Genomic DNA, 72,089 nt, shown 5'->3' with positions numbered 1-72,089 from the left:
GGCTCTTGCCACTCCTCATTCCATAGTCCATCAAAGCTTTCCCCAAAACTTGAAAACTTCACAAGACAAAACTGAACAGAAAACTCGTGAGATCCGTTAGTATAATAAAATAAATCACCACTTTAGGTACAGTTGTTAACTCATTATAAATTCATGTTGGTGCAATATCTACTATATTCGAACTTCTTCATGGGGCATACACCCCGATACTACCCATAGATTCATCAAAATAAGCAAACAACACATAGAAAACAGAATATGTCAAAAATAGAACAGTGTTTAGCAATCTGAAAACTTCGTATACTTATGTAACTCCAAAAATTCTAAAAAATTAGGGAAATATAGGAAGTTTGTATATCAATCTTGTGTAAAACATTCAGATCAAAATCACATTTTTGTGATTTTTTAAAATTCTGGCAATGAGCGCAAAAGTTTCTGTTTTTCAGCAAGATCAAATCAACTATCACCGTAGCAAAGGTCTTACTTGGCTCAAACACTAATTAAAACACCAAAACACAATTTCTACAAAACTAATAATGTTTATTCTCATAAAAATATAAAGGAAATATATTGGGTTGTCTCCCAACAAGCGCTTTTCTTCAAAGCCTGTTAGCTAGGGGTTGATAATTTTAATGATGCTCACATGAAAGATAGCAATTGAAACACGAAGAGAACATCATACAACATGTGAAAAACAAGTTTAAGTTTAACATACTTCCTATGCATAGGTATTTTATAAGTAAATAAATTATGAAGACAAGAATAACCTAGCATATGCAAGGAAGGAGAAAGAAACACTAGCGATCTCAACATGAAGAGAGGTAATTTAGTAACATGAAGATTTCTACAACCATATTTTCCTCTCTCGTAATAATTACATGTAGAATCATAATAAAATTCAACAATATAGCTATGGTATAAAATTTTCTCTTCATGATCCACATGCATGGAAAGTTGACACTCTTACAAAATAGTGGGATTAACATAAAATAAAGTCATTACTTCTCCAAGCCCCCCTTTATCAAAATATTCATAAGATCTATCAATCTCCAAAGTAGTGGGATCATTATTACCTAGAGTTGACACTCTTCCAAACTCACTTTCAATATTATAGCAAACATATTCATCATGAGGCTTAAATAAATTTTCAAGATCATAAGAAGCATTATCACCCCAATCATGATCATTGCAATAAGTAGCAGACATAGCAAAACTGGCATCCCCAAGCTTGGGCTTTTGCTTATTATTAGCACAATTGACACTAATAGAATTTATAATAACATCATTGTAATCATGCTTTTGATTCAAGGCACTATCAAGTATGGGTGCAATAGCATTAATTTCATGTTTAACATAAGGATCTATAGCAAATTCATCTCCATAAGCATAATTAATATTGGCATCATGGCCATAAAAATAGCAAGCATCTTGTTCATCAAGGGAGGATATCTCAATCAAATCAATGGAATCATAATTATCTATAGATTCATGCATATCATTATTTTCTTCCACAACAATGGTCATTCTCTCAATAAATTGATTAACATAGGCATTATGAGCATAGTTTTCATAGCAACACTTAAGTATGTAAAATTTTTCAGATTTGTAGAGAGTAATATCAAACTTTTCAATCCAATAAGCAACTACATAAGCACCCTTAAAAGCAACAAATTCTTCAATTTTCTCGATATCATAGTAACTATAAACACCATTTTCATAAGAAGATAAGATTTCATTATCATTAAACTCACATACGTAGGGAAGGTGTTTTTAGGGTTCTTAGAGCAACAAGTAAAATCACAAAGTTCACAAAGATTCCAAGAATAACATAGCAAACAATTTATTTGATTCCATAAGAGTCTCCCTTTTTGAGACAAATGGTGACGCACAAAATGAGCATGCTCGTTTAAAGATTTTCCCTCAAATAAACTAGTTGGGGTTTCAGCGCGAGCACATATGGATCGAAGATGATCCAAGTAGAAAACTTTAAACCTTTTTGTTTCTAATTTTCAATAAACACACAATTATACCAAGTAAACAAGCAAATGAGCCAAGTAAGACATAAAAGCAAACGAAAAGAAGGCAAATTAAAAGGCAAATATTTTTGTGTTTTTCTAAAAACGTTTTAGAAGTGGTGGAGAGGAAAACAAGAGGCAAATGGCAAATAATTTAAGTGCAAGAGATGAGAGTTTATGATGGGTACTTGGTAGGCTTGATGTAGAACCTCCCCGGCAACGGCGCCAGAAATTCTTCCTGCTACTTCTTGAGCTTGCGTTGATTTTTCCCTTGAAGAGGAAAGGGTGATGCAGCAAAGTATATATAAGTATTTCCCTCAGTTAAGAACCAAGGTATCAATCCAGTCGGAGGCACAAAAAAGTCTCCAATCTATGCACCTGCACAAACTAACAAACACTTGCACACAACGCGAAAAAGGGGTTGCCAATCCCTTCACAGTCATGAACAAGAGTGAGATCTAATAGAGATAGGTATCAAAGATAAGTAAAAGATCAAACTAAAGTAAATATATATAAATTGCAGCAAGGTATTTTTGGGTTTATTGGTTTATAGATCTCAAAATATATGATGGAAAATAGATCCGGGGGCCATAGGTTTCACTAAAGGCTTCTCTCTTGAAAGAAAACATACGGTGGGTAAACAAAGTACTGTCGAGGAATTGATAGAAAAGCGCAAAGTTACGATGATATCCAAGGCAATGATCATGAATATAGGCATCACGTCCGTGTCAAGTAGACCGAAACGATTCTGCATCTACTACTATTACTCCACACAGCGACCGCTATCCAGCATGCATCTAGAGTATTAAGTTCATAAGAACAGAGTAACGCCTTAAGTAAGATGATACGATGTAGAGTGATAAACTCAAGAAATATGATGAAACCCCACCTTTTTACCCTTGATGGCAACAATACAATACGTGCCTCGCTACCCCTACTATGTCTCTGGGTGAGGACACCGTAAGATTCAACCCAAAACTAAGCACCTCTCCGATTGCAAGAAAAACCAATCTAGTTGGGCAAACCAAACCGATAATTCGAAGAGAAAAAGATATTTGATCGTGCATAAAAGAGTTCAGAAAAGACTCAAATAATATTCATAGATAATCTGATCATAAATCCACAATTCATCGGATCTAGACAAACACACTGGAAAGAATATTACATTGGATAGAACTCCAAGAACATGGAGGAGAACATGGTATTGAAGATCATAGAGAGAGAAGAAGCCATCTAGCTACTAGCTATGGACCCTTAGGTCCGTGGTAAACTACTCACGCTTCATCGGAAGGCCAGCAAGGTTGATGTAGATGCCTTTCGTGATCGAATCCCCCTTCGGGAGGGTGCCGGAAAAGGACCCAAGATGGGATATCACGGGAAACAGAGGCTTGCGGCGGCGGAAAAGTATTTTGGTGGATGCCTCTGATGGTTTGGGAATATTTGGGAATTTATAGTGCAATGATTAGGGTTGGAGGACTCCCGAGGGGCCCACAAGCCCTCAGGGCGCCCCCCTGGGGCATGCCTAGGAGGCTTCTGGACTCCTCGGGAAGCTTCTGGCCCCCTCTCCAAGTCCTACGTGTGTCTTCTGGTCCAAGAAAAATCATTGCGAAAGTTTTATTCCGTTTGGACTCCGTTTGATATTCCTTTTCTATAAAACTCAAAAACTAGGAAAAAACAGAAACTGGCACTCGGCTCTAGGTTAATAGGTTAGTCCCAAAAATAATGTAAAGTAGCATATTAATGCATACAAAACATCCAAAACAGATAATATAATAGCATGGAACAATAAAAAATTATAGATACCTTGGAGACGTATCAGTCACCAGCCGGAATGGATAGGCTAGCTCCAATGGCTCCTGTATGGCCTGGCGATTTGGGTGGCGATGGCACGGGCGCCGTAGATCTGGGCGGTCTAGCTGCGGTTGTCACCGGTGATGCGGCGGCGTGGAAGGAGGTCCGGCCAGCTTCGTGGCAGGCGCGCCTCTCGCCCCTCAAGGGACAGTGCCCGCTCTCTCCCTCCATCGGTGGCTAGTCAGGGAGTTGTTTTTTTTGGCTCTTGCCGGTGAGAGCTCCAATGAGGAGGCGGAGTATTCCGATGCCGCGGTGGATGCTGGGGCGGCAGGGCTCCATGCTCTGTCAGCTACTTCGTGGCGCGAGCGGAAGAGCTCGGGGACTCCTTCAAGGCCGTGCTGTGGAGATCTTTCGCGTCCGGCGGCCATGATTCTAGGCGAGCAGGGGCGCCGCGTTGGATGCTACCGCCGGGTTCTCCGCCGGGTTCTGCCTTGCGCGGACCAGCGTGGGCGGAGGGGGACGAGGGCCTCCTCCTCCATGCCAGTCCTGGGATGCTCCGGCCGGCGGCGGCACTGGTCGTGGGGGCAACGACGTCGGCGTAGCCGTGGGTACCAGTGCCTAGGGTTGGAACGGCGGTAACCCGTGGGCCAGCCCGGGCAGGTGGGCCGCGTCCCTCTGCCTGGGCCCACTAAAGCCTTGGTGCCGGCTTCGCTGCCCAGTGCGGGCCCTCTGGTGGCTAACATGGCTGAGGCCCATTTGGCGCAGCGCGTGGACTCCCCACCCAACCCAGGCCCATCGCCGCGGGCATATAAAAGGTTGTGGATCCGCTCGGGAACCCTAGATGACTCATTAGGGTTTCCAACCACCAACTCAGAGGTGCGGCGCTTTGGCAGATCTGCTTGCACTCTTTTCCCCACCCAACCCCCTCCCCCCATCATGCGCTCCTTTGGCGAGGTAATGGTGATGGGCTCCAACGCGGATCGTCGGGAGGACAAGCGGGCCATGGTGCCTCTGGATCCGGCGGCGGAGCGGCAATGGGAACATGAGTTTCGGGCACAAGCCAAGGCGCAAGGGGCGGAGTGGGCTGGCGAGGAGGGTGGTTGGGGGCCGCTGCCTCCATGGTTGCTAAAGGAGCAGGAGCGCAAGAAGAAGAAGAGGGAGGAACACAAGAAGCGGGGCCTCGAGCTCAAACGCAAGGAGATGCAACATCCATTCTGCCACAACCGCGTGGGTGACCCCTACGCCAAGTAGAAGAAGTACAAGACCTCGGGGACGGCGGCCTCCAAGCTTCCCGTCACGTCGTTGCCCGCGGGGCCTTCTTCCTCCAAGGGCATGGCGGCGGAGCCAATCCCCGTCGAGGAGGCGGACGGCTCGGAGTGCCTTCAAATGCGGGCGCACTGTCCATTTCTAGATCAACTACTCGTTCAAGCCGCTATGTGTGGTGTGTAGCCAGGAGGTCCATGCATCGGCCCACTGCCCCTCCTGCGGGAAGCCCTGACTGCTCCAAACCACGGGCCACGCCATCGCCGGGGAGGGCTTCTTCTGCCTGCAGTATGCGGAAGAAGTGGACAAGGAGCCACATGGCCTGCTTGGGGCCAATGCGACCTTCCTAACCGCGGCTCCGGGCATGCTCTCAAAGGCGCTCTTGGAGGTGGAGCTGTTGCACCTGTTCAAAGGCCCTTGGGACTGGCAAGTGACGCAGATCGATGGTGACTCTTTCTCGGTGGTATTCCCGGACCCGGCCATGTTGCGGATGGCGACCCGCAGCGGCAAGCTCTTCCTCTCCCTCAACAACATCACGGCGGACATTCTTGAGGCTGTCCTCGACGCGCCCAAGAGAGAGAGACCATGATGCTCGGCAGGCCTATTGTGGTTGATGAGCAGTCTCTGATCCGTTCGGGGCCGGTGCGTATGTGCTTCATGTGTCACAATCCAGCAAAGATGCGGTGCTCGGTGTAGATCTAGTTCAATGGTGCTAGCTACAACATCAAGCTGGAGCCAGAGCTCGCCCAGCCTCGCCAGGGGGCCCCTACGCTCCCCCTCCCCCCCAACAATGGCAAGGGCCCAGGTAAGAATGACAAGGCACTAGTAGAAAAAGGGTCAAATGTCAAGCACATTAGTGCCGGTTTGCTTTTGAGCTGGCACTAATGTGTGCATTAGTGCCGGTTCCAATGGCTAGCCATCCGCTTTCATTAGTACCGGTTCGTGGGCGACCTTTAGCACCGGTTCGTACCACGGACCGGTACTAAAGTGAGTCCGGGGCCCCTCCAACACCTTTAGTACCGGTCATGGAACGAACCGGTGCTAAAGGTCGTCCTACATAAACCCTTCGTCCACCCGAGATCGCCCTGTTCTTCCCCTTTCCCCTCTCCTCTCTGTTCTTCCCCTCTTCCTCTCGAGCTCATCACACATTTTGCCCAAAATTTGTCAAGATTTGAAGGCCCCCATCCATTCAAATGATCACAAAGGTTAGCAACTTTGTCCTTTCATCTCTCATTGCTAGATTAGCTCTTGCAATGCTTTGTATAGTGATTAATTTATGAGTTTAGTAATTTGGTAGAAAATAAATGTGCTAGTATTTGATTTATATGCAATTTGTGTTCAAAACTAAAACTTAGTTTGAATATGTAGGTGTGGTTTACTTAGTGCCTTCTAAATCTCCGTCGTAACCACAGTCGATCGCCCGCACCATTCCGTCACCGGCACCACCTTGTGGTGAGCCTCTTGTTCATGAATGTTTTACATTACCAAATTGATGTTTGTGTGATTTGGATATATAGTTACTCGTATAATTATCTTACCCATACGTTGTTTGTTATACATAGTGCCATGGTTTTGATATCCGTCCCCGTCGGCCCTCGTCCTTGTTATGATTTGGATGTGGTATATTCTCTTTTAAAACTAGTTGTTGCATTTCGTGTTTATGACAAATTATGCCCATCAAGTTGACATAGATATTTTTGTCTAGGAGGTTTGTGAACCGGAAATTCCAACCGACCCTATTGTCGAGAGGTTAAATTTAGTTGAAAGAGAAAACAAATATTTGAAAGAAAAAATGAAAAGAATTGAGGGGGAGAAGATGGAATTGGAGTTGCATGTTGCCGATGTCGTCGATGATCACAAGATCAAGATGGAGAAAATGCGCTTGAAGATTAGAAAGATTAGAAAATATGATATTGATAGTGAGGCTTGGTATCATTATGCTGTTGGATCAATTGTTACCTTAGTTGCGATCTTGATCGCATTTGTTGTTGCATTTAAATTCTTTAGTTAGAGAGTTATTTGTTTGTTGCATTTAAGTCTTGTATGAACTTTATGTATGAACTTGTATTAATTTGGTCTATTCGGTGTTGTGTAATGAAGATCAGCCGACAATGGATGTACGATGACCGATGCTCTCCCGAGTTCATTAATGGCGTGCAAACTTTTCTGCTTGCGACTGAGGCAAACAAGGGGACGGATGGTTTTATGCCTTGTCCATGTTTAGTCTGTAAGAATGATCACAATTACTCTACGTCCAGAACCATTCACGTCCACCTGTTTAAGTCCGGTTTCCTGCCCCACTACAATGTTTGGACCAAGCACGGAGAAAGAGGGTTTATGATGGAAGACAATGAAGAAGAAGAGGACGACGACAGCTATCCTGGCCATGGGTTCCCTGAATACGATGATACAACAATGGGGGAAGAAGCTGAGCCGGCAATGTGGGAAGAAGCTGAAGAAGAGGCATCAGATGAGCCCGCTGATGATCTAGGTCGGGCCATTACCGATGCAAAGAGAAACTGCGCAAGTGATTTGGAGAAGAAGAAGTTGCAGCGCATGTAGAGGATCACAAGAAATTGTTGTACCCGAATTGCGAAGCTGACAAGAAAAAGTTGGGCACCACACTGGAATTGCTGCAATGGAAGGCAGAGAATGGTCTATCTGACAAGGGATTTGGAAAGTTGCTGGTAATGATAAAGAATATGCTTCCAAAGGACAACGAATTGCCCGAGAGTACGTATGAAGCAAAGAAGGTTGTCTGCCCTCTAGGGTTAGAGGTGCAGAAGATACATGCATGCCCTAATGACTGCATCCTCTACCGCGGTGACTACGAGGACTTGAACGCTTGCCTGGTATGCGGTGCATTGCGCTATAAGATCAGGCGGGATGACCCTGGTGATATCGAGGGCGAGCGCCCCAGGAAGAAGATTCCTGCCATGGTGATGTGGTATGCTCCTATAATACCACGGTTGAAACGTTTGTTCCAAAACAAAGAGCATGCCAAGGCGATGCGATGGCACAGAGAAGACCGTAAGAAAGACGGAAAGTTGAGAGTACCTGCTGACGGGTCGCAGTGGAGAAAAATTGAGAGAAAGTACAGGAAGGAGTTTGCAGATGACGCAAGGAACGTATGGTTTGGTCTAAGCGCAGATGGCATTAATCCTTTTGGGGAGCAGAGCAGCAACCATAGCACCTGGCCTATGACTCTATGTTTGTATAACCTTCCTCCTTGGTTGTGCATGAAGCGGAAGTTCATTATGATGCCAGTGCTCATCCAAGGCCCTAAGCAACCCGGCAATGACATTGATGTTTACCTAAGGCCATTAGTTGAAGAACTCTTACAGCTGTGGAATGGAACAGGTGTACGTGCGTGGGATGAGCACATGGGGGAAGAATTTGACCTAAAGGCCTTGCTGTTCGTGACCATCAATGATTGGCCTGCTCTCAGTAACCTTTCAGGACAGACAAACAAGGGATACCGCGCATGCACGCACTGTTTGGATGATACCGACAGTATATATTTGGACAATTGTAGGAAGAATGTGTACCTGGGACATCGTCGATTTCTTCCGAGCAGGCATCCCGTAAGAAAGAAAGGCAAGCAATTCAAAGGTGAGGCGGATCACCGGATGAAGCCTCGCCACCGTACTGGTGCTGATGTACATGATATGGTCAAGGATTTGAAGGTAGTCTTTGGAAAGGGTCCTGGCGGACAACTTGTTCCGAATGACGCTAATGGACGTGCACCCATGTGGAAGAAGAAATCTATATTTTGGGACCTGCCCTATTGGAAAGATCTAGAGGTCCTCTTTGCTGGATGCTATGGCATTGGGTTCATTGACCCAAATACCGTTAATGAATACACATGGAAATTGAAATGGTGTAGACAAGATGTAGAGAAATGCATGCTAGAGTTCTTGAAGCGCCTCAATAGCAATGAAGATATACTACTTCCTTACAACTTCGAGTGAGTCACACTGTCTTGTACTACAAATTCTTTTTTTGCTTACTAGCTAGATGTTAATAAGTGTATAGGGTTTAGGGTTATAGTTGATTGGTGTTATGCACATGCCCGCTTAATTTATACATGCAAACGTATGCGCATGCAGCTTCCACTGGATCTTGCTAGACATTAAAGTTGACGAAGGAAAAGTTGAAATACTGGACTCACTACTTAAAAAAGATAGTGACCACAGCATCATGAAGGGCATAGTCAATAGGTAATTTCAATCATTATTAACTATATCTCGGCCTATTTAGTTCGTCATTTCCTGATATGAACTATTTTTTAATAACCCCTTTATTAATTTTCTTTGCCGGCGGGCAGGGCTTGGGCAAAGTACATCAAGGTGACTCCAGGAAAATGGTGACAAAAGCTATGTTGGTATCGACCCAAGGTAAGTAATTAAGTAGTAGTAGCTAGCTAGCTACCATCTCTTTAATTCTTGTTTCAATACCATTAATTAATTAACATGCTTGATTAATTATTATCTAATTAAATTCTATTCTCGTAAAGGCCCTGAAGCAAGCGCCGGGGACTGAAGTGTGTGCATACTATGTTTGCGAGAACATTCGCATGATGGCGTCCGAAAGGAGCAGATCTGACAAACAGGACTGGGTACGTTTGCCAGAACACTATTCACAAATCTTACATGATTGTCGATATCTAGTCACACAACTAATACACATGCATATTGATCTCCTTCTTAACAGTTCAAAGAGGTGCGGGACCAGCTCCTACCAGAGGAGCGCATACGAGCACTTCAAGAGGAAATAGCGGGATTTTTGCTCGACCAGGTCATAGATCCCAAAGGAGAATACTATTACCCGCTACCGCCCCCATGAACCACTTGTCATCGTGCTCCGAAGGCACCAAGGTAACATGTAGGAGAAATTGTATATATATACATGTGTATGTGTGAATAATTAATGGTGGTTGTGAGACATTCGATTATATATATATATGATCGGTTCTACGAGAAAATCTATTTATATATATGCATAACGTGTACAATATGTAGTATCGTAAAATACCAGCAAACAAAAAAGAATTAAATGGAAAACACAAAATTAATGGAAAAATAAAAATTAAAACCAAAACCCCCCCAAACATTAAGTACCGGTTGGTGCTACCAACCGGTACTAATGGTCTACCAGCACCCGGGCCTGGCTCGTGCCACGTGGTGGCACTTTAGCGCCGGTTCGTGCCGAACCGGTAGTAAAGGGGGGCCTTTAGTCTCCACTCTTTAGTGTCGGTAGCAGAACCGGCACTAAAGGCCCTTATGAACCGGCGCTAAAGCCCGGTTCTGCACTAGTGAGGATCGGGACATGGACCAAGGATCACGACGCAAGCATGGGGGATGACTCCATCGACACCGCGGCCTGGGAAAAGCTCGGCATCACTGGTTCGGGCTTGGCGGCGGCCCCCCATGGCAGGAGGCCCTTGTGGTAGGGGTGGACACGGCGGTGCTTTCCAACGGAATGGAGGTGTCGATCCCCAACCAAAACGGCTCCAATCTGTGCTCGGCGACCTCGCCGCCGGAGCGGGGGCTGGACACGGGGCTCGTGTCCTCAGGAGACGCGAGGGCGCGCGCATGCTTCTGGTGCTGTCTGCCAACACATCGCCGCTCCCCTCGGTGCGGTCTCGGGCATTGGGCGGGTACAACAACAGCTTGAGCGGCTCGGTGAGTGATAATCCCCAAGTGCAAGGAATCATCGTCGCAATTTCCAAAGGTGGAAGTGATAAATATGGAGTGTCGAACCCATAAGGAGCTAAAGGTAAGATCAATATTCTCTCAAGTCCTATCTGCCACCAATACGACTCTATGTACACCGAATGTTTGCTTACCTCTAGAAACAAGAAATAAAACTACATTGTGGGTATAAAGAGGATAGCTTTGCATGATAACGAAGAGGTAAAATATAAAAATAGGTCAATATAAATTGTAGAAATGACAAATGAAATATACTCAAAAAATCATAAATGTGAAGTTATTACTCCCCATGGGACAAGCATATAAAACATATATAATTTTAGATTTTTGATATTTAATTCACTCAACCATTTACTCATAGGATATAAGTGAAGCATGAGAGTAAATGACAAAACTACTCCAAAAAGATATAAGTGAAGATCAATGCGTAATCAATTAGTTAAATAGCCATTTGAGGACTCTCTTTGATTCAAGATTTCAGATCCAATGATTTCATTCAAACAGCTAGTAAAATGAAAATACGCTCCAAGCAAAACACATATGATGTGATGAATAAAAGTATAGCCTCAAGTAAATTTACGGATGGATTGAATACAAAAGAGGGGATGCCATCCAGGTCATCCCCAAGCTTAGATGCTTTGTTATCCTTGAATATCACCTTCGGTTGCCTTGGGCATCCCCAAGCTTAGGCTCTTGACACTCCTTATTCTTCTCATATCGACAAATCACTCAAAACTTGAAAACTTCAATAACACAAAAAACTTAACGGAACTTCATGAGATGGGTTAGTACGATAAAGATAAATCATTCACTTTGGTACTGTCAAGATAAGATTCATAATTTTTCTCACACAATGCCTATTGTACCTGTAAGTGCATCTAGTGCCCCTTAGTGATTTTCGTGTATTCAAGACTTATAGGTTATGGGACTAATGTGTTTATGAGTGTACATAGGTCTATAAGTCTATGAGGAGTTTGGTATTTACAGAGAAAGTCGACCCCTAAAAATGAATGTCTTCAACTGAAGACTTTGGCTTTCTGAAGACTTTGAAAGTGAAGAAACTGGTGTGACCGTGAAGACTTGATATTCATGCGAGGAACATGAAGTGTGAAGACTTTTGTTTTCGTAGTTTCATTTTCTCCTTCTTGAGTAATAGGAAACATCGTACTGTTAAAGGGGGTCGAGGAAAAACTAAGGAAAAGTTTCCAAGTGATGCTCATCTCAAAATCCTACACTGTGACGCCCCCGATTCAATCGTACACTAATCACACACGCAAATGTGTACGATCAAGATCAGGGACTCACTTGAAGATATCACAACACAACTCTAGACACAAATAAAATAATACAAGCACCATATTACAAGCCAGGGGCCTCGAGGGCTCGAATACAAGCTCGATACACAAGAGTCAGCGGAAGCAACAATATCTGAGTATATACATAAGTTAGACAAGGATGCCTTAAGAAGGCTAGCACAAAAATCAACAATCGAAGAGGCAAGGCCTCCTGCCTGGGACCTCCTAGCTACTCCTGGTCGTCGGCGGTCTCCAAGGATCCACCAACTGGTTGCATCAACCGGAAAGAAGAAGGAAGGGGGAAAAGGGGTAGCAAAGCAACCGTGAGTACTCATCCAAGGTACTCGCAAGCATTAGATCTATAATAAGTATGCATTGGTATCAAATGGAAGGGTTGTATCTGTGGACTGAACTGCAGAATGCCAGAATAGGGGGGGAAGGCCTAGCCTATCGAAGACTAGCATCTTCAAGCAGCTCCAAGCATCTTGCAGCATGTAGAAGAGTAAAGAATAGCAGTTTATATTAACAAACATGTTGTTGCAATAACGCCCAGAGATCTTTCCTCGACTCCCTGCGGGAAAGCAATCCCGGGGCCACATATCTCAAGTATCCATTTCTAGTTGTAATAGATCAGGATATAAGTCAGAACGTCCATTACCGTGGACACGGCTATTAATAGATAATCTTCCCTGCAGGGGTGCACCACGTTTTCCAACACGCTTGATTACTCTGGCCAGACACACTTTTCTTGGTCAATGCTTGGCCTCGGAAGATCAACACGTCTAGCCCTACCTAGGTTCAGCAGAGAGGTCCCCGTCGGTCTACATCCTAAGCACTCTGGGGTCTGGGCCCATCGCCCGTAGCACTCCGGGTCATTACGTGCAGGGCGATACAGGCCACCTCCACTGGGGCGCTGACCAGGCCGTGCCGCAATGATGAACTGGACGTCTTGCAAAGCTTCGGCTGATACTACGACGTCGAGGCCCATAACTATTCTCGCGTGGTGGTTAGTGCGTGAAGGCCAAAGGCCAACTCAGAACAAATACCCAAACCATAGTGTATTATTATCTTGCGGAGACGAGCAGAGACTCATGATAATGTGACCCCGTCGCCCCGTCTCGGGGAAATACGGCAAGGGCTAGCCCAGCCCATTCTGGTGCGGCCTGCCGGCCCGGCCGTGCCTCGTAACCATCTAGTGGGTGCTCTCCGGGCCCGCCTGACTTTCCCAAGGGTCTCAAGTAAAGTCAAGGTAACCGTGTGTCCAAACATCAAGGGGAACACCCGAGGAATCACCCACGGAGGATTCCACTCGATGTAATCATCAAGGTGAACGTAAGAGGATCCACCCTCGAGGTTCACACTTGAGGTGTTGCACGACAGAGCCGTATCGAGAATGGTGAAAGAGGAACCACCCTCGATGACCACGACTGAATAGCTACACTACAGAATTATCATCAGGAGTGCGTTATGAGGGATCACCCTCGGCACTCGATAGTACCTCTGCAGAGTCGAGCAACTAAAGGGGCGTGATGTGATGTGAGGTGTCGGGCTCTGGTCGTCGATCACGTTGATCGAGTCGTCGATGATGAAGCAGGGGCAACAAGGACAAGGTGGGGGTCACTGATGGATCTCTAACCAACCTATACTAAGCAGTTTAGGACAAGCAGGTAAGGTACAAAAGCAGGTACAAAAGAAGGCTATGCATCAGAATAGGAGCAATCAATAACAGTAGAAAAATCTAATGCAAGCATGAGAGAATGGAATGGGCGATATCGGGATGATCAAAGGGGGGCTTGCCTGGAAGCTCCGCTGAAAGGGATGAAGGGCTCGTCGTCGACGTAGTAGATCACAGTGGCATCAGCAACGGTCTCGGGGTCTACCGGAGAGAAGAGGGGGAAGAAACAGTAAATACATAGCAAGCAAGAGCATAACAGGAAAACAGGCAGAGCTAGACGTGTTCTAACGCGGCACTACACGATACTGGCGAAGGGGGAAAACATCCGGGAATGTTTCCCCAGTGTTAGGCATTTTCGGACAAATGAAACGGAGGGGGAAAGTTGCATGTTTGCTCTGCTAGGGATGTGTGGCGTACGAACGGACCGCGTTTCGGATTCGTCTCGTCGATCTGAGCAACTTTCATGTAGAAAACTTTTTCATCCGAGTTACAGATTATTTTATATGATTTTCTAAAACTTTTAAATCATTTTGGAATTAACAAATTTAAATAAATGGAAACACGGTTATGACAACATCATGACATCGGCATGATGTCAGCAGTCAACAGGGCTGTTGACTGGGTCAAACTTACATGTGGGTCCCGCTATCATTGACATCAACTCGTTAATTAATTAATTCATATTTAATTATTTTAACTAATTTTTATTTCATTTCCTCCTCTTTTTTTAACTACCGGGCGTGGGCCCCATGTGTCATAGGCCGAGGGGCTAACAGGCTAACGGGTGCGGGTATGGGCGACGGGGCAGACGCCGGGCGTCGGACCTGGGCGCAGCCAGCAGCGGCCGCGAGCAACGGCGGGACAGGGGGTGGGCGCATACGAGGTCGGGCGTGCAGACGCGCGCAGGGGCGCGGCCGGCGAGCGGGAAGGCGCCGGCAGCGGCAGCAGAAGCATCAGCGGGGCGAGGCCACGGCGGACAGGGTCGCGTGTGAGCGCGCCCGGCGTCGCTGGCGCGCACGGGATGGCGCCAGGGCGAGGCAAGGGTGGTCGGGCGTGATAACCCACAAGTATAGGGGATCGCAACAATTTTGGTGTGTAGAGTATTCAACCCAAATTTATTGATTCGACACAAGGGGAGCCAAAGAATATTCTCAAGTATTAGCAGTTGAGTTGTCAATTCAACCACACCTGGATAACTTAATATCTGCAGAAAAGTATTTAGTAGCAAAGTAATATGATAGTAGTGGTAACGGTAACAAAAGTAACGGTAGCAAAAGTAATATTTTTGGTGTTTTGTAGTGATTGTAACAGCAGCAACGGAAAAGTAAATAAGCAAAGAACAATATGTGAAAAACTCGTAGGAATTGGATCGGTATGGAGAATTATGCCGGATGCGGTTCATCATGTAACAACCATATCATAGGGTGACACAGAACTAGCTCCAATTCATCAATGTAATGTAGGCATGTATTCCAAATATAGTCATACGTGCTTATGGAAAAGAACTTGCATGACATCTTTTGTCCTACCCTCCCGTGGCAGCGGGGTCCTAATGGAAACTAAGGGATATTAAGGCCTCCTTTTAATAGAGTACTGGAACAAGGCATTAGCACATAGTGAATAGATGAACTCCTCAAACTATGGTCATCACCGGGAGTGGTCCCGATTATTCTCACTTCGGGGTTGCCGGATCATAACACTTAGTAGGTGACTATAGACTTGCAAGATAGGATCAAGAACTCACATATATTCATGAAAACATAATAGGTTCAGATCTAAAATCATGGCACTTGGGCCCTAGTGACAAGCATTAAGCATAGCAAAGTCATAGCAACATCAATCTCAGAACATAGTGGATACTAGGGATCAAACCCTAACAAAACTAACTCGATTACATGAAAGATCTCATCCAACCCATCACCGTCCAGCAAGCCTACGATGGAATTACTCATGCACGACGGTGAGCATCATGAAATTGGTGATGGAGGATGGTTGCTGATGACGACGGCGACGAATCCCCCTCTCCGGAGCCCCGAACGGACTCCAGATCAGCCCTCCCGAGAGGTTCTAGGGCTTGGCGGCGGCTCCGTATCGTAAAACGTGATGAATTCTTCTCTCTGATTTTTTTCTCCCTGAAAGAAAATATATAGAGTTGGAGTTGAGGTCGGAGGAGCTCCAGGGGGCCCACAAGGTAGGGGGCGAGCCCCCACCCTCGTGGACAGGGTGTGGCCCCCCTGGTCTTCATCTTTTGCAAGGATTTATTATTATTTCCAAATAGACGTTCTGTGGAGTTTCAGGTCATTCCGAGAACTTTTGTTTCTGCACATAAATAACACCATGGAAAGTCCGCTGAAAACAGCGTTAGTCCGGGTTAGTTCCATTCAAATCATGCAAGTTAGAGTCCAAAACAAGGGCAAAAGTGTTTCGTAAACTATATACGACGGAGACATATCAACTCCCCCAAGCTTAAACCTTTGCTTGTCCTCAAGCAATTCATTTGATAAACTGAAAGTGATAAAGAAAAACTTTTACAAACTCTGTTTGCTCTTGTTGTTGTAAAGATGTAAAGCCAGCATTCATGTTTTCAGCAAAGATTATGACTAACCACATTTGCAATAACTCTTAGGTGTCATGTTTACTCATATCAATGGCATAATCAACTAGCGAGTCATAATAATAAGTCTCGGATGAAAACACTTTCTCAAAACAATCATGATATGACATAACAAGATCGTATCTCCCTAGCCCTCTTTGAGACCGCAAACATAAATGCAGAGGACCTTTAAAGATCAAGGACTGACTAGACATTGTAATTCATCGTAAAAGAGATCCAGTCATAGTCATACCCAATATAAATTAATAGTAATGGATGCAAATGACAGCTGTGCTCTTCAGCTAGTGCTTTTTAATGAGAGGGTGATGACTTAGCATAAAAGTAAATAGATAGGCCCTTCGCAGAGGGAAGCAGGGATATGTAGAGGTGCGAGAGCTCGGTTTTGAAATAGAGATAAATAATATTTTGAGCGGCATACTTTCATTGTCAACATAACAACCAAGAGATGGGGATATCTTCCATGCTACACACATTATAGGCGGTTCCCAAACAGAATGGTAAAGTTTATACCCCCCCTCCACCAACAAGCATCAATCCATGACTTGCTCGAAACAACGAGTGTCTCCAACTAGCAACAGTCCCAGGGGGAGTTTTGTTTGCAATTATTTCGATTTAGTTTGCATAAAGCATGGGACTGGGCATCCCGGTGACCAGCCATTTTCTCGTGAGTGAGGAGCGGAGTCCACTCCTCTTGAGAATAACCCGCCTAACATGGAAGATAAGGGCAGCCCTAGTTGATACATGAGCTATTCGAACATACAAAACAGAATGCTTATGTGAAGGTTTGGAGTTTGGGACATACAAATTTACTTGGAACGGCAGGTAGATACCGCATATAGGAAGGTATAGTGGACTCATACGGAATAACTTTGGGGTTTAAGGGATTGGATGCACAAGCAGTATTCCCGCTTAGTACCAGTGAAGGCTAGCAAAAGACTGGGAAGCGACCAACTAGAGAGCGACAACAGTCATGAACATGCATTAAAATTAATAAACATTAGATGCAAGCATGAGTAGGATATAATCCACCATGAACATAAATATCGTGAAGGCTATGTTGATTTTGTTTCAACTACATGTGTGAACAGGTGCCAAGTCAAGTCACTTAAATCATTCAAAGGAGGATACCACCCCATCATTGTAACATCCCAAATTTTCAATTTGGTATGTTATACATAGAACATCATTCCATATCATTTTTTATTGCATTTTGACAAATCCTCGATAAATCCTAAGCAACTCAAGGACCCTCGGAGAGAGTTGGGGATTTTCTCGAATTTTCATATTTGATTTTCATCAAATAATAAGACGAGGATTTTGGTTTTAATTATTTTCTCTCCGGAAAAATATTTCATTTTAAAAATAAATGAGAGGAGAAAATATGACTTCTCCAAAACAATTGAAATACTGGAGGTAAAATGTTAAAATCATTTATTGGAATTTATTTGGACTTTATTTGGAATTTTTATTGCATTAAAAATATTGCATGTTTTCAAAATATATATTTTGTGTGAAAAAAATGTTCACCCTATTCTAGATTTTCTAACTAGACGGGGAAAATTTATTTTATATTTTTTTGGACTTTTATTTATATTTCTACGCATTATTTTCCGCGGAACGTTTTAAAAAAAAACTGCGCCGCGCCGACTGGGCCGAGCCCAGCCGAGCCGCAGGCCGGCCCGCCCGCGCCGTCCTCCTCGCGCACGAGCGCGCGCTGCCGCGCCGTGTCCGCCATGGACACGGGAGCCGCCGCCGGAGCTTGCCGCCTCCTCCAAGCCGAGCTCCCCCCCCTTATATACCCCGCACCCCCCCTCTCTGTCTCTCACCTCGCCCGCCGCCGCCGCACTTGCCCGCCGCCGCCGCCCGCACGGGAGCCGCCGCCGTTTGCCGCCGCCCCTCACCGCCCCCTCGCCCTCCCCCGAGCCCGGCACCCCGCCGCACCCGCCGCCCTCGCCGGAGCCCCGCCGGAGCCGTTCCGACGAGGTACTGCCTCGCCTCGTTTTTGCCGGTTTTTGTTAACAAAACCCCTAGATCAGTTTTTTTTCGGTTTTATTATTTTGCGAGCGTTCATCGAACCGTTCGTTTTAACGAACGCGTTCGTCGGATTTTTTCTGTTAACGAACGTCCGTTCTTTAACCGTTCGTCCGTTTTTCTTTTTGTCGGATTTTTCCGCGATTATCTCAGATCTCGATTTCTGATCGAATCTTCGTTTCTGTTTAACTTTTCGCTCGTTTATCGGAATCAGGCGATTCAAGCGCCTAGAGTTTCGTCTCGAAATTCTCTTTCCGTTTAACCTACTCAAACAAGTTTTTGCTACCGTAAAATTTGACCTAGATCCAGATTAGTAAACGAAGCTTCTTTCTTTCGCCGTTTGACTTTCGTTGCTTCTTTCGAGTTGATTCTTTTTGCAAACCGGAGTTCTTAAGTTGAACTTTCTGGTTGAATCTTTCATTCGAGTTTTACCTGTGCATTAGATGAGTACTGATTGTATGCTTGTTTGTTTGCGATAGAGTACCCGGAGTGTGCCGATTGTTACTTCGAATCGCTAGGTTTTGCGGATCATCAGCAAGGCAAGTAACACTTTGATCATACCTTTCCATACCCGGTTTTTATTGCATTAGATCTTATCCTCAAACACTTGCATGATTAGGATCTAATTAAATTGTGGGTATTGGGAAGTAGTTGAGGTAGTACCTATTACCTGTTTTATTATCAAACCCTTGGGAGTTACTTCTACGTTTGCTATTATATTGCCATGCTATGCTCGTAGACGTGGATTGGGTTTGAGTGATATTCATGACAGATGTGAGATTGTTTATAATGGTTTACTTAAGGTGGAAACTAAAACTCACATCTGGGTGGATTGAGGTACCTGGGTATTCCAGGATTGCCTGTATTTCTTTTGGACCGCCACCCAGGTTCAAAGGGATCATGAGATTATTCATGCTAGAAACTTCCGTGTGCAGCCACAAGCTATTATGGGCTCTAGCATAGTTGACTAAGTTGTGTGACCTCTTACAGTGGTAGACTAGCAGATGTAGGGGAAAGTAGGTGTAACTGTCTACCCATACGTAAGGTGCAAACACTTCTGAAAGACTGTGTCTCAGTCATCCGTTACTCAAACACCATGTAGTGCGGGTAATCCAACGGAGGAGATCATGTCTTGTGGGGAAAAGTGCGCAAACCTCTGCACAGTTTACAAACTAATCATGGTTAGCCGTGTCCCCGGTTATGGACAACTTGAGTATCTAGTACTTGGATTATCATGTCAATCTCATCACCATGTTACTTTTAATTAATTTTGTTGGGTTAATGATGATTTATTAATTGGGATTGAGATGCTGTCAACCATCTCAATGTTTCACAACCACCATGATAGTTAAATAAAATTTATTCCTTTGAGGTAGGATAAAATTGGCTTTTCGCAAAACTGTAACCATAGAGCTTTCCACCAGCCATATATGCATGTAGTATAGCATTATTATGTTCATTATTCACTATGTGTTACATTGCCAGCATATTCTATGTGCTGACCCGTTTTCGGGCTGCAACGTTTCATGTTGCAGACTTTTCAGACGACGAGTAAGGTGCCTTAGGTCGTGGTCTTATACTCAGTGATGCCGCTGGAGTTGATGGACTCACTTATCTTCCAAGTCTTCCGCTGTTATCGTTCTTAGATGGCCTTAAGCCATGTTTATCATACTTAATCTCTTCGGAGATATTCGATGTAATAAGTGTGTGATTGCTACTCTGTTATAAATCCTCCATTTGTACTGTGCGTGTCAGCATTACTGATCCAGGGATGACACTGGTGCACAGCAGCAGAGACCATTTGAGGTCTGGTCGCTACAAAGTTGGTATCAGAGCACACGCTGACTGTAGGACACGACCACTAAGCTTAAGCCCTAGAAAGCTTCTCTCTTCTCATTTCTAACCCCTCTCCACTTTCTACTCTTTTAGGAATGGCGGATGCAAGGAGCAAGTTCATGCAACCAGATGAAGACACGCCGTTTGGACGACACTTGAAGGAAGTCACTAAGTACATGAACATAGGAATACCAAGCATCACCGGAACCTACAACGCCACATTACCTGAAGAGGAGAGCTGGAAGATTCAAGTTCACATTCCAGGAAGGACGTTTGTGCCAGTTACTGAACCCATAAGATTGGTTTTCGAAGCACCAACCTGGAGTTTAGGGAAGAGCATGGCCGCACACATCGCCATGGGACGCATTGGAGAAGTCTACCACTAGGAGCTTAAGGATACAATTTACCAGATTTGTGGACGCTGAGACGCGCAATGGGAGATGATCAGAACCAAGAAGGATGGATCAATTGCAGCTTTCATCCAGGAGCAGAACCAACATATTCGTCGCCAGGAGAACCAGATGTGCACGGACAAGGAAGAACTGAAGAAGGCATTAACCAAGATCAAGGAGCTCGAAGAAGAACTCAAGGCTACATGCGAGGATTATATGGAGGAAATCATCGCACTAGTAGGGAAGAATGACGACTTGGAGAAGAAGATTGGAGTATTCATGGGAAATCCAGTGCCAAAAGCAAAGGATGACGAATGCACTTGCCCGGATAACTACATCATCATCGACGACACCGACTCGGAACCAAGTGAAGATGACTTTGTTGATGAAGCTGGAGCGGACATCATGGAGTCTTCAACGGATTAGAATTTTATTAGACCACCATATCAGTAGTAGTTTTCCCCCATTTAATAGTATAGTTCAAGCACTTTGTAATGCTAGTTAGATCGATTGTTTTGCCTTGTTTGAATTGATTGAGTGATATTGATTGTATTTGTCTCATGAGCATATGGGTAGTGTTTTCTCTCTAGACCTCATTCTATTCTTAACTCTCATATTTTCTAAACCTATCAGATGCCTCCGAGACGCGACACCGGATTTGTTTTCCCACCAGAGATCACCCAGTTGATTCAGCAACAGAATGCCCTGATGCAAGTGTTAGTGCAGAACCAAGGCAACAACCACAACAACCCACCGCCACCACCACCTGTTGATCACTTAGCCTGTTTCTCGAGGCTAAACCCGCCGGTGTTTTCCAGTAGCACCGAGCCGATTGTTGCAGATGATTGGCTCCGCAAAGTTGGAAGGGAGTTGACCACTGCAGGATGCACAGATGTGGAAAGAGTGCGTTTTGACGCACATCAGCTTGATGGACCCGCAGCATCATGGTGGGAGAATTATACAGCCACGCACCCTATTGACACAGTCACATGGGACCAGTTTCAGCAAGCTTTCCGTACAGCTCATGTTTCAGCAGGAGCTATGGCTATGAAGAAGCGTGAGTTTCGCAACCTACGCCAAGGAGGACGCACCGTAGGCCAGTATGTGGAGGATTTCAGTAAGTTAGCATGTTATGCTCCAGATGACGTTGCTACAGATGCTGCCAAGCAGGAGAAGTTTTTGGAAGGACTGAATGATGAACTGAGTATGCAGTTGATGGTAGCAACCTTCAACAACTACCAGGAGCTGGTAGATACAGCTCTCATGATTGAAGGGAAGCAACAGCAGATTGAAAACCGTAAGAGGAAGTATGGACAAGGGAAGTATAATTCTGGAGCTCAGCAGAAGCCTCGTTTTGCCCCGAAGCCGGGAGGACAGTTTTAGCATACCCATGGAGGAGGTAGTTCGCACAACCATAATGGCTCTAAAAATGGTAATGGGAATGGAGGAACCAACGGACAGAACCGCACCAACCCATCTACCCCAGCCAAGAGGGACCTGAGCCAAGTCACTTGCTTTAAGTGCCAGAAGAATGGACATTATGCCAATGAATGTCCTGAAGCCCAAAATGGAAATGGCAATGGAAGCTCTGGGAAGAAGCCGAACCCATTCAACAAAGGACACGTGAACCACGTGAGCGTGGAGGAGGTTGAAGCTCAGCCTGATGCAGTAATAGGTAAGTTTTTGGTTAAGTCATTTACTGCAACCGTTCTTTTCGATACTGGTGCATCGCATTCATACATATCAAGGGGATTTGTGAATAAGTTTAAGCTGTCCACCAAAGTTCTCAAAACCCCTATGTTAGTAACCTCGCCAGGAGCAGAGTATATGGCAACCCAAGGATGTTTTCAGATACCATTGGCCATTGGTAGGCATGTTTTCCCCTCAGACCTCATAATTTTGGAATCGCAAGGTTTGGATGTGATTTTGGGAATGGATTGGCTATCGTTGTATGGAGGAAACATCGATTGTGCCAGCAAGACGATTTTGCTTACCACCCCGGAAGGAAAAAGGATCAAGTATGTATCCCGGCATATGCCGAAGAGGACTCAAGTAAATTCCTTATCAGGAGTTGTACAGGAGGAAGTACTAGTGGTGAAGGACTATCCGGATGTATTTCCAGAAGAGTTGCCAGGCATGCCACCAGATAGAGACATTGAGTTCTTGATTGAACTTTTGCCAGGCACAGGGCCAATATCTAAGAGACCGTACAGGATGCCCGCAAAAGATTTGGAGGAAATTAAGAAGTAGATCAAGGAGTTACTGGATAAAGGCTATATTCGCCCAAGTTCGTCACCTTGGGGATCACCAGTACTTCTAGTGGAGAAGAAAGATGGATCACTGAGGATGGTTGTTGATTACCGAGGATTGAATGAAGTGACCATCAAAAACAAGTACCCACTGCCGATGATCAATGATTTGTTTGACCGCCTACAAGGAGCTAAAGTATTTTCCAAGATCGATCTACGATCAGGATACCATCAGTTAAAGATTCGAGAGCAGGATATACCTAAGACGGCTTTTACCACCAGATATGGATTGTATGAGTATACCGTTATGTCATTTGGTCTGACTAACGCACCTGCCTATTTTATGAACCTGATGAACAAAGTGTTTATGGAGTTTTTGGATAAGTTCGTCGTGGTGTTCATTGACAATATTTTAGTCTTTTCCAAGAACGAGGAAGAGCATGAGGAGCATTTGCGATTGGTACTTGAGAAGCTCAGAGAACATCAGTTATACGCCAAGTTCAGCAAATGTGAATTTTGGCTGAAGGAAGTTGGATTCCTTGGACATGTTATTTCTGGAGAAGGAGTAGCAGTGGACCCTGCCAAGGTTGATACAGTGACAAGTTGGGAATCACCCACGACAGTTGGAGAAATTCGGAGTTTTCTTGGACTCGCAGGATACTACCGGAGATTCATCGAGAATTTCTCGAAGATTGCTAAGCCCATGACTGAGCTATTGAAGAAGGACACCAAATTCAATTGGACTGAGGATTGTGAAGCTAGTTTCCAAGAGTTGAAGAAACGATTGGTTACCTCACCAGTGTTGATTCTGCCAGATCAACGCAAGGATTATGAAGTTTATTGCGACGCTTCTCGTCAAGGACTTGGAGCAGTGCTTATGCAGGAAAAAAGAGTTGTGTCATATGCTTCACGACAACTTAAACCCCATGAGAAGAATTATGCTACGCATGATTTCGAATTAGCAGCCGTGGTGCATGCATTGAAGACATGGAGACATTTCTCATCGGAAACCATTGTGAGGTGTACACGGATCACAAGAGTTTGAAGTATATTTTCACGCAGAAGGAGTTAAATCTCAGACAGAGGAGATGGTTGGAGCTCATTAAAGATTATGATATGAGATTGCATTATCACCCTGGAAAGGCTAACGTAGTAGCAGACGCGTTGAGCCGCAAGAGTCATGTCAACACCCTCATGACAGGAGAGTTACCTCAGGAGTTAGCCGAGGACCTTCGCGAGCTATGTTTGGAGATAGTCCCAAGAGGCTATTTAGCGACATTGGAGATTCAGTCTACCTTGATGGAAAGGATCAGAGAAGCTCAGAAGACAGACAAGGAGATTGAAGAGATAAAGGGGAAGATGAGCAAAGGAAAAGCCAAGGGATTTCGTGAGGATGAGCACGATACCTTATGGTTTGAGGACCGCGTATATGTGCCAAATGATCCGGAGATCAGGAAGTTGATTTTGCAAGAAGCCCATGATTCACCGTACTCGATTCACCCAGGGAATACCAAGATGTATTTGGATTTGAAGAATACTTTCTGGTGGACCGGAATGAAGAAGGATATTGCAGAGTATGTAGCAGTTTGTGATTTATGTCAGAGAGTGAAGGCAGAGCATCAGAAGCCAGCAGGATTGCTACAACCATTGCCGATACCCGAATGGAAGTGGGATAAAATAGGCATGGATTTTATCACGGGATTACCCAGGACTCGTTCAGGCTATGACTCAATATGGGTTGTAGTCGACCGTTTGACGAAAGTGGCTCATTTCATTCCAGTGAAGAGCACTTACACCAGTGCTAAGTTGGCAAAGATATACATGACCAGGATCGTATGTTTGCATGGAGTTCCGAGGACCATTGTATCAGACAGAGGAACCCAATTTACCTCGAAGTTTCGGAAGCAGTTGCATGAAACATTGGGAACCAGGCTAGAATTTAGTACAGCTTTTCACCCACAGACAGATGGACAGACCGAGAGAGTCAACCAGATTTTGGAGGACATGTTAAGAGCTTGTGCACTAGATTATGGATCTAGTTGGGACGACAATTTGCCGGAATGAAGAAGGATATTGCAGAGTATGTAGCAGTTTGTGATGTATGTCAGAGAGTGAAGGCAGAGCATCAGAAGCCAGCAGGATTGCTACAACCATTGCCGATACCCGAATGGAAGTGGGATAAAATAGGCATGGATTTTATCACGGGATTACCCAGGACTCGTTCAGGCTATGACTCAATATGGGTTGTAGTCGACCGTTTGATGAAAGTGGCTCATTTCATTCCAGTGAAGACCACTTACACCAGTGCTAAGTTGGCAAAGATATACATGACCAGGATCGTATGTTTGCATGGAGTTCCGAGGACCATTGTATCAGACAGAGGAACCCAATTTACCTCGAAGTTTTGGAAGCAGTTGCATGAAACATTGGGAACCAGGCTGGAATTTAGTACAGCTTTTCACCCACAGACAGATGGACAGACCGAGAGAGTCAACCAGATTTTGGAGGACATGTTAAGAGCTTGTGCACTAGATTATGGATCTAGTTGGGACGACAATTTGCCGTATGCGGAGTTTTCATATAACAACTGTTATCAAACCAGTTTGAAGATGGCCCCTTTCGAAGCCTTGTACGGAAGGAGGTGTAGAACACCGTTGTTATGGGACGAAGTTGGAGACCGTCAGTTGTTTGGACCAGATTTGATTAAGGAGTCTGAACAGAAAGTGAGGTTGATTCGCGATAGGCTCAAGGTAGCCCAGTCCAGACAGAAGAGTTATGCTGATTCTAAACGAAAGGAGATAGTTCACGAAGTCGGAGACCGAGTTTATCTTCGAGTATCACGCCTTCGAGGAGTGAAGCGCTTTGGAGTTAAGGGAAAGTTAGCGCCCCGTTTTATCGGACCATACAGAGTTGTGGAACGTATGGGAGAGGTTGCCTACAAACTGGAATTGCCCGAAGGATTGTCTGGAGTTCATGATGTATTTCACGTTCCCCAGTTGAAGAAGTGCCACGCAGAGATGGCTGAGATACAACTGAGAGATACTGTGCCGCTGGAAGCGATTCAGCTGGAAAGTGATTTGACCTATGAGGAGAAACCAGTTAAGATTCTTGAGTATGCCAGCCGAGTTACCCGCAGCAAGGTTATCAAGTTTTGCAAAGTCCAGTGGAGTCACCACACGGAAGATGAAGCCACCTGGGAGCGAGAGGAAGATCTACGGAAGGACCACTCCCACCTGTTTCCTAGCCAACCCGAATCTCGAGGGCGAGATTCATCTTAAGGGGGTAGGTTTGTAACATCCCAAATTTTCAATTTGGTATGTTATACATAGATCATCATTGCATATCATGTTTTATTGCATTTTGACAAATCCTCGATAAATCCTAAGCAACTCAAGGACCCTCGGAGAGAGTTGGGGATTTTCTCGAATTTTCATATTTGATTTTCATCAAATAATAAGACGAGGATTTTGGTTTTAATTATTTTCTCTCCGGAAAAATATTTCATTTTAAAAATAAATGAGAGGAGAAAATATGACTTCTCCAAAACAATTGAAATACTGGAGGTCAAATGTTAAAATCATTTATTGGAATTTATTTGCAATTTTTATTGCATTAAAAATATTGCATGTTTTCAAAATATTTATTTTGTGTTAAAAAAATGTTCACCCTATTCTAGATTTTCTAACTAGACGGGGAAAATTTATTATATATTTTTTGGACATTTATTTATTTTTCTACGCATTATTTTCCATGGAACGTTTAAAAAAAAACTGCGCCGCGCTGACTGGGCCGAGCCCAGCCGAGCCGCAGGCCGGCCCGCCCGCGCCGTCCTCCTCGCGCACGAGCGCGCGCTGCCGCGCTGTGTCCGCCATGGACACGGGAGCCGCCGCCGGAGCTTGCCCCCTCCTCCAAGCCGAGCTCCCCCCCTTATATACCCCGCACCCCCCTCTCTCTCTCACCTCGCCCGCCGCCCCTCGCCGCCCCCTCGCCCTCCCCCGAGTCCCGCACCCCGCCGCACCCGCCGCCCTCGCCGGAGCCCCGCCGGAGCCGTCCCGACGAGGTACTGCCTCGCCTCGTTTTTGCCGGTTTTTGTTTAAAAAAAAAGAAAAAAAAACCCTAGATTGGTTTTTTTTCGGTTTTATTATTTTGCGAGCGTTCACCGAACCGTTCGTTTTAACGAACGCGTTCGTCGGATTTCCTCTGTTAACGAACGTCCGTTCTTTAACCGTTCGTCCGTTTTTCTTTTTCGTCGGATTTTTCTGCGATTATCTCAGATCTCGATTTCTGATCGAATCTTCGTTTCTGTTTAACTTTTCGCTCGTTTATTGGAATCAGGCGATTCAAGCGCCTAGAGTTTCGTCTCGAAATTCTCTTTCCGTTTAACCTACTCAAACAAGTTTTTGCTACTGTAAAATTTGACCTAGATCCAGATTAGTAAACGAAGCTTCTTTCCTTCGCCGTTTGACTTTCGTTGCTTCTTTCGAGTTGATTCTTATTGCAAACCGGAGTTCTTAAGTTGAACTTTCTGGTTTGATCTTTCATTCGAGTTTTACCTGTGCATTAGATGAGTACTGATTGTATGCTTGTTTGTTTGCGATAGAGTACCCGGAGTGTGCCGCTTGTTACTTCGAATCGCTAGGTTTTGCGGATCATCAGCAAGGCAAGTAACACTTTGATCATACCTTTCCATACCCAGTTTTTATTGCATTAGATCTTATCCTCAAACACTTGCATGATTAGGATCTAATTAAATTGTGGGTATTGGGAAGTAGTTGAGGTAGTACCTATTACCTGTTTTATTATCAAACCCTTGGGAGTTACTTCTACGTTTGCTATTATATTGCCATGCTATGCTCATAGACGTGGATTGGGTTTGAGTGATATTCATGACAGATGTGAGATTGTTAATAATGGTTTACTTAAGGTGGCAACTAAAACTCACATCTGGGTGGATTGAGGTACCTGGGTATTCCAGGATTGCCTGTTTTTCTTTTGGACCGCCACCCAGGTTCAAAGGGATCATGAGATTATTCATGCTAGAAACTTCCGTGTGCAGCCACAAGCTATTATGGGCTCTAGCATAGTTGACTAAGTTGTGTGACCTCTTACAGTGGTAGACTAGCAGATGTAGGGGAAAGTAGGTGTAACTGTCTACCCATACGTAAGGTGCAAACACTTCTAAAAGACTGTGTCTCGGTCATCCGTTACTCAAACACCATGTAGTGCGAGTAATCCAACGGAGGAGATCGAGTCTTGTGGGGAAAAGTGCGCAAACCTCTGCAGAGTGTACAAACTAATCATGGTTAGCCGTGTCCCCGGTTATGGACAACTTGAGTATCTAGTACTTGGATTATCATGTGAATCTCATCACCATGTTACTTTTAATTAATTTTGTTGTGTTAATGATGATTTCTTAATTGGGATTGAGATGCTGTCAACCATCTCAATGTTTCACAACCACCATGATAGTTAAATAAAATTTATTCCTTTGAGGTAGGATAAAATTGGCTTTTCGCAAAACTGTAACCATAGAGCTTTCCACCAGCCATATATGCATGTAGTATAGCATTATTATGTTCATTATTCACTATGTGTTACATTGCCAGCATATTCTATGTGCTGACCCGTTTTCGGGCTGCAACGTTTCATGTTGCAGACTTTTCAGACGACGAGTAAGGTGCCTTAGGTCGTGGTCTTATACTCAGTGATGCCGCTGGAGTTGATGGACTCACTTATCTTCCAAGTCTTCCGCTGTTATCGTTCTTAGATGGCCTTAAGCCATGTTTATCATACTTAATCTCTTCGGAGATATTCGATGTAATAAGTGTGTGATTGCTACTCTGTTATAAATCCTCCATTTGTACTGTGCGTGTCAGCATTACTGATCCAGGGATGACACTGGTGCATAGCAACACAGACCATTTGAGGTCTGGTCGCTACAATCATACCACATCACAACCATTTTAATAGCATGTTGGCACGCAAGGTAAACCATAATCACTCATAGCTAATCAAGCATGGCACGAGCAACTATGATCTCTAATTGTCATTGCAAACATGTTTATTCATAATAGGCTGAATCAGGAACGATGAAATAATCATATTTACAAAAACAAGAGAGGTCAAGTTCATACCAGTTTTTCTCATCTCAGTCAGTCCATCATATATCATCATAATTGCCTTTCAGTTGCACAACCGAACGATGTGAATAATAATAAGAGTGCATGTGCATTGGACTAAGCTGGAATCTACGAGCATTCAATAAACAGGAGAAGACAAGGCAATATGGGCTTTTGGTTAAATCAACAATAATGCATATAAGAGCCACTTCAACAATTTAATCATAGTCTTCTTCTATCGACCCCCAAAGAAAAAAAATAAAAATAGAAACTATTTACACGGGAAAGCTCCCAACAAGCAAAAGAAGAACGGGAAATCTTTTTGGGTTTCTTTTAATTACTACTACGACAAGAAAAGTAAACTAACTAGAAGCTATTACTAATTTTGTTTTTTGTTTTTCTTAAGGTTTAACAAACACACAAGAAGAAAGCAAGAAAAAGAAAATAAACTAGCATGGGTATTATAGTGAAAAAGTATGAGCACCGACTTCCAGCAATGAGTGTGCGTAAACATAAATGTAATGTCGGTGGGAAATACGTACTCCCCCAAGCTTAGGCTTTTGGCCTAAGTTGGTTCATTGCCACAGATGGCCTGGCGGATACCCGTAGGTGTAGCTGGGGTCGTACTAAGATGAAGAGGACTCTGACTGCCACTGGCTGGCAGTCATCTCCGGATCCCAAAAGTAATCAGACTGTCGTGGAGGCTCAAATTGTGGTTCCGGCTCCGGGGCTGGTGTAGGTTTCCAATAGGCTTGAATGGCCGCCCACGGAACGAGATACGGACCTTTAGATAAATTAAACAAGGAAGGAGCAGGCAAGGTAATAGTCTCAGGGTGATGTTTATCAAAGAACAATTTGTATTTAAGCTACCCTTCCCTATTCTTAACAATAAAGTCATGCGCTAACATACTCTTATAATCTAAATAAGCATTGGGCAACAATTTTTCTTCTTTCTCATAGAGCCTAATAGGTATGTTATAATGCGCAGCTAGGTGTGAAGCATAAATACCTCCAAAGATTGGGCCCTTAGTACGGTTCAGACTTAACCGTTTAGCAATAATACCGCCCATACTAACAGTGTTATCGGAATATAAACCATGAAGCAAAATGATAATATCAGGGACACTAAGGTTTCCACAGTTTCCGCGACCAATTAAGGAACGACTAGCAAATATAGCAAAGTAGCGTAAAACAGGAAAATGTATGCTAGTGATTCTTGCATCGGAAACCTTCCTGGTTTCCCCCACAGTAACGGTGTCAATAAACCCGTCCACATCCTTACGATGTGGTTCATCTAAGGTACCCTCGAAAGGTATTTTGCAAACCTTGCAAAATTCTTCTAGTGGCATTTTCTTAACAACATCATATAAATGAAACTCTAATGAAGGAGGTGTTTCTTTAGGAAAATAGTAGAAGTTTTGCACAAAAGTATTAGTGAGTAAGAGATACTGATGACGTTGGTCACGGAGGAAGTCGGTGAGGCCCGCGTTCTCAGCCAATGAATAGAAATCATCATAAATCCTAGCTTCTCTCAAGAAATTATCGGAAGGCCATTCACACGGCCGAACCTCTGCGGTGCGAGGCAAATTATATTTGGGCCTCTGTGCTTCTTCATTTTGCTTTTCCTTTGAGCTTCGGCTCGATGAGCCCCTCAAAAATCTCTTCATTATTTTCTGAAATATTCTGAAATTTTTAGTAACTTCAAACAAAAGTGAACCAACTTCAATAAATTTATACCAACTACTCCTACAAGTGCCTAGAGCCTATATCAAGCATTAGAACTACTTGGAACCATATAAATTTGACATGCAAGCTCAAGAACATGGTCACCTAGGCAGCACAAATTTGCAATGAATAAAGCACTAGAACAAAAACTAATTGGACCAATGGAGGAGTCACATACCAAGGAACAATCTCCCCAAGCAGTTTTGTGAGAGGTGCTTTGAGCAAGGAGATCGAAAATCACAGCAAAATGAGCTAGAACTCGTGCTTGAGCTAGACATTGGTGTTTGTGGGAGGAAGAAGGAGTGTATGGGTGCAGGAATGAGTGGAGGAGGGCCACCGAGGGCCCACGAGGCAGGGGCCGCGCCTTGGGGGGTAGGGTGCGCCCTCCACCCTCGTGGCCAGGTGCTTGCCCCTCCTGCTGTGTTCTGTGTGCCAGAAATTCTCAAATATTCCAGAAAAAATCATATTCCATTTTCAGGGCATTTGGAGAACTTTTATTTTCGGGGTATTTTTATATTGCACGGATAAATCAGAAAACAGACAGAAAAATACTATTTTTACTTTATTTCAACTAAATAACAGAAAGTAGAAAGAGGGTATAGAAGGTTGTGCCTTCTAGTTTCATCCATCTCATGCTCATCAAAAGGAATCCACTAACAAGGTTGATCAGGTCTTGTTAACAAACTCATTCCGACTAACATGGAACCGGAGAAATTTCGAATAACACTATGTTACCTCAACGGGGATATGCACATCCCCAATAATAAGAATATCATATTTCTTCTTGATAGTAGGAAGAGGAAATTCAAAACCTCCAAATATAATTGATGGAATTTTTCCAATAGAGTTGATACTATGAACTTGAGGTTGTTTCCTCGGAAAGTGTACCGTATGCTCATTACCATTAACGTGAAAAGTGACATTGCCTTTGTTGCAATCAATAACAGCCCCTACAGTATTCAAAAAAGGTCTTCCAAGAATAATAGACATGTTATCGTCCTCGGGAATATCAAGAATAAGAAAGTCCGTTAAAATAGTAACGTTTGCCACTACAACATGCACATCCTCACAAATACCGACAGGTATAGCAGTTGATTTATCAGCCATTTGCAAAGATATTTCAGTAGGTGCCAACTTATTCAAATCAAGTCTACGATATAAAGAGAGAGGCATAACACTAACACCGGCTCCAAGATCACATAAAGCATTTTTAACACAGTTTCTTTTAATGGAGCATGGTATAGTGGGTACTCCTGGATCTCCTAGTTTCTTAGGTATTCCACCATTAAAAGTATAATTAGCAAGCATGGTGGAAATCTCAGCTTCCGGTATCTTTCTTTCATTAGTGACAATTTCTTTCATATACTTAGCATAAGGATTCATTTTGAGCATATCAGTTAATCGCATACGCAAAAAGATAGGTCTAATCATTTCAGCTAAGCACTCAAAATCCTCATCATCCTTTTGCTTGGATGGTTTGGGAGGAAAAGGCATGGGTTTCTGAACCCATGGTTCTCTTTCTTTACCATGTTTCCTAGCAACAAAGTCTCTCTTATCATAACATTGATTCTTTGATTGTGGGTTATAAAGATCAAGAGCAGGTTCAATCTCTACATCATTATCATTACTACGTTGAGCATCATCATGAACATCATCATTAACATTTTCACTAGGTTCATGTTCATTACCAGATTGTGTTTCAGCATCAGAAATAGATATATCATTTGGATTCTCAGGTGTTTCAGCAATAGGTTCACTAGAAGCATGCCAAGTCCTATCATTTTTCTTTTTCTTCTTTTTAGAAGGACTAGGTGCATCAATATTATTTCTCTCAGAATCTTGCTCAATTCTCTTAGGGTGGCCTTCAGGATACAAAGGTTCCTAAGTCATCTTACCAGTTCTAGTAGCCACTCTAACAACATAATCATTTTTCTTACTATTCATTTCATTGAGCAAATCATTTTGAGCTTTAAGCACTTGTTCTACTTGAGTGGTAACCATAGAAGCATGTTTAGTAATGAGTTTAAGTTCACCTCTAACATCAGCCATATAATTACCCAAGTGTTCAATCATATAAGCATTTTGTTTTAATTGTCTACCAAAATAAGCATTGAAATCTTCTTGATTAACCATAAAGTTATCAAACTCACCCAAGCATTGGCTAGCAATTTTAGTAGGAGGGATTTCAGCTCTATCATATCTATAGAGAGAATTTACCTTTACTACCTGTGTCGGGTTATTAAGACCATGAGGTTCTTCAATAGGTAATGGATTAAGATCATATGTTTCTTCAACAGGTGGTAGATTAAGACCATGTATTTCTTCAATAGGAGGTAAATTCTTAACATCTTCAGCTTTAATACCTTTTTCTTTCATAGATTTATTTGCCTCTTGCATATCTTCAGGACTGAGAAATAGAACACCTCTCTTCTTCGGAGTTGGTTTAGGATTAGGCTCAGGAACTGGCTCAGGAAGTGTCCAATTATTTTCATTTGTCAACATATTATTCAATAGGATTTCAGCTTCATCCGGTGTTCTTTCCCTGGAAACAGAACCAGCACAACTATCCAGGTAATCTCTGGAAGCATTGGTTAGTCCATTATAAAAGATATCAAGTATTTCATTTTTCTTAAGAGGATGATCAGGCAAAGCATTAAGTAACTTGAGAAGCCTCCCCCAAGCTTGTGGGAGAGTCTCTTCTTTAATTTGCACAAAGTTGTATATTTCCCTCAAAGCAGCTTGTTTCTTATGAGCAGGGAAATATTTAGCAGAGAAGTAATAAATCATATCCTGGGGACTACGCACACAACCAGGATCAAGAGAATTAAACCATATCTTAGCATCACCCTTTAATGAGAACGGAAATATTTTAAGGATATAGAGATAGCGAGATCTCTCATCATTAGTGAACAGGGTGGCTATATCATTTAATTTAGTAAGATGTGCCACAACAGTTTCAGATTCATAGCCATGAAAAGGATCAGATTCAACCAAAGTAATTATATCAGGATCAACAGAGAATTCATAATCCTTATCGGTAACACAGATAGGTGAAGTTGCAAACGCAGGGTCAGGTCTCATTCTATCATTAAGAGATTGCTGATTCCATTTAGCTAATAATCTCTTGAGCTCATATCTATCTTTGCAAGCTAAAATAGCTAAAGAAGCTTCTTTAATCAAAAACATAACCCTGACGAATAACAGGCAAGTTTTCATCATCACTTTCATCAATATAATCAGTTTCAATAATTTCTTTCTCTCTAGCCCTAGCAATTTGTTCATCAAGAAATTCACCAAGGGGTACAGTAGTATCAAGCATAGAAGTAGTTTCATCATAAGTATCATGCATAGCAGACGTGGCATCATCAATAACATGCGACATATCAGAACGAATAGCAGAAGCAGGTTTAGGTGTCGCAAGCTTACTCAAAACAGAAGGTGAATCAAATGCAGAGCTAGATGGCAGTTCCTTACCTCCCTCGTAGTTGAGGGATAAATTGTTGTCTTAGCGTCTTTCAAGTTCTTCATAGTGACCTGCAGATATAAATCCCAAGTGACTCAAAGAATACAGCTACGCTCCCCGGCAACGGCGCCAGAAAATAGTCTTGATAACCCACAAGTATAGGGGATCGCAACCGTTTTCGAGGGTAGAGTATTCAAGCCAAATTTATTGATTCGACACAAGGGGAGCCAAAGAATATTCTCAAGTATTAGCAGTTGAGTTGTCAATTCAACCACACCTGGATAACTTAATATCTACAGCAAAGTATTTAGTAGCAAAGTAATATGGTAGTAGTGGTAACGGTAACAAAAGTAACGGTAGCAAAAGTAATATTTTTGGTGTTTTGTAGTGATTGTAACAGCAGCAACAGAAAAGTAAATAAGCGAAGAACAGTATGTGAAAAGCTCGTAGGCATTGGATCGGCGATGGAGAATTATGCCGGATGCGGTTCATCATGTAACAATCATATCATAGGGTGACACAGAACTAGCTCCAATTCATCAATGTAATGTAGGCATGTATTCCAAATATAGTCATACGTGCTTATGGAAAAGAACTTGCATGACATCTTTTGTCCTACCCTCCCGTGGCAGCGGGGTCCTAATGGAAACCAAGGGATATTCAGGCCTCCTTTTAATAGAGTACCGGAACAAAGCATTAGCACATAGTGAATACATGAACTCCTCAAACTATGGTCATCACCGGGAGTGGTCCCGATTATTGTCACTTCGGGGTTGCTGGATCATAACACTTAGTAGGTGACTATAGACTTGCAAGATAGGATCAAGAACTCTCATATATTCATGAAAACATAATAGGTTCAGATCTCAAATCATGGCACTCGGGCCCTAGTGACAAGCATTAAGCATAGCAAAGTCATTGCAACATCAATCTCAGAACATAGTGGATACTAGGGATCAAACCCTAACAAAACTAACTCGATTACATGATAGATCTCATCCAACCCATCACCGTCCAGCAAGCCTACGATGGAATTACTCACGCACGGCGGTGAGCATCATGAAATTGGTGATGGAGGATGGTTGATGATGACGACGGCGACGAATCCCCCTCTCCGGTGCCCCGAACGGACTCCAAATCAGCCCTCTGAGAGGTTTTAGGGCTTGGCGGCGGCTCCATATCGTAAAACGTGATGAATTCTTCTCTCTGATTTTTTTCTCCCCGAAAGCAAATATATAGAGTTGGAGTTGAGGTCGGAGGAGCTCCAGGGGGTCCACGAGGTAGGGGGCGCGCCCTAGGGGGGAGGGCGCGCCCCCACCCTCGTGGACAGGGTGTGGGCCCCCTGGTCTTCATCTTTTGCAAGGATTTTTTATTATTTCCAAATAGACGTTCCGTGGAGTTTCAGGTCATTCTGAGAACTTTTGTTTCTGCACATAAATAACACCTTGGAAAGTCTGCTGAAAACAGCGTCAGTCCAGGTTAGTTCCATTCAAATCATGCAAGTTAGAGTCCAAAACAAGGGCAAAAGTGTTTCGAAAAGTAGATACGACGGAGACGTATCAGGGCGCAGCTGTGGGGCGCGGTGGTCGGGCGCCGGGCATGCTAGGCGGGACGCGACCATGCGCTCGTTAGGGAGGCCGCGGGCAGCGAGCAGGCAACTGTGATGCGGGGCGCACCAGGGCAGAGGAGAGGGAAGGGGGAAGAGGGGAGCGTGCACACGGGGCCCTGTAGTGGTGCTAAAGTGAGCTCGAGGAGGCACCGGAGCTCGGGGTGGTGGTGGTGACGCGTCGAGGTGACGGCGCGGCGTCGGGGCATGGGGCGCTGCAGGGTCGAGCCCCCAATCCAGTACGGGTCGAGGGGGGAGCGGCCGCCGTGCGGGAGGAGACGGGAGGCGGGTGCCAACGAGGTGTGACGAGGCGACGCGAGATCGGAGTCGCTGCCCCCGATCCAGATCGAGGGAGGAGAGGGGAAGGAGAGTGGGGGTGTGGGGGAAGTGAGGAGGATCGAGTGGTTAGGGTTCGGCTGTGGCCTAATAGGCCAAGGGTTATACAGGGGCGCCGGGTGGGCCGGCCAGCTGGGCCAAGATCCAGTGAGAGGCGGGGGCCTCTCTCCTTTTCCTTTTTTTGTTGTCTGCTCCTTTTCTTTTATTTACTTTTGCCTTTTCTTTTTACTTATTTTAAATGTTGAAATTGAAACCGAGTTTGAATCAATGCGAACTTAACAACAGTGAAATCGATGACATGGCACCATTAACAGTGATTTACTGTAGCATAATTGTCCGGGCGTTACAATTCTCCTCCACTACAAGAAATCTCGTCCTGAGATTTAGGAGGTAGAAGGAAACAAATCGGGGTATTCGTCACGCAGGCGATCCTTGCGTTCCCAAGTGGCTTCGTTTTCAGAGTCATGCGACCACTGGACCTTGAGGAACTTGATCGCCTTCCGACGTGTGCGGTGTTCAGATTGGTCGAGAATGCGGACCGGATGCTCTTTATAGGATAGGTCCTGTTGCAACTCGAGCACTTCATGATCCACTGCTCGGATTGGGTCCTTGAAGCAGCGGCGGAGTTGTGACACGTGGAATACATCATGAACCTGAGAAAGGTTCGATGGAAGCTCCAACTGGTATGCCATTTTTCCACGCCTCTCGAGAATAGTAAAAGGACCAATATAGCGAGCAGCTAGCTTGCCCCTGATCCCAAAGCGGTGTGCACCCTTCATTGGTGTGACTCGAAGATAGGCCTTTTCACCAGGTTGATAGACCATGTCTTTGTGATAACGGTCATAATTACTCTTTTGACGTGACTGAGCAGTCTTGAGATTCTCGCGAATGACACGGACTTGTTCTTCAGCGTGTTGGATAATATCTGGACCGAAGAGGGGACGTTCCCCAGTTTGTGACCAGTTCAGAGGGGTTCGACACTTTCATCCATATAACACTTCGAAGGGAGCCATTTTCAGACTAGCTTGATAGCTATTGTTGTAAGAGAACTCCTCATACGGGAGAGATTCCTCCCATTTCTTGCCAAAGGAAATGACACAAGCTCGAAGCATGTCTTCGAGAACTTGATTGATGCGTTCAACTTGTCCCTGCGACTAAGGGTGAAATGTAGTGTTGAAAGATAGATGAGTTCCCATAGCTTCTTGGAAACTTGCTTGAAGTGAATAAGCTGCCACGGTCTGAGCTGATTACCAGTGGAATACCGTGGATTGAAACAATCCTGGACATATAGCGAGTTGCCAGCTGACTAGCAGTGATCGTCTCTTTGACGGCCAGAAAATGTGCAACTTTGGAAAGCCGGTCAATGACGACAAGTATGGCATCATTACCCTTCTGTGATTTGGGAAAACCAGTAACAAAGTCCATTTCAACATGGTCCCATTTCCATTCAGGAATAGAGATAGGTTGCAGAGTTCCAGCAGGCCTTTGATGTTCTGCTTTGATACGACGACAAACGTCACATTCAGCAACATAGCGAGCAATGTCTTGCTTCATGTTTGACCACCAGAATCTCTGAGGAATGTCTTGGTACATCTTGGTACTACGGGGATGAGTAGACAACGGAGTGTCATGAGCTTCTTTCATAACTTCCTGAGTCATATCCAGGTTGTCCTTTGAAGGAACCACTAGGCGACCTTTAAAGAACAAGGTGTCGTCATCTTCAACAGTGAAGAACGAGGGCCTTCTTTCTGCGAGGTAGCCTTTAATCTTCTCTACTTGACAGTCATACTTCTGCAGTCTCTTGATGCTCTCCACGAGATCTGGCTTGACAACCAGTGTATTGAGGGAACCCTGAGGAACAACACAGAGGTTCATCTTGCAAAACTCCTTAGGAGGGGAGCGAGTGCACCCGGAGGAACAATATGGAGGTTCAGCTTTCTGAATTCTTCAACAAGCGAGGGCTGAACTTTGCAAACCTCGAGATGGTTGCAATATGACTTGCGGCTCAAGGCATCAGCCATTACATTAGCCTTGCGTGGAGTATAGGAAATACCCAAGTCAAAATCTGCTACCATCTCCATCCATCTCTGCTGACGGAGGTTCAGGTCTGGCTGGGTAAACAGATACTTCAGACTTTGGTGGTCGGTGAAGATCTTGCAACGATTACCAAGAAGGTAATGTCGCCACTTTTTTAGTGCAGGTATGACAACAGCAAGCTCGAGGTCATGAACTGGGTAGTTCTCTTCGTGAGGGCGCAACTGACGAGAGGCATAAGCAATCACTCTGCGCTCTTGCATTAGGACACAACTTAATCCTTGTCGTGAAGCATCGCAGTAAATAACGAAATCCTTTTTAGTGTCTGGAGGAGCAAGCACTGTGGCAGTAGTCAGCTTGTCTTTGAGTGCTTGGAAACTTTCTTGACACTTTTCTGTCCATTCGAACTAGACACCCTTGTGAATCAGACCAGTCAGGGGCTTGGCGATCTTGGAGAAGTTCTCGACAAATCGACGGCAATAGCTGGCGAGTCTGAGAAAACTTCTAACTTGCTTGACATTCTTCGGAGAAGTCCAATCAAGAATAGCCTGAACTCGTTAGGGGTTGATGGCAATACCATCCTTGGAGATGACATGCCCAAGGTAGGTCACTTCGGGTAGCCAGAATTCACACTTGGAATACTTAGCATATAGTGATGTTCTCGAAGCTTTTCCAGAACAAGTCGAAGGTGTTCAGCATGTTCTTCTTTATTCTTGGAATATACCAGGATGTCATATAGATAAACCACGACGAACTTGTCGAGGTATTCCATGAATATATAGTTCATTAGACGAGAGAATGTCGCTGGAGCATTTGTCAAACCAAAGGACATGACGGTGTACTCGTATGAACCATAGCGAGTAACGAAGGCGGTCTTGGGAATATCCTCTTCACAAACCCGAATCTGGCGGTAACCCAACCTCAAATCAAGTTTAGGGAATACTGAGGAGCCAGAAAGTTGATCATATAAATCGTTGATTCTGGGAAGCGGATACTTGTTCTGAATTGCTGCCTGGTTGATAGGTCGGTAATCTTGGACCGAACGATTTGTACCATCCTTCTTCTTGACAAAGAGAGAAGGTGCTCCCCAAGCAGAGGAACTAGGAAGAATGAATCCCTTGTGAAGAGATTTGTTGATTTCCTCCTTAAGTTCAAGGAGTTCATGCGGCGACATCTTGTACGGCCGCTTGGCAATAGGAGTTGTGCCCGGTTTCAAGTCTATGATGAATTCAATAGCTCTAGCAGGGGGTATTCCTGGAAGTTCTTCTGGAAAGACATCTTCGAAATCACGAATGACTGGAATATTCTCTATTCCCTCGAGAGGTGAAGCATTCAATGCATTGAGAACATATATCTGATTCTCGGCATCCTGGACCATCTGAGTTGAGTAGTTAATCAACTGGCCAGAAGGATGAGTGAGTTGTACTGTCTTGGCGGCACGGTCGATCTTAGCATTATGGGCTGTCAACCAATCCATACCAAGAATGATGTCTGTCGGCGTTCTGGGAACGGGGGTCCCCAGACTTGCCTGCCTGTGGCCCACGGCGTAGCTATGCTAGCAGGCCTGTACGGCCCATCTTCATCAACGAGACATTCAAGACCCTCGCGAGGGGCCAAGCCTCGTGAGGCAGACGACGCAAGACCTCCTCAGGAGCGGGCTCGCCAGGCAGGCTCACGAGGGGCGGAGAGATAGAGGAAAGGCAAACCTCGCGAGGTTCTCGTGACGTGAGCCATGACGACCGAGATCAGGCGGGCGCCAGGTGGGCGCTAGCGTCCTTGTTTCCTCTTTGGTGCTAAGGAGGCAAGCGCATGCGCGAAGTACCGAGGCATCAAGCAAAGGTTTCCATATCAGTGCAACGAGACCAAGACTAGCAGGACGACAGGACGGAGGTCACCGTGGAGCCCAAGGCGGCGTCACCACCAGAGCCTTTTGCAGGTGAAGACCGCTTTTGTCAGGATAAGCTGTATTAGCTGTCCCCTTTCAAATTGGCCTTTGTTGTCTCCCTTCCCGCTCAATATTTGGGGAGAGGACCAGGGCCTATATAAGTAGAACTAGCCACCACAGTAGAGGGGAGAACTCATTCAGAGGAATCTCACCCACACAAGTTCGTCAAGCACAAGAACACCTCAACCTCAGGAGGCTATTCTTCCCCTTGTACTGTTCATCATCAGCCCAAGAGGCAATCCACCACCACCACACTGGAGTAGGGTATTACACCGCAACGGTGGCCCGAACCAGTATAAATCTTGTGTCTTTGTCTTGTGAGTTTGTCGAGTTCGTCCGCGATATCTTTGAGAGCTAGGGCGTAGATCGGTAGGAAGGAAATCTTCACGCGCACCCCAGTGTTCGAACTTCGAGGGTTTTGCCGGAACCCGTGATCCCACATTTGGCACGCCAGGTAGGGGTGCGCCGTAGCTCCTCTCCGCCAATCTACGCTCCACTGCCACCGCACTTCGCCCTCATGGCAGTCGCCCCGCTACCGACTCCAACGGCCGGCGCTGACGACGGGGCCGGGGGGCTCCGAGTCCTGGCCCCCGCCCTGCAGCAGGTGCGTTGGCCGCCCAAGTTCAAGCCGGAGATGCCGCCGCGCTATGTCGGTGCGCCGGACCTGTCGGCTTTCCTGCTCGCATACGAGGAAGCCGTCCTCGAGGCCGGCGGCGACGACAAGGTCATGGCCAACTGGCTCCCCATGGCCCTCGCCGGCGAGCCACGCGCCTGGCTACTCAACCTCCCTGGATCCACGGTGGCATCCTGGGAGGAACTCCGCGACCTCTTCACTGCGCGCTACACGGCGCCGGCGCACCACGCGGTCGTGGCCCTGCTGGGCGGCTCTCAAGCGCTGCCTTCACATCGCCACGTCAAGCCATTCCTCCGCCAAATTGGCAGCGCCTCCAAGCGCTCGGGGGCTCCGCCTGTCTGGGCTGCACCCGAAGCCGACCTCACCTTCGGCTCAGAAGACCACCCCGACTCCACCGCCGGCTCGGGCATGCTCCCAATGCTCTGCACGCCCACCATCTGCAACGTGGCCGTCACCAAGACCCTCATCGACGGCGGCGCCGGCCTCAACTTGATCTCCGTGGAGGCCTTCGGCCTTCTTCACGTGCCGCTCGAGCGGCTCAGCCTCAACAAGCCTTTCTCACGAGTTGGCGGTGGCACCGCCCGCTCCCTGGGGCAGATCCGCCTCCCCGTCACCTTCGGCACGCACGACAACTACCGAACCGAGCTGGTCTACTTTAACATCGCCTGCATTGGCCTCCCGTACAACGCCATCCTCGGGTACCCAGCTCTGGCCCAGTTCATGGCGGCAACTCATCCGGCCTACAACCTCATGAAGATGCCTGGAAGCAAAGGCGTCCTCACTGTCAAGGGGGACGCCAAGGAGGCCCTGGCGGCGCTCAAGCTTGCCCTCAAAACCGTAGCGACGCGGGCACCTCCGAGCCCAAGGGAGCCGCACCAACCAAGAAGAAGCAGTTGTTCACACAAGACAAGGCGGAAACCAAGCAGGTGCCAGTCAATGAGGACGGGTCCTCAGGAGCCACCTTTACCATAGGTGCCGGCCTCGACCCAAGCCAAGAGGAAGCGTTGGTGAAGTTCTTGCGCGCAAACAAGGATATATTCGCATGGGAGCCCAATCAGCTGGTGGGAGTCCCAAGAGAGGTGATTCAACATCATTTAACGGTGTGCCCCAATGTGCGCCCTTTGAAGCAGCGTGCGAGACGGCAGTCCACGGAGAAGCAGTGGGTGCCATTCGCGAGGTTTGGTACCCCGAATGGCTGGCGAACCCCGTCGTAGTGCCGAAGAAAGGCAGGAAGGAGCGAATCTGCGTCGACTTCACCAACCTCAACAAGGCCTGCCCCCAAGATCCGTTCCCGCTCCCATGCATCGATCAGATCGTCGACTCCACCATCGAGTGCGAACTGCTGTGCTTCCTGGATGCGTTCTCAAGGTATCACCAGATCAAGATGGCGGTAGAAGATGTAGAGAAGACAGCCTTCCTGACCCCGTGTGGGGTGTACTGCTACACCTGCATGCCCTTCGGACTGCGCAATGCGGGCGCAACCTTTCAGCGGCTGATGCACATCGCCTTCGGGCGGCAGCTCGAGAGAAACACAGAGGCCTACGTCGACGACATTGTGGTAAAGTCTCGGGAGGCAAGAACCTTGATTCAAGAATTGGAGGAGACCTTCGCGAGCCTGCATCAGGGGAACTTGCGGCTTAACCCGGAGAAGTGCGTGTTCAGTGTCCCTTCCAGCAAGCTGCTGGGCTTCCTCGTGTCCCACAGGGGGATCGAGGCGAACCCAGAGGAGATCAAGGCCATTGAAGACATGAGCCCACTGCAGACCCTTAAGGAAATGCAGAAGCTGGTTGGTCGGGTAACTGCGTTGGGACACTTCATCTCCAAGCTAGCAGAGCGCGCCCTACCCTTCTTCAAGCTGATGAAGAAGAAGGGCCCATTCGAGTGGACCCAGGAGGCCGACCGAGCTTTTCAAGACCTCAAGAAATACCTGACCAGCCCTCCGGTGATGGTGGTGCCACGACCTCTCGAGCCCCTAGTACTCTACCTTGCCACTACCCCATACTCCGCCAGCGCAGCGCTGGTCGTGGTTTGGGAGGAGCACCAAGCCAAGGGCGCGCTGCGCCAAGCTACAGCTGAAGTGACGCAAGATCCGGAAGGCGCCGCAAGATCCGGAAGGCGCCGCAAGAGCCTTAGCAGCGTCAACAGAAGACCAAGCTCGGCAGGACGACGTCACCAAGATTCCCGCAAGCGATCAGGTGCCAGGAGTCCCACCACCTCAGGAGACGCCCCAACTTCCGCAAGACACGAGCCTCACCAATGCGCTAGCCCTCGTCGAACACCCGGTGTATTTTGTCAGCACAGTGTTGCGGGACGCGAGGGAGCGAACCCCATGCCTTAGAAGCTCCAGCTCGAGCTCCTGGTGGCCTCGCGCAAGCTGCGGCACTACTTCCAGGGTCACCCCATCAAGGTCGTCTCAGCCTACCCATTGGAGAGGGTGCTCAGGAGCCCCAACTCTGCTGTAAGGGTCGCTGAGTGGAACATCGAGCTGCAGGCATTCCAGTTGGAGTTCAGCACCACCAGAGTTATCAGGGGGGCCGCGCTCGCCGATTTTGTGGCAGAATGGAGGGACGCCCCGACACTTGAAGTAGGCGAAGACCGGTCCACCTCACAAGGAAGTGAGGCACGAGATGGTTGGGTCATGTATTTCGATGGCGCCTTCGCGCATCAGGGCGCGGGGCTGGAGCGATACTCATCTCGCCCACTCAGGACAAGCTCTACTACGCAGTGCAGCTCTGCTTTCAGCAGGGCGAGAAGGTCTCCAACAACATCACAGAATATGAAGGCCTCATAGCCGGCTTGAAGGCCTCCGCAGCTCTGGGGGTGAAGCGCCTCACCGTTAGGGGCGACTCACAGCTCCTCATCAATTTCTCCAACAAAGTGTACGAGCAAAAGGACGAGCACATGGAGGCATACCTCGCGGAAGTGCGTAAGATGGAAAAGCAGTTCCTGGGCCTGGAGTTGCAGCATGTGCCCCATGGCACCAACAAGGAAGCCGACGACATCGCCAGGAGGGCGTCCAAGTGGTAGCCCCAAGAGCCCGGCGTCTTCGAGGACCGGCTCTTCAAGCCGTCAGCAACACCGCCACTTTCAAGCATAGCTCACCCTCGGGAGGAGCTCCCACAGCCGCCTGCCACAGGAGCCCCAGAATGTGGCCCGACCTCAAGAGCTCACCTGCTCTTGGCGCTCGAGCCCCAGGAGGGATGCAGGACCAAGGAATTCAAGGAATATCTGATGCAAGAGGCACTGCCGGAGAAGGAGGAGGACGCGGAGCGCGTGGCCCGGCAAGCCACAGCGTACTACATCCAGGACGGTGAGTTGTACAGGAAGCGGCCAAATGACGTTTCTCTGTGCTGCATTTCCAGGGACCAGGGGAAGGAGTTGCTAATTGACATACATGGCGGGGAATGCGGGCACCACTCGTCATCACGGACCCTCGTCGACAAAGTATTCCGCAGCAGGTTCTACTGGCCCACCGCGCTCAACGACGCAGCTGAGCTGGTGAAGTCCTGCGAAGCCTGCCAGTTCCACGCCAAGCAGATCCATTAGCCGGCTCAAGGCCACCAGACCATCCCACTCACGTGGCCGTTCGCGGTCTGGGGGCTGGACATCTTTGGCCCGTTCCCTCGAGCGCCTGGGGGCTACCGCTACCTCTACGTCACCATCGACAAGTTCACCAAGTGGGCGGAAGTGGAAGCCGTCCGCACCATCCCAGCTGGCTCTACTGTCAAGTTCATCAAGGGCCTCGTGAGCCGCTCGGGGTTCCCAACCGCATCATCACAGATAACGGCTCACATTTCACTAGTAACCTCTTCAAAACCTATTGTGCTAAGCTTGGAACGCAGATTTGCTACGCTTCGGTGGCACACCCCAGGAGCAATGGTCAGGTCGAACGCGCCAACGTAGAGGTCCTGAGGGGCCTCTAGACCAGGACCTTCAAGAAGAAGCTCGAGCCCTGCGGCAGGGGCTAGCACGACGAGCTCCAGTCCGTGTTGTGGTCCATCCGCACCACCGCCACCAAGCCAACGGGTGAGACCCCATTCTTCCTTGTCTACGGAGCCGAAGCGGTCCTTCCTCACGAGGTCAAGCATCGCTCCGCGCGGGTCCTGGCGTTTGATGAAACGTAGTAGGATGCCACGTGGGGGATGGACCTCGTGCTGGGGGAGGAACGTCGTCGCGAAGCTGCACTAAGGGCGGCAAGGTACCAGCAGGCGCTGCGGTGATATCACTGATAACCCACAAGTATAGGGGATCAATTGTAGCCTCTTTCGATAAGTAAGAGTGTCGAACGCAACGAGGAGCTAAAGGTAGAACAAATATTCCCTCAAGTTCTACCGACCACCGATACAACTCTACGCACGCTTGACGTTCACTTTACCTAGAACAAGTATGAAACTAGAAGTACTTTGTAGGTGTTTTTGGATAGGTTTCCAAGAATATAAAGAGAGCGTAAATAAAAAGTAGGGTCTGTTTAGATAAAGACACAACTAAATTAGTTTTAGTAAAGAGCTTGTTGTCACGAGAAAGTTATTTGTCCCTAGGCAATCGATAACTAGACCGGTAAACATTATTGCAATTTTATTTGAGAGAGAGGCATAAGCTAACATACTTTCTCTACTTGGATCATATGCACTTATGATTGGAACTCTAGCAAGCATCCGCAACTACTAAAGATCATTAAGGTAAAACCCAACCATAGCATTAAAGTATCATGTCCCCTTTATCCCATACGCAAACAACCTACTTACTCGTGTCTGTGTTTCTGTCACTCATGCCACCCACCATAAGCAAATCATGAACATATTGCAAACCCTACAGTGGGAATCCCTCACGCTTGTGCGACACGGAGATCACCATAGGACAGCACCAATAATAAAACATGCAACTCAAACCAATCACGATAATCAATTAACCCATAGGACAAAACGGATCTACTCAAACATCATAGGATAGCCATACATCATTGGGAAATAATATATAGCGTTGAGCACCATGTTTAAGTAGAGATTACAGCGGGTAAGAGAGAGGTTACACCGCTGCATAGAGGGGGGAAGAGTTGGTGATGATGGCGGTGAAGTTGTTGGTGAAGATTGCGGTGATGATGATGGCCACGGCTGCGTTCCGGCGCCACCGGAAGAGAAGGGGAGAGGGGGCCCTTCGTCTTCTTCTTCCTTGACCTCCTCCCTAGATGGGAGAAGCGTTTCCCCTCTGGTCCTTGGCCTCCATGGCATGGGAGGGGCGAGAGCCCCTCCGAGATTGGATCTGTCTCTCTGTTTCTCTCTATTTCTGCGTTCTCCTGTGCTGCCCTTTCACCGTTTCGTATATATATGGAGATCCGTAACTTCGATTGGACTGAAACCTTCGCCGTGATTTTTTACCAAAAAATAGCTTTCTTGCGGCCGAAGAAGGGCATCAACCGCCTTACGGGTGGCCCACGAGGGTCAGGGGCGCCCCCTGTCTTGTGGCCACCTCGGGCACCGTCTCGCGTGGATTTTTCTTCCGAAATTTTCCAAATATTCCAAAAATATGCTCCGTCCGTTTTTATCCCGTTTGGATTCCGTTTGATATGGATATTCTGCGAAACATAAAACATGCAACAAACAGGAACTGGCACTGGGCACTGGATCAATATGTTAGTCCCAAAAATAGTATAAAAAGTTGCCAAAAAGTATATGAAAGTTGAATAATATTGGCATGGAACAATAAAAAATTATAGATACGACGGAGACGTATCAGCATCCCCAAGCTTAATTCCTACTCGTCCTCGAGTAGGTAAATGATGAAAAAGATAATTTTTTATGTTGAATGCTACCTAGCATAATCTTGATCATATGTCTAATTATGGCATGAATATTAAGACACGAGTGATTCAAAGCAATTGTCTATCCTTTGACATAAAAACAATAATACTTCAAGCATACCAACCAAGCAATTATGTCTTATTGAAATAACATAGCCAAAGAAAGCTTAGCCCTACAAAATCATATAGGCTGGCTATGCTCCATCTTCACCACACAAAATATTCACATCATGCACAACCCCGATGACAAGCCAAGCAATTGTTTCATACTTTTGACATTTCTCAAACCTTTTCAACTTTCACGCAATACATGAGCATGAGCCATGGACATAGCACTATAGGTGGAATAGAATATGATGATGGGGGTTATGTGGAGAAGACAAAAAAAAGAAAGTCTCACATCGACGCGGCTAATCAACGGGCTATGGAGGTGCCCATCAATTGATGTCAATGTGAGGAGTAGGGATTGCCATGCGACGGATGTACTAGAGCTATAAGTGTATGAAATCTCAAACTGAAACTAAGTGGGTGTGCATCCAACTTGCTTGCTCATGAAGACCTAGGGCATTTGAGGAAGCCCATCGTTGGAATATACAGGCCAAGTTCTATAATGAAAATTCCCACTAGTATATGACAGTGATAACTCAAGAGACTCTCTATATGAAGAACATGGTGCTACTTTGAAGCACAAGTGTGGTAAAAGGATAGTAACATTGCCCCTTCTCTCTTTTTCTCTCATTTTCTTGTCTTTTGTGGGCCTTCTCTTTTTTGGCCTTTCTCTCTTTTTTTATTTATTTTATTTATTTATTTTCATTTTCGTCCGGAGTCTCATCCTGACTTGTGGGGGAATCATAGTCTCCATCATCCTTTCCTCACTGGGGCAATGCTCTAATAATGATGATCATCACACTTTTATTTACTTACAACTCAATACTACAACTCGATATCTAGAACAAAGATATGACTCTATATGAATGCCTCCGGCGGTGTACCGGGATGTGCAATAATCTAGCGTAGCAATGACATCAAAAAATGGACAAGCCATGAAAACATCATGCTAGCTATCTTACGATCATGCAAAGCAATATGCCAATAAATTCTCAAGTCATGTATATGATGATGATGGAAGTTGCATGACAATATATCTCGGAATGGCTATGGAAATGCCATAATAGGTAGGTATGGTGGCTGTTTTGAGGAAGATATAAGGAGGTTTATGTGTGATAGAGCATATCGTATCACGGGGTTTGGATGCACCGGCGAATTTTGCACCAACTCTCGAGGTGAGAAAGGGCAATGCATGGTACCGAAGAGGCTAGCAATGATGGAAGGGTGAGAGTGCGTATAATCCATGGACTCAACATTAGTCACAAAGAACTCACATACTTATTGCAAAAGCCTATTAGCTATCAAAACAAAGTACTAGGCGCCTGCTCCTAGGGGGATAGATCGGTAGGAAAAGACCATCGCTCGTCCCCGACCGCCACTCATAAGGAAGACAATCAATAAACACCTCATGCTCCAACTTCGTTACATAACGGTTCACCATACGTGCATGCTACGGGACTTGCAAACCTCAACACAAGTATTTCTCAATTTCACAATTACTCAAGTAGCACGACTCTAATATCACCACCTTTATATCGCAAAACTATTGCAAGGAATCAAACATATCATATTCAGTGATCTACAAGTTTTATGTAGGGTTTTATGACTAACCATGTGAATGACCAGTTCCTGTCATCTCTCTAAATAGATATAAGTGAAGCACGAGAGTTTAATTCTTTCTACAAAAGATATGCCCATGCTCTAACAAATATAAGTGAAGCAAAAGAGCATTCTACAAATGACAGTTGTCTATGTAAAGAGAAACAGGCAATCCAAGCTTCAAATGATATAAGTGAAGCACATGAAGCATTCTATAAAGCCATACTCAAAAGATATAAGTGAAGTGCAATGAGCATTCTATAAATCAACCAAGGAATATCTCATACCAGCATGGTGCATAAAAGAAAAGGTGAACACTAAATGCAAAAGACGCTCCAAGATTTGCACATATCGCATGAACGAAATGAGTCCGAAAACATACCGATACTTGTTGAAGAAAGAGGGGATGCCTTCTGGGGCATCCCCAAGCTTAGACGCTTGAGTCTCCTTGAATATTTACTTGGGGTGCCTTGGGCATGCCCAAGCTTGAGCTCTTGGTTCTCTTCCTTCTTCTCACATCGAGACCTCCCCGATCATCGAACACTTCATCCACACAAAACTTCAATAGAAAACTCGGTAAGATCCGTTAGTATAATAAAGCAAATCACTACTCTAAGTACTGTTGCAAACCAATTCATTTTTTGTTTTTTCATTGTGTCTACTGTAATATAGCTTTTTCATGGCCTAATCCACTGTTATAAATTGATAGTTTCATCAAAACAAGCAAACTATGCATCAAAAACAGAATCTCTCTAAAACAGAACAGTGTGTCATAATCTGAACATTCACCATACTTATGTTACTTGAAAAATTCTGCCAAAATTAGAAAAAATAAACAATTTTTATAGAAAGACAGTGCAAACAGAATCAGAACCATTTGACATTCCAGTAAAAACTTAAAAATCGCGCACTACAGCCAAAGTTTCTGTCCTGCACCGCACAAACCAACAAGCATCGTAAACATCCTAAAGGCAAACCTTGACACATTATTTTTATTTCTAAACTTTATAAAAGCACACAACAGAAATAAAATGACTCTCTAAAACTTCCGGGTTGTCTCCATGGCAGCACTTTCTTTAAAGCCATTAAGCTAGGCATATAGTGCTCAAGTAGTGAATCCACCCGGATCCCAAGGTATATGAAAGCCAATTTTAATTAGCAATGATTTGGCATTTAGTAGTGAGCACAAAGCAACATATATCATGCAAGAACGAAGTCTAACTCTCTTCCTATGCATCGGCATGTCATAAAAGAACAATTCATGCACACCTAGTAAAGGCCAATGCATAGTATAAACAGTTTCTTGCAATATTTTCATGTTGGAAACGTAGAGAGGTGGAGGCATAGTTCCTCTCTCATAATAATTGCAAGTAGGAGCAGCAAGCACATGCATATTATATCTATCAAAATCATAATGTGCAACGGTAAAAGTCAACCCATCAATATAATCCTTAATAAGCACAAACTTCTCTGATATAGGGTAGTCGGGAGAATTCAAAAAGATAATAGGACTATCATGCGTGGGTGCAATAGCAACAATTTCATGTTTAACATAAGGAACTATAGCAAGTTCATCTCCATAAGCATAATTCATATTGGCCTCTTGGCCACAAGCATAGCAAGCATCATCAAAAAGGGGTATTTCAAAAGAATCAACGGGATCATAACAATCATCATAGCATTCATCCTTCGGTAAGAACGAAGGGAAATTAAACAATGTATGAGTTGAAGAGTTACTCTCATTAGAAGGTGGGCACGGGTGATCAATCCGCTCTTCCTCCTTTTGTTCTTCGCTCTCCTCCTCATCTTTTTCATCCAATGAGCTCACAGTTTCAGTAATTTCTTCTTCCATAGTTTCCTGCAAAATATTAGTCTCTTCTTGGACAGCGGAGACTTTCTCAATAAGCGCATCAATATAGGAATTATATTCATAATTATCATAGCAATATTTCAATATAGCAAAATTTTCAGGCCTATAAACATCATCATCAAAAGCTTCATACTTTTCAAACAAAGATTCAATTTCATAAACACCCCTAAAAGCAACAAATTCTTCTATTTGTTCCACATCATAGTAATCATATATACCATTAGCATAAGAAGCTAAGGTTTCATTATCATTAAATTTGCATGAAAAGGGAAGGTGTGGAGCCTTCATCCTAGAGCAACAAGTATAATCATATATCAAGCATAGTTGTCTAGCATACCACTTCAATATATGAATTTGATCCCATAATAGTTTCCCTTTTTGAGTCAAGCGATAATCCCTAAAGTATTCACGTTGATCCAATGTGACTCCCATTGCATAATTGAATGGGGTTTTCTCAGGATTATTAAAGTGGTACATAATATCTTTCACATAACTAGCATCGAGGGTTTTAGGAGGTTACCCATCTCCATGAGTAGCAAGTACACCTAATTTTTTTGGTATTTCGTGTTCCATATCCATAAATAAAGATAGAGAACAACTAAGAACAGAAAATAAAAATTACTTAGTGATAAAGCAAACAAGCACACACGAGAATATTCACCCCATGCTATTGCTCCCCGGCAACGGTGCCAGAAAAAGGTCTTGATAACCCACAAGTATAGGGGATCAATTGTAGCCTCTTTCGATAAGTAAGAGTGTCGAACCCAACGAGGAGCTAAAGGTAGAACAAATATTCCCTCATGTTCTATAGACCACCGATACAACTCTACGCACGCTTGACGTTCACTTTACCTAGGACAAGTATGAAACTAGAAGTACTTTGTAGGTGTTTTTGGATAGGTTTGCAAGAATATAAAGAGAGAGTAAATAAAAAGTAGGGACTGTTTAGATAAAGACACAACTAAATTAGTTTTAGTAAAGAGCTTGTTGTCACGAGAAAGTTATTTGTCCCTAGGCAATCGATAACTAGACCGGTAATCATTATTGCAATTTTATTTGAGGGAGAGGCATAAGCTAACATACTTTCTCTACTTGGATCATATGCACTTATGATTGGAACTCTAGCAAGCATCCGCAACTACTAAAGATCATTAAGGTAAAACCCAACCATAGCATTAAAGTATCAAGTCCCCTTTATCCCATACGCAAACAACCTACTTACTCGGGTCTGTGCTTCTGTCACTCACGCCACCCACCATAAGCAAATCATGAACATATTGCAAACCCTACAGCGGGAATCCCTCACACTTGCACGACACGGAGAGCACCATAGGACAACACCAATAATAAAACATGCAACTCAAACCAATCACGATAATCAATTAACCCATAGGACAAAACGGATCTACTCAAACATCATAGGATAGCCATACATCATTGGGAAATAATATATAGCGTTGAGCACCATGTTTAAGTAGAGATTACAGCGGGTAAGAGTGAGGTTACACCGCTGCATAGAGGGGGGAAGAGTTGGTGATGATGGCGGTGAAGTTGTTGGTGAAGATTGCGGTGATGATGATGGCCACGGCAGCGTTCCGGGGCCACCGGAAGACAAGGGGAGAGGGGGCCCCTTCGTCTTCTTCTTCCTTGACCTCCTCCCTAGATGGGAGAAGGGTTTCCCCTCTGGTCCTTGGCCTCCATGTCGTGGGCGGAGCCCCTCCGAGATTGGATGTGTCTCTCTGTTTCTCTCTGTTTCTGCGTTCTCCTCTCCTGCCCTTTCACCGTTTCGTATATATATGGAGATCTATAAGTCCGATTGGACTGAAACCTTCGCCGTGATTTTTTACCAAAAATTAGCTTTCTTGCGGCCGAAGAAGGGCATCAACCGCCCTACGGGTGGCCCACGAGGGTCAGGGGCGCCCCCTGCCTCGTGGCCACCTCGGGCACCGTCTCGCGTGGATTTTTCTTCCGGAATTTTCCAAATATTCCAAAATAAGCTCCGTCCGTTTTTATCCCATTTGGATTCCGTTTGATATGGATATTCTACGAAACATAAAACATGCAACAAACAGGAACTGGCACTGGGCACTGGATCAATATGGTAGTCCCAAAAATAGTATAAAAAGTTGCCAAAAAGTATATGAAAGTTGAATAATATTGGCATGGAACAATCAAAAATTATAGATACAACGGAGACATATCAATCACTGCTGCAACATCCGCTCCTGGACGCTCGAGGCGGGTGACCTCGTCCTATGGCGGGTCCTCTCCAGGGAAGGGTTGCACAAGCTCTCACCTATGTGGGAGGGCCCGTTCAGGGTCGTCCATGTCTCCAGGCCTGGCGACGCGCGCCTGGCGACGCAGGACGGGGTGCCCCTCCAGAACGCCTGGAACATTCAGCACCTCAGGAAGTTCTACCCATGAAGCAAGGCCCAGTGCCTGTGAAGAAAGGCCGAGAGCCTGTGAAGAAGGCCCTGTGCCTGTGAAGAATCGCCGCCCGTGACACTCTCACGTAATCATGAGTGGGGCTGTACACGCCCCGGAGTCTTAGGAGTGCCGCCCTCGGGCCTCGGGGGCTCCCTCCCACGCCTAGTGGCAGCACTTAGCTCCGCGCTGGTGAGAAGACTTGAAGACTAGACTACGTGCCGGACGCGGCTTATTCATTTGCTTTCCGTAGTTGGCTTGCCTTCTCTTAATCGAAATCTGCTTCTAGTGTTCCTTGCTGATTTGGTTCCGTCGCCTTTAGCTGCTATTTTCAACTCTAGGTCGCTCGTGTTCTCTCTCTTGCATACCTCGCGAGGGGGCTGGGCAGGTGCCCTCGCGAGCGTTTTTCCTTCTATCTGCCTCCCGTCTGCTTTCTCGCGAGGCACCCTCATTCGAGCTCACAAGCTGGCACTTCTCCCCTAGTCCGTGCCCCTCGGGTACCGTGATATGAAGCACCGGGTCAAGGCTGGGGTGAACGACGAGTCTCCTAGCAAGCATCCAAACGATTTTTTTGCAGTTTCTGAGCAATCACAGACCACTAGGTCAAGACGGGCACGAGGAAACAAATGCCTCATAAAGAGGAGGCCGCCCCGAACACACCAAGCTAAGTTATCTCAGCACAAAATAACAACACATCACGGAAACAACAAGCGTAGCATAATGGTTAAGAAGTCATGGTTCAATACACGCCCCTCCGGGCCCATACTGGTTTCATTTTGGTGCAGGATGGAAAAGAGGAATGAAATGAGAGCGGCGCTCGCCCCTGCAGCAGTGCACGGGGGCAGGCCCTTGGAGACGTACCGAGCTTAGTCAGACCCCTCCTCGCGCTTCACGGATGCACGGCGACGAGACGACCCGCTACCACCTTCGAAGCGGGCGCGGCGGCTGGTCGTAGCCGCCATTGCTGGAACTGTCGCCAAGAGAGGAGCCACCGTAGCCGGACGAGGCGCGGCCGGCGGGTTAGCCCTCCTCCTTGTCCCGACCATCGCCAAGACCGAGCACCTCCTCGCCGTCGTTCACCTCGGGGCAGCATTCGGCGCGACGACCGTCTTCCCCGAACACCCTCACGTAGAGGGTCGCGTCACCGTCAAACTTGAAGTGGAGGGTGCACCGCCTGCCCAGGCCGCGCGCGAGGGCGAACATCTGCCAACCGCGGGTCAGAGCTATGTTGCCCGCGACGGAGACCTCGACTGTGACCCAAGAAGCCCGGCTGCAGCAACCGTCTGCCTGCAGCCAGAGCCCGCCTGGACCGGAGTCCAGCAGCTCATCGGTAAAGAAGCGGGAAGCTGGAGCCAGCTGCCGGCCGATCCTTCGACCAGACAACGAACTCCGGAAACACCTCTGACGTGTGGAACCGCGGCTGGGGAGGCCGCACAACCACGGCGCGTCTCCTTTCGTCGACGAGGCTGCCGCGACCGGAGCGACTCCTTCCACGCGCAACGGCACCACCCTGGGAGCCGGGGGCCACGGCGGGGGTCGCGGCGTGCTTGCGGGGACGGCCACATCCATGCTTGGGCGCTGGGGAGCCGGGCCCCTCCCGAGGGGCCTTGCCCTTCTCCACGGCGGTGAACCTCTTCGACGGCGCCATTGCTACTGGCAGAGGAGCAAGGAGGAAGAAGCAAGTGAACAAGGAAGAGATGGGCGACGGGGGCTCTGCCCCCCTCCCCATTTATAGCGGAAGAAGGCCAACCGGTGCCTCACACGATCACAGGTAATGATGGTTTTCCTTCCATGTCGCAGGGACTTGTCAAGTCGAGCAGTTGCCGAGGCAGCATGGGGAAGCGGAGACGCCCACTTCCAATCAACGGCCACGCGTCGACCAAGGCCGCAGGCTTTTGGGGCCCGCGGTGCTCCGCGCTTGACCGTTGGCTTCATCTTGAAGCCAAGCCCGAGCGCGCCTTGGACCCGGGGGCTACTGTCGGTGTTCTGGGAATGAGGGTCCCCAGACTTGCCTGCCTGCGGTCCACGGCGTGGCTATGCTAGCAGGCCTGTACGGCCCATCTTCATCAATGAGACATTCAAGACCGTCACGTGGGGCCAAGCCTCGCGGGGCGGACGATGCAAGACCTCCTCAGGAGCGGCCTCGCCAGGCAGGCTCACAAGGGGCAGAGAGATCAAGGCAAGGCAAATCTCGCGAGGTTCTCGTGACGTGAGCCATGACGAACGAGGTTAGGCGGGTGCCAGGCGGGCGCTAGCGCGTGCAGCGTCCTTGTTTCCTCTCTGGTGCTAAGGAGGCAAACGCAGGCGCGAAGTACTGAGGCATCAAGCAAAGGTTCCCATATCAATCCAACGAGACCAAGACCAGCAGGACGACATGACAGAGGTCACCGTGGAGCCCAAGGCGGCGTCACCATCAAAGCCTTTTGCAGGCGAAGACCGTTTTTGTCAGGATAAGCTGTACTAGTTGTTCCCTTTCAAATTGGCCATTGTTGGCTCCCTTCCCGCTCAATATTTGGCGAGAGGACCAGGGCCTATATAAGTAGAACTAGCCACCACAGTAGAGGGGAGAACTCATTCAGAGGCATCTCACCCACACAAGTTCTTCAAGCACAAGAACACCTCAACCTCAGCAGGTTGTTCTTCCCCTTGTACTGTTCATCATCAGCCCAAGAGGCAATCCACCACCACCACACTGGAGTAGGGTATTACACTACAACGGGGGCCTGAACCAGTATAAACTTGTGTCTTTGTCTTGTGAGTTTGTCGAGTTCGTCCCCAAGATCTTAGAGAGCTAGGGTGTAGATCGGTAGGGAGGAAATCTTCGCGCGCACCCCAGTGTTCGAACCTCGAGGGTTTTGCCGGAACCCGTGATCCGACAATGTCTATGTTGGAAGGTCCGAGTACAATGAGTGAAGCCGGATAAAGTAGATCTCCAATCTCAATTTGGTTGCGAGGGCTTATCATTGTGGTTTGCCACTTGGATCCCGGAGATTGAACCGCTAAAGGAGTTGGTAATTTTTCCATATATAACTCATGTGACTGAGCAAATTGTTGGGACACAAAAGCATGCGATGCTCCTGAATCAAAGAGAACGGAAGCTGGCATTGAATTAACGTGAAGGGTACCAATCACGATTGTTCGGGACTCACGAGCTTCTTCAATCTTGACATGGGTGACTTGACCACAACTTATTGCAGACGTCCTGGCACTACCACTACTGGTAAGATGGTTTCGACGGCCCTTCTTACGGCCAACAGGAGGACGTGATGAATTATGTAGTTGACCTGGGCGATAGTTGATAGCAAGGTGCCCTGGCTGTCCACACTTGCAGCATAAACCATCATTATGGGGAGGAGCCACAATATTGGACTGTCCACCCTGATTCGTTAGTTGTCTCTGCGGCGGAGGCAGACGTGGTGCAACATAAGACGGCCTTGGTGTTGGAGCAGGTCGATGATGAACATTGTGTGGGATCCAGACTCGACATTTCTGAGCAGGCTGACTCGAGGATGGGCCAACATCTCGAGTACGCTTGAGTGACTCCTGGTACTCAGTCAGACCAGTTTCAGTTCGGAAAGCTTGGCTGACAAGCGTCGCAAAGTCTGGGCAATCATGAGTAACAAGTGCGAGCTTTATATCGGGATGCAGTCCTTCACGGAATTTCTCCTGCTTGCGAGCGTCAGTGCATACGTCATCTACAACATAGCAAGATAATTCAAGGAATTTCCTCTGATATTCATCAACGGTCATTGTACCCTGTGAGAGTTTGCGGAACTCCTTCTTCTTCTGGTCCACCAGACCTTGAGGAATGTGCCGTGCACGGAAGGCTAACTGAAATTCCTGCCAAGTGGTTACAGTCTCTGCAGGCAGCATACTCCTATGGCTTTCCCAGCATTGAGCAGCTGAACCCTTCAGGTGAAATGTCGCAAAGGTGACATAACTGGCTGGGGCAACATTAGCTGACTCCATCTCAAACATGATGTCACGAAGCCAATCATCAGCATCCATATGATTGGTGGAGTTGCGGAAAATGGATGGGTTGAGGCGCACAAATTCTAGCAGTGTTATTGGGGCTGGCTATAGATGAGCATTTTGGTTCGGAAACTGGTCCATTACCCCAGTCATAAACTGACGATTCAACTCAAACTGCTGCATCATTGCGGCAATATAGGGTGGAGGTGGAGGATCGTCAGCCATCTTGCTAAAAACATCAGGGATCAGTTTTAACAAGAGGTGGAGCGGGTGTATGGAGTCATTCATAATGTAAGTTGAACAATGAGCAATGGCGCAGTATGTACAAAGCAGTAGTCATTAACGACATACATATACATATGCAGAGCCATTTATACGTTGTTAGTATGAGTCGGACAAGAGAATCATTCTAGACATACAAGGCGGCATGCATGCACACGATGGAAGGATACAACAACGAGACATAGCAAAGGCTACATCTACGTCAGAGAAAACCACTAGAGCGAGGAATCTGCATGGGACGATGCAGGGTGCCCTCATTAAAAGGATCCTGCGGCCCGTGAACAATGTGAAGCAGATCTTGGCTCCCAAATCAAGAAGGGCGTAATACAAATCTCCGGATGGATGTGATCATGAGAACCTAGGATAGAGTTAGAAAAATCATTTAACCCGAATAGAAGAGATATTAGAGTCCCAGAGTATAGACAAGGAATAAAAGATCCTAATGCCACCCAATTGGCGACGTGGGCCCGTAAGCCACACCGCCATGTCAGTAAATCAGTTTTTCAAAGACTAGACTCAACATCGGCCAAGGAGTTGGAAAGGGGGTTCCTACAGGCAGTCGGCTCTGATACTAACTTGTGACGCCCCCGATTCAATCGTACACTAATCATACACGCAAATGTGTACGATCAAGATCAGGGACTCACGGGAAGATATCACAACACAACTCTAGACACAAATAATACAAGAACCATATTACAAGCCAGGGGCCTCAAAGGATCGAATACAAGCTCGATGAGTGTCAGCGGAAGCAACAATATCTGAGTACAGACATAACTTAGACACGGATGCCTTAAAAAGGCTAGCACAAAAATCAACGATCGAAGAGGCAAGGCCTCCTGCCTGGGACCTCCTAGCTACTCCTAGTCGTCGGCGGTCTCCAAGTAGTAGCATCCGTCAGCGGTGGCATCTAGCTCCAAGGATCCACCAACTGGTTGCGTCAACCGAAAAGAAGAAGGAAGGGGGAAAAGGGGTAGCAAAGCAACCGTGAGTACTCATCCAAAGTACTCGCAAGCATCAGATCTATACTAAGTATGCATTGGTATCAAATGGAAGGATTGTATCTATGGAATGAACTGCAGAATGCCAGAATAGGGGGGGGAAGGCCTAGCCTATCGAAGACTAGCATCTTCAAGCAGCTCCAAGCATCTTGCAGCATGTAGAAGAGTAAAGAATAGCAGTTTATATTAACAAACATGCTGTAGCAATAACGCCCAGAGATCCTTCCTTGACTCCCTGCGAGAAAGCAATCCCAGGGCCACATATCTCAAGTATCCATTTCTAGTTGTAATAGATCAGGATATAAGTCTGAACGTCCGTTATCATGGACACGGCTATTAATAGATAATCTTCCCTGCAGGGGCGCACCAAGTTTTCCAACACACTTGATTACTCTGGCCGGACACACTTTTCTGGGTCAATGCCCGGCCTCAGAAGATCAACACGTCGTAGCCCTACCTAGGCTCAACAGAGAGGTCCCTGCCGGTCTACAACCTAAGCACTCCCGGGTCTGGGCCCATTGCCCGTAGCACTCCAGGTCGTTACGTGCAGGGCGATACAGGGCCACCTCCACTGGGGCGCCGACCAGGCCGTGCCGCAATGCTGAACTGGACGTCTGACAAAGCTTCGGCTGATACTACGACATTGAGGCCCATAACTATTCTCGCGTGGTGGTTAGCGCGTAAAGGCCAAAGGCCAACTCAGAACAAATACCCAAACCATAGTGTATTATTATCTTGCGGAGACGAGCAGAGACTCACGATAATGTGACCCCGTCGCCCCGTCTCGAGGAAATACGGCAAGGGCTAGCCCAGCCCACTCCGGGGCGGCCTACCGGCCCGGCCGTGCCTCGTAACCATCTTGCGGGTGCTTTCCGGGCCCGCCCGACTTTCCAAAGGGTCTCACGTAAAGTCAAGGTAACCGTGTGTCCAAACATCAAGGGGAAAACCCGAGGAATCACCCACGGAGGATTCCACTCGATGTAATCATCAAGTTGAACGTAAGAGGATCCACCCTCGAGGTTCACACTTGAGGTGTTTCACGACAGAGCCGTATCGGGAATGGTGAAAGAGGAACCACCCTCGATGACAACGACCGAATAGCTACACTACAGAATTATCATTAGAGTGCGTTATGAGGGATCACCCTCGGCACTCGATAGTAGCTCTCTGCAGAGTCGAGCAACAAAAGGGGCGTGATGTGATGTGAGGTGTCGGGCTCTAGTTGTCGATCACGTTGATCGAGTCATCGATGATGAAGCAGGGGCAACAAGGACAAGGTGGGGGTCACTGATGGATCTCTAACCAACCTATACTAAGCAGTTTAGGATAAGCAGGTAAGGTACAACAACAAGTACAAAAGCAAGCTATGCATCAGAATAGGAGCAATCAATAACAGTAGCAAAATCTAATGCAAGCATGAGAGAATGGAATGGGCGATATCGGGATGATCAAAGGGGGGGGCTTGCCTGGAAGCTCCGCTGAAAGGGAAGAAGGGGTCGTCGTCGACGTAGTCGATCACAGTGGCATCAACAACGGTCTCGGGGTCTACCGGAGTGAAGAGGGGGAAGAAACAGTAAATACATAGAAAGAAAGAGCATAATAGGATAACAGGCAGAGCTAGACGTGTTCTAACGCGGCACTACACGATACGGCGAAGGGGGGAAACATCCGGGAATGTTTCCCCAGTGTTAGGCATTTTCAGACAGATGAAACGGAGGGGGAAAGTTGCATGCTCGCTATGCTAGGGATGTGTGGCAGACGAACGGACCGCGTACTCGGATTCGTCTCGTCGATCTGAGCAACTTTCATGTAGAAAACTTTTTCATCCGAGCTACAGATTATTTTATATGATTTTCTAAAACTTTTAAATCATTTTGGAATTAACAAACTTAAATAAATGGAAAACAGGGTTATGACAACATCATTACATCGGCATGATGTCAGCAGTCAACAAGGCTGTTGACTGGGTCAAACTTACATGTGGGTCCCGCTGTCATTGTCATAGATTAATTAACAGGTAATTAGCAAGTTAATTGTCAGGATTAATTAAGTTAATCAACTAGTTAATTAATTAATATTTAATTATTTTAACTAATTTTTATTTCATTTTCTCCTCTTTTTTTAACTACTAGGGCGTGGGCCCTAACTGTCATAGGCCCAGGGCCTAACAGGCTAACGGGTGCGGGTATGGGCCGGGGCAGACGCCGGGTGTCGGCCTGGGCGCGGCCAGCCGGGGCCGCGGCCACGATCAACGGCGGGACAGGGGCGGGCGCATGCGAGGTCGGGCGTGCGGAGGCGCGCAGGGGCACGGCCGGTGAGCGGGAAGGCGCCGGCAGTGGCAACAGAAGCATCAGCGGGGCGAGGCCACGGCGGACGGGGTCGCGTGTGAGCGCGCCCGGCATCGCTGGCGTGCACGGGATGGCGCCAGGGCGAGGTGAGAGTGGTCGGGCGCAGCTGTGGGGCGCGGTGGTCGGGCGCTGGGCGTGCTAGGTGGGACGCAACCATGCGCTCGTTCGGGAGGCCGCGTGCGGCGAGCAGGCAACCGTGATGTGGGGCGCGCGAAGGCAGTGGAGCGGGATGGGGGATGAGGGGAGTGTGCTCACGGGGCCCTGTAGTGGTGCTAAAGTGAGCTCGGGGAGGCGCCGGAGCTCGGGGCAGCGGTGGTGATGCGTCGAGGTGACGGCGCGGCGTCGGGGCTTGGTGCGCCGCAGGGTCGAGCCCCCGATCCAGTACGGGTCGAGGGGGGAGCGGGCGCCGTGCGGGAGGAGACGGGAGGCGGGCGCCAACGAGGGACGATGGGGCGACGCGGGATCGGTGTCGCTGCCCCCCGATCTAGATCGAGGGAGGAGAGGGGAAGGAGTGTGGGGGCGTGGGGGAAGTGGGGAGGATCGGGTGGTTAGGGTTCGGGGTGTGGCCTAATAGGCCAGGGGTTATACAGGGGCGCCGGGTGGGCCTGGTGGGCGGCCCCGCTGGGCCAAGATCCAGTGAGAGGCGGGGGCCTCTCCCCTTTTCCTTTTTTGTTGCCTTCTCCTTTTCTTTTATTTACTTTTTCCTTTTCTTTTTACTTATTTTAAATGTTGAAATTGGAACCGACTTTGAACCAATGCGAACTTAACAACAGTGAAATCGATGACATGGCACCATTAGCAGTGATTTACTGTAGCATAATTATCCAGGTGTTACATACACCTACCAATACCTTCGAGTAAAGCCATTGGAAATCTCATACAGTTCAGTCAATTTCTTCGTGACAGAGACGACGATCTTCTAGTCTCTGAGGAATTTGTTCTGACAGAGGAGTTAGGAATTCGCCAGTGCGGATTGCCTACAAGTGAGGAACATGATAGCCCTGAGGAATTTGATAGCCAAATTTCCGACCGTTGCTGTGCTACGCGCCACCTATCCCAAAATATCTACCCACCTAACGGTCATATCATTGAAGGGCATTTATGTCTTATCATGCCAGGCTGCTCCCTAGGCTATAAATAGCCGCCCCCTACAAGCACTAGCTGGTTGGCTGCTCCAAGAGAAACTGACACTTGTCATTGAGAGCATCCCATCCTCCGAGGACTTTGAGCGAAAATCATCAAGTGAGGAAAACCCAAACCCAAAGTGATTGAGCATCACTGAAGAGATAGTTCCTGTGTGGATCCGACGCTTGTTACCTTTGAAGACGGTGCATCTTCCAGACGGTTAGGCGTCATGGTCTAGAGCATCCAAGAGGAAATTGAGGATCGCCGAGTGACCGAGTTTGTGAAGGTTTGGAAGGTACCTGAAGACTTACCACAAGTGATTGGGCGAGGTCTGTGTGACCTTAGCTCAAGGAGAATACGGTGAGGACTGTGTGTCCTCAGGTTTAAATACCTAGCCGCTCCAACCAGACGTACAACTGTCATAGCAGTTGGAACTGGTCTACGAAATCACTGTCTTCACCGAGCTAACTGGTTCTATTTCCTCAACTCTTTCATTTCCTCATTACTGTGTTGTGTACTTGATCGCTACTGTTTGAAGAATTTGACTGAAGACTTTCTCAATTTCCTCAGTTCAATTTCTTCAGTCAGTTTGTCTTCAACCTGTTTATCCCGTGTTTACGCTTTCTATACTCTGTGCGTGTTTTCATTTCATCATGATGACTGTGCTTCTGTTATTTTATGCTTGCATCCGAGTACTTATTCCGCTGCTAGTCGTTCGTGACTTAGGAATTTCCTCACCCTGAAATTTCTTAGTGAAGAATTTGTAAAAATCGCATGTTTACCCCCCTCTAGTCGACTTAACGCACTTTCAATTGGTATTAGAGCAAGGTACACCCTTGTTCTGTGTGATTTTGGTTTAAGCGCCTGGAGTTTTAGTTATGTCGACCGCAGGAATGAAGACTGTGTCGTGCCCCATCTTTGACGGTCATGATTATCCCAAGTGGAAGGTATGATGAAGAAGCGACTCATGGAGATGAATAGCGAGCTGTGGACCGTCACTGAGATTGGTCTTACCGATCTGTGCAAGATGGCGGAGGCTGATGACATTCGCAAGTACACTCTTCTCAACCTCACGGCGAAGGATATCATCTGCTCCTGTCTGTCTCAAAATCAGTTCATGAACATTATGCATCTCAGACATGCGAAGCTTATTTGGGACCAACTCTCTGAGGTCTATGAAGGTCATCGAACTCGTCAAGATCCCTGGTTTGAGGATTTCAAGGAATCGCTCAAGGCAATTGAATGCTACCTATCTGAGTATAGTGATGATGAATCTGGTGATGATTTTGGACCCAGCTATACCAAACTTGCTTCCCTTGCCACTAAACAACAAAGAGCTTTGGAAAAAGTTCAAAATATGCTTAATGAGAGTGATGATATGCTAGGTGAATAAATGGATCACACTAAAACTTTGACTGAAAATCTTCAGAGACTTCAGTCCAAGTTTGATAACCTTCAGAGTCATCATAACACTCTCTTATTTGATCATGAGAAGCTTTCTTATGAATTTCTTTAAAGAAAGCAAGATCTTGAGAAGCTAAGGGTGAGTTATGAAGATCTTCAGAAGGAGCGTGATTCATTGCTTGCTCAACATATCAGCGCTGCTCAGGAAGAATTCATTCCACCATGTTTGAAGTGCATTGAACGTGAATCTGCTAATTCTTCACCTAAAAGTTCAAATACTTCTATTGCTGCAAATTCTTCACCTATCTCTGCTATCACTAATTCCTCATCTGAGGATGCTGCTAGTATCACTGACAATGCAGGGCTGAAGGAATTGAATATGTCAGGCATGTACAAAAGCATCAAAGGGAATCTGGCTCTTTGTGATGTGCTTAAAAAGCAGATCCTCAACAGGAACCCTACAAAAGAGGGTATTGCCTTTGAGAGGAAACTCAATGTTGATGGAACATACTGGAAGCCTGAGCAGTATCCCAAAACCTCATGGGTTGCTGCAAAGGGACCTCCAGTAGATCCATCTACTTTATCTGGCTTTACATGTGAATCTCCTCATTCTTCTGATGAGTCATTTGACTCCAACTATAAGCTGTTCAAAAATCAGAATGGTGAAGTATTTGCTAGAGATGTTGGCACTAACTGCTGGAATGGTCCCCCTATGAAGAAAATCTGGGTTCCCAAAAGGTGCCTTGAAAGTCTTCAGCTGAATGTCATCAAGACACCACGTGTGAAGAATAGGAACCCCAGATCAAATTCTTCATATGGACCAAAGTCTTCATACAGATCCAAGTCCTCATATGGACCACATTCCTCACGTGGATCAAATTCCTCATATCGATCAAAGTCCTCATATGAACATCATCGTGCTAGCACTTATGTTTCGCAGGGAAGAACTAAAGGCTATGAATATGTGCATTATTCTTCAAATCATTATGTTCATAAGTCCTCGAAGAATTTCTCTGCTTATTCATATGCTTACCCTAACCCCTCTTATGTGAATCGAAGTGGATTGGCATCCATGCCACCTTTCTCTTATGGAGCTCGCAGAATGATGAACTCTTTGCCACCCCTCTAGATGTGGGTGGTGAAGAAAAATAACTAATCTCTTATGAAGGGTCGGGTCTCCAGACGAACTTAAACGTGTGAAGAATTTGCTGGAGACCTGAATATGCCTAAAAGGACGCAAGCTAATCATGAAGAAATGATTTTTCATTACTCACGTCCTCATACTGCTTTACCTAATCTTTTGCTTGATGAAATTGATCTGATGAATTTGATGTCATATTCTTCACTGATGAAGTATATGAGTTCGTAAGCTGCACTAATTCACCCGCGGGATGATCAACCCAAAGCCACTGAGTGGGTCCTTGATAGTGGATGTACAAATCACATGACTGGTGACAAGAACTTATTGATGGACACTGCTTTATCTCCATCGCATCTGAAGCATATCACCTACGCCGACAAAGTGAAAAGCAAGGTATTAGGTCTAGGTAAGGTTGCGATCTCAAAGGATCGACACATGGACAAAGTCATGCTTCTCGAGTCCTTAGGATTCAACCTCATGTCAGTCTCAATGCTTTGTGATCTTGATATGGTTGTTATCTTTGGCAAGTACCGTTGTGTTGTGATCATGGAAGCTGAAAATTCCAAAGTCTTCGAAGACTTTAGGAGAGGAGATCTGTATATTGTTGATTTCTCTGCAGGACCACAACCTGCTACATGTCTACTTGCAAAAGCTTTAGAAGGCTGGCTATGGCATTGTCGACTTGGTCATGCTGGCATGAGGAACTTGCACACTCTCGCAAAGAAGAAGCATGTCATTGGCATTGAGGATGTCAAATTCCTCAAGGATCACCTATGCGGAGCCTGTGAAGCTGGAAAGATGACCAAGGCCAAGCATCCCTCAAAGACTATCATGACTACCACTCGTCCATTTGAATTGCTCCATATGGATCTCTTTGGTCCTAATCATTATTCCTCATTTACCAATGAAGGATCTCTATATGGCTTTGTTATTGTTGATGAATATTCTCGTTATACATTGGTGCATATCGTCACTTACAAACATGAAGTGCAGGAAGTCTTCAAACGATTTTCCTCGAGGGCTTCAACCAACTTTGGTGTGAAGATCAAGCACATCAGAAGTGGCAATGGAACTGAGTTTAAGAACATTGGTCCTGATGACTATCTTGATGAACTTGGTATTACTCATGAGTTATCTGCTCCTTATACTCCTCAGCAGAATGGTGTCGTGGAGCGCAAGAGCGAGACTCTTGTTGAGATGGCTCGCACTATGCTTGACGAATACAAGACGCCTCGTCATTTCTGGATTGAGGCAATTGATACTGCGTGCCACATCATCAACATGGTATATCTTCACAAATTCTTCAAAAAGACCACATATGAACTCCTCACTGACAAGAAACCCAATGTGAGTTATTTCAAAGTCTTCGGTGCTAAATGTTGGATTAGAGATCCTGATCACAATTCTAAATTTGCACCGAAAGCACTTGAAGGTTTTATGGTTGGTTAGGGAAAGGACTCACACACCTACAGAGTCTTCAACTCCTTTCACCACAAGGTTGTTGAAACTGTAGATGTGCGGTTCGATGAAACTAATGGCTCGCAAAGGGAGCACCTATACCTCCTGTGCTAGATGAAAACTCACCTGAGGAAACCATCAAGTTCAAGGCTACTGAGGATGTCATTCCTACTGAAGAATCTGCTGAAGAAGTCATTCCAGTTCGTGAAGAACATCATGCTCGTGCACTTGAAGAAAATGGTTCTGAAGAAAATGAGCAAATTCCTATCGTCAACCTGCTCATCCGCGTGTTGCAAATGAAGTGCAGATTGACAAAATCATCAGCGACATCAACGCACCAGGTCCTCTCACACGCTCAAAAGCTTCACATTTGTCTATCTTTTGTGGGCACTTTGCTTTTGTCTCTATCACAGAGCCCACTAAGGTAGATGAAGCATTTCTGGAGTGTGAGTGGATTCAAGCTATGCAAGAGGAATTACATCAGTTCGAGCTCAACAACGTCTGGGAACTTATCAAGCTACCAGACCCTCGCAAGCACAATATCATCGGCACAAAATGGAGCTACCGCAACAAGCAAGATGAAAATGGCCTTGTGGTGAGGAATAAGGCATGGCTTGTAGGTCAAGGCTACACACAGGTTGAAGGAATTGATTTTGATGAAACTTTTGCACCTGTCGCTAGACTTGAGGCTATTCGCAGATTACTTGCTTACGGTAACCATCATAATATCATCTTATATCAAATGGATGTGGAAAGTTCATTCCTCAATGGTAAGCTTGAGGAAGAAGTATATGTTGCTCAACCCCCAGGTTTTGAAGATCCAAAGCATCCTGACAAAGTCTTCAGACTCAATAAGGCCCTCTATGGCCTCAAGCAGGCGCCTCGGGCGTGGTATGATACTTTGAAGGAAATCCTCATGAACAAAGGCTTCAAACTTGGTTCACTTGACCCAACTATTTTCACTAAAACCTATGATGATGAATTATTCATGTGCCAAATATATGTTGATGATACCATCTTTGGCTGTACTGACCAACTTTATAGTGATGAATGTGCCTATATGATGAGTGAAGAATATCAAATGTCTATGATGGGAGAATTTAAATTCTTCTTAGGTCTTCAAATACGACAACAACGAAACGGCATTTTCATATCGCAGGAGAAATACCTTAAGGATGTATTGAGGAAATTCGGCATGCAAGATTGCAAAGGCGTCAAAATCCCTATGCCCACAAATGGCCATCTATGCATTGATGAAAATGGTATTGACTTTGATCAAAAGGTCTACCACTCCATGATTGGCTCTTTATTGTATTTATGTGCATCTAGGCCACATATTATGCTTAGTGTTTGCATGTGTGCCCGCTTTCAAGCTACACCGAAGGAATCACACCATAAGGCTGTGAAGCATATTCTTCGATATCTAGCTCACACTCCAATACTTGGATTCTGGTATCCCAAGGGCTCGGCTTTTGATCTCATTGGATATTCAGATTGTGATTATGCTGGTGACTGTGTGGGCCACAAGTCAACATCATGCACATGCCATTTCCTCGGACGATCCTTGGTATGTTGGTCCTCGAAGAAACAGAACTGCGTATCACTCTCCACTGCTGAAGCTGAGTACATTGCTGCTGGTTCATGCTGTGCTCAATTGCTATGGATGAAGCAAACCCTCAAGGACTATGGCATCAATGTGAAGAATGTGCCTCTCTACTGTGACAATGAGAGTGCCATCAAGATTGCTCATAACTCAGTTCAGCACTCGAAGACAAAGCACATTCAGATTCGTCATCATTTTCTTGGTGATCATGTGTTGAAGGGCGACATCTCTATCGAGCACGTGAAGACTGAAGGACAGCTAGCCGATATCTTCACAAAGCCCTTGGATGAGAAGAGATTTAGCAAGTTGCGGTGTGAGCTAAATATCTTAGAATCTTCGAATGTCCTTTGAAAAGGACACACATCCTAACACTTATGCGAAATTGATGACTTAGATGTGCAACACATGAAGTAACGTTTTTCCTCAATCAATGAAGACTAACCCTCTAAGTGTGAGGAAATTAACAAACAATTTGATTCTCAGAGCCCTACGACAATTGTACGCGGTGTCTGAAATCATCATTCTTATACGGTGGGTCATGCCACCAACATAACTTGAAAATCTTCAATTTGAGTTTTTCTTCAGTTTTTGAAATTTCTCATTTGTTAAAATTCTTCAACTTTGCATAGTCTTCACTCTTTCCGTTGTTGTTCTTCATAGACTATATATATATTTGAGTTTTAGTCCTCTACAACATTCACTTATTGCTAAATCTTCAAGTTGCTTTTTCTGCTAAGTGAATGTGATCGGACCCTTCCCCCTCTATGCTAAACTCAACCCAATCTGTTCACAAATTCTTTATGTGCGTTCTATTTGAAACCTGTTCAAAATCTTCACTGTGTCCTTGTCAGCTGAAGGATTTGCGAAGGTATAACGTTAAAATTTTCTTATCTGAATTTTCGGCTTTTGCCGCCTAAACCGTTCCACATCCCACGATAGGATTATATATTCACCCACGATCTCACACGATCTCCACCGCTCTTTACATGGGTGACACATGCCGCTAGGATGAGAAGAGTCAGGGGCACGTTCGTCCATTTTCTTCGGGCGAGCAGTTTTTCACCTCGGCTATATATACCCCTCACCCTCCTCAGACTGCATTTACCTTGCTCAAGCTTCCAGACCTAGTGCCGCCGCTACTTCCATCATCGCCGGTGAGGAAGAACTTCACTGCCTCGACCTCGTCGCAGTCGTACTCGCGCCTGCCATGGATTTCTTCTCTCCGCCACCGCCATAGCTGTCTTCCTCTGCCAAGTTAGGGCGTGGAGGATATGGACTGACGAACTTCCAATCTACTACTCCCAGTTCGTCATGTTCTTCGTCAAGGGTAATTAAAAGTTACTTTTACTGCCCTTGTTTATTCTGATGATTTCTACAAATCTTCAAAAGGTGTTTACTCTTCAACTTCCACACTTTAAACACCTCACCCAAGCATCTGTTCTTGATCTGTTTCTCTAAGCAACATTTTTCTTCAAGATTCCTTAATTGTGTGGATTTTCAATCTATACAACCCTGGAACCTAAGTCAAAGAACACTTAGTGAAATTCCTGAAGACACCTCTGGTCAAATTCCTCAAACTTGTTCCTTTTTGCAAAAACTTCTCAGAACGCACATGACCTCTCCAAATTATTCGCACCTATATTCTATTCACAGGTACACATGTCCGCTGCTGAATCACTAGGTTCTCATCAACTTAAATCATTTGCAGCGTTCCTCGAAGACAAATTGCATACTTCTTTAGAGAACTCGATTGTTCAAAATCCTCAGCTAAACAAAATGCTAGATGGCAAGAAACCTCAGAAGGGAGGCAAGAAACTGGAAGTCAACATAGCGTTTGAGATCCCTGATGACATCTATGAAGAATATTGCACTCCTGATGAAGCCAAGCATGGCAAGGAGAACAAGAATCTGCGCAAGGTGCGCAAACAAAGGATTGAACGGAGATGGGCACGGGAATGGAGGGAGTACAGATATGTCACTCCAAAGTACATGAAGAAATTATTCACCCTCCTTGCCCAAGACGTCCATTGGCACCTGGCCAAGAAGCTGATCCCACAAGCCTCAAGCGCGGTGAGGACTTCCTGATGAATGGGCTAAACGGCAAGCCAAGCTAGCCAAAATGGCTAAAGAAGCGGTGAGGAAATTCAATAAAGACTCTGCTGCTGCCACTGCTGAGGCCTCTGCTAGCAATCCTAAGAAGGCCATGGTCAAGAAGACTGCACACAAGCCCAGTTCTTCAGCAATGCCTCACGGCCAAGCTCATCCATGCCCTCACGGCAAATTCCTCAAGCTGCTCCAGTTCCTCCGGTTGCAAAGTCCTCAGTTGCTCCGACAAAGTCCTCGGCACCTGTGCATCTTGCCTCTTGCCAAAGGACCATAGACATCTCAATTTCCTCAAGAGCTTCCGCAAGTTCTTCAGCTCCTCTGCAATCCTCAACAGGCCCCACTCTACTAAAGACTAAGGCCACTGCTGGACGAGGCACTAGACCAAGTCCTCATAAGAAGCAGGTTGCCTTTCATGTGCCGTCCAGTGATGACGAAGCTGATAATGAAGAACTCGCTGAAATCATCAGAGATAGACAACAAAGGGCCGCTAGAGCCAAAGGCACAGATGTGCCTCTTCTTTTGGATCCCAAGCTGATCCTCGATTTGATTGATCTCTGGCACAAGGACCACAACACACCTATGCCTCACTTCAAGCTTACTCCTGGCCAAAGTCACATGCTGACCGCGTTCATAGGCAAAGAAAAATGGAAGTTTGAGAAGGCCAGGCAGTTGAAGAAAGCTCAATACAGAAAGGAGCGCTTTTTGAAGAAAAACATTGTCAAAATGACAACTAATGAACTTGTTGCTATATAAACTGAGATCAAAGGACTCGATGATGAATTCCAAGCCTACCGTGAAAATGGCTGAAAGATTCACCTCAAATGTTGCTGCCCCAACGCAAAATGAATCTCTTCAGGCTGAAGCCTCTGCTCAGCCAACTAAAGAACATGCCAGCACCGCTGATGACAATCAGGCTGCTAATGAAACTGAAAGTACCAGGGCTGATGAAAGCTATTTCAACCGCTGATGAAATTTCCAGGGCAACCACTAGTGTTGCGCGTGAAGAACAAACCAGGCCAGCTGAAGCATCTATCGCTGCACCTGAACTCACTGAACAAGCCAGGGTAACTGCATTAATTGTGACTGAGGTAAATGAACCAATTTCTAATGCCCCTCCTGCACCAACGCTAAGTCCTGTTCTTCCTTCTGCATCAGAAGCGAAGAAAACCAAAGCTGTGGAGCGAGCAGTAGTGAAGAAGAGGAAAGCATCCACCACCTCAGAGTCTTCAGCACCGAAGAAAGTGAAGAATTTGACAAGATTTTTTCAAAATCTAATTCATGCTATTCGTGTCTCAAGTATGCCATCAAAGGAAATTGTTCCCTTTGGTGAGGATTATGTGATCCCATGTGGATCAGATGAAGAAGATCCTTCTGCTACTTCGTCACAGCAGTTGGATGAAGAAATTGAAGTGGATTACATCCCTTCAACTCCTTTGGTATCACCGCCCATGCCTCAGTTTACAGCTAAAGAGGCAGGCGTTGAAGAAATGGATGAAGAAGAAGACGTGGACATTGGGTGCACCACTCCAGTTCTGAATGATGACTATTGGGAAAGTCATCACCCCAATTCACCCATGTTCACCCCACTGCAATAGATTCCTCTGTCTCCAGTCTAAACTGAAGAAGTTCAAATGGGCTCTGATGAACCTCAAGCTTCACTGCTCACCATTCCTGAAGAAATTTCAGCCACTAGTGCTGATGTTCATGCTGCTGAAGAAGTGGAGACCCAGGCTGCCACTGAAGATGTTGACACTGAAATTCCTCAGCCCGCTGCTCCTGAGACTGTGATTCCTGAGGCTGTGAAGACATTGACTGATACTCCTCAGCCCAACCCGAAGAATCCCTTCTCAAAGAAGCACAAGTTCAAAGCTGATGACTTCTTTCATGAGCATGTATTCTACACTGACTACAACCCTTAGGACTTTGCTCGTCTTCGAAGGAAGCATTTCTGGACAACCAGTCAGATGAATTTCTATTCTTCTCTACTTTTTGACAAAGACAAGATCTTTGACCATGAGCATATTCCTCACGTGGATATGGAATCCCTGCCGTGCTCCACTCATGTCCTCAGTGTTCTTCATGACGCTGGGCTGCTAAATTTCTGCACCGACATATGTGACTGGAATGAAGAGCTAATTCTTCAGTTCTACACAACACTGCACATCACCCGGAACACTGAAGATGTGACTTCATGGGTGCTGGACTGGATGACAGAGAACACACACTATAAAGCACCGACCTCTGAATTGCTTCATGCCCTGCCTGTCAGTCCTCCCCTTGAAGGTGCACAACTCATCTACCATGAACTTGAGCTATCTGATCATTACATGCAAGTGTTGATGAAGCCGCTGAAGCCTGGTCAAGCCCCCAGAACCAAATTCATCATGAAGGAATTGCTCTATGTGCCAAGGACCATCTACAAAATTTTGACCAAGACCCTAAGTCCAATCAAAGGCCATGACCGTAATGAAGAAGAGGTCATTGGCATCATGAAGAATGTTCTATTCAACATCATCAATGGAGTTCCAATCAATTACCTTGGTTTCTTCACGAGGACTCTGGCAAATGTTGCATTGTCACCATTTGAGTTGAAGCCCTACGCTCCTTGGATTATGAGATTCCTCAGATCAAGGTCTTCAATCAATTACAAGGTTGGTACTCTTAACCATGGCAGCTACTTGCCCCCTATTAAAGTCCTCAAGCAGACCTTTTCCTTAGCTGATGAGAAGGGCAAGGCGACTGCGATTATTGATGAAGGCATTCGTCCATTGGATGGGCAGTTTCGCAAAGCTGCATCTTACTCCACAAATGATGACTCTGCCACCCATGACTCTGCTGCTGATGCTTCTAAGCAAAATCCTCAAGGCACAGCTCCGAGGGTGATGACTGATCGTGAGCTTCTCCTCAGTCTTCACCAGAAGGTCGATCGCAACCACAAATGGGTCAACCGTCAGTTTGGTTCAATCCTTCAGAACATGACCATCACTCAGAATTCAGTGAAGAAGAACCATTACTACCTCCATGAAGTATTTGATCACACCTGGGCTGTTCTATCTCATCTCTACGGTGAAGAAGATCTTAAACTTTGACTGGTCTCAGCTACCATCGAAGAAA

The sequence above is a fragment of the Triticum aestivum genome, chromosome 5D (genome assembly GCF_018294505.1).
Source record: "Triticum aestivum cultivar Chinese Spring chromosome 5D, IWGSC CS RefSeq v2.1, whole genome shotgun sequence".
Classification (NCBI taxonomy): domain Eukaryota; kingdom Viridiplantae; phylum Streptophyta; class Magnoliopsida; order Poales; family Poaceae; genus Triticum; species Triticum aestivum.
This window is presented reverse-complemented; position numbering follows the sequence as displayed.